The sequence below is a fragment of the Hevea brasiliensis genome, chromosome 16, assembly GCF_030052815.1.
Source record: "Hevea brasiliensis isolate MT/VB/25A 57/8 chromosome 16, ASM3005281v1, whole genome shotgun sequence".
Classification (NCBI taxonomy): Eukaryota; Viridiplantae; Streptophyta; class Magnoliopsida; order Malpighiales; family Euphorbiaceae; genus Hevea; species Hevea brasiliensis.
Genome location: NC_079508.1, coordinates 63,726,115 through 63,787,062, shown reverse-complemented (window position 1 = coordinate 63,787,062; position 60,948 = coordinate 63,726,115). Strand labels below are relative to the sequence as shown.

The 60,948-nt window shown below is 36.3% G+C and overlaps 5 protein-coding genes, 1 long non-coding RNA gene and 1 other non-coding gene across 9 annotated transcripts; 3 read left to right on the top strand and 4 right to left on the bottom strand.

Annotated features, from left to right (window-relative positions):
- Window positions 1-451: 451 nt before the first annotated feature.
- Window positions 452-4,042, top strand: LOC110654497 (6-phosphogluconate dehydrogenase, decarboxylating 2). Of its 2 annotated transcripts, none has more exons than XM_021810507.2 (2): window positions 452-653; window positions 2,268-4,042. In XM_021810507.2, exon 2 carries the CDS (start codon window positions 2,276-2,278, stop codon window positions 3,740-3,742), a length of 1,467 nt encoding a protein of 488 aa, XP_021666199.1. In that variant the 5' UTR covers window positions 452-653; window positions 2,268-2,275; the 3' UTR covers window positions 3,743-4,042. The 2 variants fall into 2 exon arrangements, with proteins under 2 accessions (XP_021666199.1, XP_057993529.1); XM_058137546.1 differs by lacking the exon at window positions 452-653 and adding an exon at window positions 710-1,024.
- A 1,002-nt stretch (window positions 4,043-5,044) lies between these two features.
- On the bottom strand, window positions 5,045-5,998 carry LOC131174690 (protein SOB FIVE-LIKE 3-like). The gene is made up of 2 exons (XM_058138465.1): window positions 5,601-5,998; window positions 5,045-5,126 (listed from the first exon to the last, which is right to left on the bottom strand). The coding sequence occupies exons 1-2, from the start codon at window positions 5,996-5,998 to the stop codon at window positions 5,045-5,047; spliced, it is 480 nt and encodes a 159-aa protein (XP_057994448.1).
- A 934-nt stretch (window positions 5,999-6,932) lies between these two features.
- Window positions 6,933-7,013, top strand: TRNAL-CAG (transfer RNA leucine (anticodon CAG)). The gene has a single exon. It is a non-coding gene; the product is annotated as a tRNA-Leu (tRNA).
- Window positions 7,014-13,114: 6,101 nt separating this feature from the next.
- On the top strand, window positions 13,115-14,574 carry LOC131174531 (uncharacterized). Its single transcript, XR_009144883.1, has 3 exons — window positions 13,115-13,302; window positions 13,749-13,806; window positions 14,384-14,574. It is a non-coding gene; the product is annotated as an uncharacterized LOC131174531 (long non-coding RNA).
- A 9,928-nt stretch (window positions 14,575-24,502) lies between these two features.
- LOC131174689 (protein GLUTAMINE DUMPER 6-like) lies at window positions 24,503-24,793 on the bottom strand. Its single transcript, XM_058138464.1, has one exon. The coding sequence runs from the start codon at window positions 24,791-24,793 to the stop codon at window positions 24,503-24,505; it is 291 nt and encodes a 96-aa protein (XP_057994447.1).
- A 2,410-nt stretch (window positions 24,794-27,203) lies between these two features.
- LOC110664595 (protein GLUTAMINE DUMPER 3-like) lies at window positions 27,204-28,154 on the bottom strand. The gene has a single exon (XM_021824326.2). It carries the CDS (start codon window positions 27,720-27,722, stop codon window positions 27,408-27,410), a length of 315 nt encoding a protein of 104 aa, XP_021680018.2. The 5' UTR covers window positions 27,723-28,154; the 3' UTR covers window positions 27,204-27,407.
- Window positions 28,155-29,679: 1,525 nt separating this feature from the next.
- LOC131174720 (biogenesis of lysosome-related organelles complex 1 subunit 2-like) lies at window positions 29,680-30,544 on the bottom strand. 2 transcript variants are annotated; one of them, XM_058138514.1, is made up of 2 exons: window positions 30,080-30,544; window positions 29,680-29,966 (listed from the first exon to the last, which is right to left on the bottom strand). In XM_058138514.1, exons 1-2 carry the CDS (start codon window positions 30,113-30,115, stop codon window positions 29,700-29,702), a joined length of 303 nt encoding a protein of 100 aa, XP_057994497.1. In that variant the 5' UTR covers window positions 30,116-30,544; the 3' UTR covers window positions 29,680-29,699. The 2 variants fall into 2 exon arrangements, with proteins under 2 accessions (XP_057994497.1, XP_057994496.1); XM_058138513.1 differs by having other exon boundaries at window positions 30,069-30,542.
- Between the last annotated feature and the right edge of the window lie 30,404 nt (window positions 30,545-60,948).

Below are 60,948 nucleotides of genomic sequence, written 5' to 3'. Positions count from 1 at the left end.
CCAACTCCATAAATTCCAGAACAAGTTGATTTGGCAAACCCAATTTTATTTTTTAATTCAACAAATTTTTATTTAAATTCATTTTATTGTTATTGTTATTTTTATTTACTTATTTATTTATTTAATATTCTTTTGAACTTGAACAAGTTTAGATTCAATTTAATGTTTGGGAATTTTAAATTTATTTAATTAAATATAAAAATAAATTATTTCATAACGTTAACAAAGGCAAATTGTTTTAATAAAAATGAAGTGTATTTAATATAAATTTGTTTTATATTATATCAAAATTATATAAAATTAATTAAAAATATATTATTAAAATGTGAAAGGTATAAATTTGGCTACTGAACAAACATCTTGCCACGTCAGAGCAGAAAGGTCGACTAATGATGAAGCGACGCCGTTTGCTACCATTAATAACAAAAAGGCGGTCAAGTTAGACCTGCCTAACATGTTCAAAAGAGAGGAGAGAGATTCCGAGTCCTTACTGTTTGCACATGGTCAGCAAACTCCACCTCCACCAATTTATGTATCTGCCGCTCTTTCATTTGTTCCACGTTATCGTTTTCACCTAACAACCTGCTCTCTTCAAAACCCAGATCTTTGATTTTTCTGGGTCCTCTTCTTTTTCTCAGGAATCGTTTCCCCAGGTGTGTATTCTTTTACTTAATGCTTGGCACAGTTATTTTTTTTTAACGTTTATGTTGAATTTTGTTGGTTTATTCTTCATCTCTGTCTTCTGGCTTGGAGATCTTCATAAGAGAAACTGTAATTTGGTGTTTTAATTTTGAATGATGCAAGACAAAAGTGTTTCTGGGATTCACGCTGGAATTCTTGATCTGGTTTTCTTTCCTTATCTAGTCGCTCATAGCCTGAGGGTTAATCATGTTAGGATTTTTCTTAAATGCTTCGATAACCGGATCTGAGATCTGCATGATCTTGGTGGTGGTCAGTCTGGTGTTATTCAAATGACAATACTTTTTGATTGTTTCCTCTGATTGATGAGTTTGAGACGTTTCAGGTCAGATACTTGTTGAATTACTTGGGTGTTTATTTTTTTTCATTTAGGTGATTTGATTGCTTTCAACTTTATCTAATCATTCGATTACTAACAATGGCACTCCTATACATTTGAACTTAAGATTCAGTTGATTAATAGCAATGGTAATGATGATCCTCTAGTCAGGCTATTTCGATTGGTTCTTTTTTATGAAAATAGTATAGGAAGTCAATACTGAGAAGAAAGGAAATTGGGTACTTGATTCTTGACTAGACAACTAGCTTTTAAGATTCATAACTTTTCTTGTCTTATTCTCTCTCTTGCACGGCTGCACGTGTATATGTGAGTGCATCATAAAGTTGTTTTATTTAATCTAACTGAAGAAATAAAATAAAATCCTTCAAATCCATCAACTGTATATCAAAGGCTTCCTGTAGGAACTTTGTGTGCTAAATGCAAGAAGGCTGCCTGTAGTGTTAGACGTAGGAATAGGTATTTTCCCTAGAAATGCCAATGGGGGTTTTGCTATTTCCAACCCCACCCCACAAAAGTAGAGCAAAGTGGTCAAAACTCATTCAAGACAGAATGAATGAAATTCAACTAGACAGTGAAATTGCCATGGATAATTTTCCCCTGAACATGGGTGGTGGGTGTACTATATATATATAACATCTAGCTTTTAAAGATCTCTTATCATCCATTCCATGTGACAATCAGGGATCCTTCTTTTTTTTTTTTTCTTTTTTTTTTTTTATATCTTAACCTGCATTTTTTACTTTGCTATCTTATGTCATTACTGTCTTTATCATAGACATAATTCATAATGGATACAAGTTTCATGTTATGAAAAACCGCTGAAATTTGATAACAAAATTGAAAATGTTTCATTAAAATAAGGATGCATAGAAACTAATATTTTGTTGAGAAAAAGTGGAGCGTCTATGGGAGATAATTTTGATGGTCTGTGGAGCTTATGGGTAAACCTTATGTGGTGGTGCTAGGGCAGGGGATGGGGAAGCAGAAGGGAACCATGACACAGTTAAAATTCTAGAATTAGTGGTCAACAAAATCATGTACTATTGGTTTTCTTTGAACAAGGAATTGTGTTAATTTTTGTTTGAACTCTTTTCTGTTGTCGGATTTTGTTGCTGAATCTGGTAAAGGTTCCTCTACAACTTCCCTTTTTATCGCATTCGATGTTATTCCAGTATATGTAAAAACATTGTAGTTCGTAGCTTTATTTTATGGGGATTTTATTGGACAGGGAAAAGTATGGCTGCACCATCAAAACCAACACGAATAGGCCTCGCAGGTCTGGCTGTTATGGGCCAGAATCTGGCCCTCAATATTGCAGAGAAAGGCTTCCCAATTTCTGTTTATAATCGAACAACCTCCAAAGTTGATGAGACTGTTGAAAGAGCCAAAAAGGAGGGAGATCTTCCTTTATATGGTTTCCATGATCCTGAATCTTTTGTTCAGTCAATCCAAAAGCCTCGGGTGATAATTATGCTTGTTAAGGCTGGGGCACCTGTTGACCAAACTATAAAGACCCTCTCAGCCTACATGGAGAAAGGTGATTGTATCATTGATGGTGGGAATGAGTGGTATGAGAACACTGAGAGGAGAGAAAAGGCCATGGCTGAATTAGGTTTGCTTTATCTCGGAATGGGAGTTTCAGGTGGTGAAGAGGGTGCACGGCATGGACCCTCTTTGATGCCTGGAGGTTCCTTTGAGGCATACAAATACATTGAAGACATTCTTCTTAAAGTGGCAGCTCAAGTTCCTGACAGTGGTCCCTGTGTGACTTTTGTTGGTAAAGGTGGCTCTGGTAATTTTGTCAAGATGGTGCATAACGGAATTGAATATGGTGATATGCAGCTGATTGCAGAGGCTTATGATGTACTAAAATCAGTTGGAAAGTTGTCTAATGAGGAACTGCAAAATGTTTTCTCAGAATGGAACAAGGGTGAGCTTCTGAGCTTCTTGATTGAGATCACAGCAGATATATTTGGAATTAAAGATGACAAGGGAGATGGATATTTGGTTGACAAGGTTTTGGACAAAACTGGTATGAAGGGTACAGGTAAATGGACCGTACAGCAAGCTGCTGATCTATCAGTTGCAGCTCCTACAATTGCATCTTCTTTGGATGCAAGATTCCTCAGTGGTTTGAAGGAGGAGCGAGTTGAAGCTGCTAAAGTCTTCAAAGCAGGTGGCTTTGGAGAAATTTTGACTGACCAAGTGGTGGACAAGAAGAAGTTGATTGATGATGTGAGACAAGCTCTCTATGCATCCAAGATTTGTAGTTATGCACAGGGGATGAATCTGATCCGTGCAAAGAGTATTGAGAAAGGATGGGACTTGAAATTGGGAGAACTGGCTAGGATTTGGAAGGGAGGCTGCATTATCCGAGCTGTGTTTTTAGACAGAATCAAGAAAGCATATGATAGGAACCCTGACCTGGCTAACCTTCTTGTCGATCCAGAGTTTGCAAAGGAAATCATTGAGCGTCAGTCTGCCTGGCGGAGGGTTGTATGTCTGGCAATCAATTCTGGTATTAGCACTCCTGGCATGTCTTCTAGTCTTGCTTATTTTGACACTTACCGAAGGGAAAGGTTGCCAGCTAATTTGGTCCAAGCACAGAGAGATTATTTTGGCGCTCACACATATGAAAGGGTTGATACTGAAGGATCTTTCCACACTGAATGGTTTAAGATTGCAAGAGAGTTGAAGAATTAATGTGTCACCTCATGGTATCTAGCTTATCAAAATTCTCAATAAGCATAATAATTTCTGCTCTAGACTCTGATGGGTAGAAGTGTCACAAATCCTGTTTCGTCAAAATGTATCTCAATCAAATTTGTTGAATCCAATTTATATTGAGACTTCACCTTGCTTTTGTATGTGTGGTTGTGCTTTGGTAGTTCTGCTGCTTTTACCTTGAGATTTGATTTGTAATGCTGAAATTGGTAACTCTTTTTCTAGTTGAGGAACTTTTTAGCCACTTTGTGTGATAATACTGTGAAAATATTTGAGCAAGAGATTCTCGTTTGTGGTGTTTTTGTATGCTCTTTACACTATCTGGAGGGAGGTTCAGATGGTTTTATGAGGTTTGGTAACCATTTCTCCTGCATGTCAGTGTTTAAAGGAGCATGACCGTTGGAACGTTTTGTCCTACCTTTCAACGCCCTTCATGCCCTTCATAATTTACATATTTTTCCTCCCTTTCCTTGCCTTATCTTACACTTCCTCTTTCCAAACAGGGTATTAGCTTTATTATTTTGTGGAAATAATTAGCTATAATTCTATTAATTTATGCTGTAGGATACTTTTATGCGAAGAGAATAGAATATATATATATCTGTTCACTAGAACGATGGAAGGGCAAAAATATGGCATACTTTCCCCTATCCAGAATTTGGCGTCCTTTTCCCTCTGTTATAATAGTCCTGTCTGGATATCAGCACTTTTAATGCAAAAAGCTGATTGTATTACTCAGGAATTCTAAACATTATGTTTAATCTTCCACGTTACTGACAGTGAAAAGCTGAAACTCCATCGAATCTACGAGTTTACCTCTTAAGAAATTTGTAAGCTCCTTTTAACTTTGTCTATTTTTCGTAGTGTTCTTGTCTGACTCAAATAAAACATGCTCATTTATATTATTATTTCCCTTTTGTTTTCATTAGGAAAAGAAATTCAGGTTTCCTGGATTTTATAGTGTGTATGTTATAATATATATATTCTTGAATATTTTGATGGTACAGCCCATACTCTATAGTCGCCTAGCTGTTGCGCTTGCACCTTGTTTGCGGAATTTGAGTTATATAAGCATGCCAATATTCTGTCACTATAAATATCTATGTTGATCCTTGTAGTTGGCATTTGTCTTTCTATGTTGATCTATTTTCTTTCCAGCACGAAATACTCTGTTGTATTGATTCATTGAACATGCACACGAGGGCACTGCTGCATGGGCACAGTGTTATGATATTTTTCCTGGAAATAAGTATCATTTCCTTCTAACTTGATCCCAAATAATTATATTCTTGAAACCCCAATATCCGCGCAAGCCATGTTGCCGTTTGCTTTCTGTGCTGATCTCTCCTCCCTTTTTTTGCGCCTGCCACAAAACAAAGAGGGGATCTATGCTCTTTCCAGCAGAGCACACACTCTTGGTTGATGCTGCTTTGATTAACTCAACATGGCCGCATGACCCCCCATTATTATTAAAAAAATTTGTGCATGAGAAAATATTTTCCTGAACTAGATATGACTTTCCCTTCTATCATTCATGATATTGTATGATCAACAAGTTAATTAACTAACCTCATTCCAGGTGCCAGCTGCAATATCAAGCAGGTTTTATACTGAATGGCGGCACATAAATATATAGACTTTATTGTGTAATGATTTGATAAGAAATTGTTTCAATATGATGATCTTGATTTCAATAATACAATGAAAATCAGGAAGCATGAAAAGGATGAGTAGAACGTGTTTCAAGAAGGATGACTAAAAATGAAAATACATGTTTGTTCTGTTTATGTAGTGATTTTTACGAACCTGTAGTCTTGCACCACTTGAACTGGACTACTTGCTGTATTTTCTGTTAGCAGAATGTCTTCTGTCCTTTTCTGTGCTGTTTACATCATTCTTCTTGTCCTTTCTGTTTGATTTTGTAGCTGGAGAACAATGCTTGAAGTTATTGCCCTTGTCATGCTTAAAACCAGTTGTTCCATGATTAGCTTGACGACCATTCTCAGGTTTACAGAGATGATGTGGGCTAGAGGAAGCATCTGAAGCCATTGAATCATCACTGTCTTGCTTATCATCATCATCGGCATTTCCATCGTTGGCGGTAGTATTGTGATCATTGTCATTGTCACTGCACTCACTGTCATCTTCTTGCATGGGAGAGGCAATGTATATTGTCCATCCGGATTCACTGCTGCTACATCCTTCTGTGGCTAAATTGTATTTGGATGAATCCATTAACGAAGCTGAGAGGTTCCTTAGGGGAATAGTGTTGTTGTCTCTGTTCCAAAGAAGGCTACGAGAAGATAAGAGGAGGAGACACTTTTCACAAAAAGTTCCAGAAGTGCATGAAATCCCTAAGGAGAGGTACAATGATCTTTGACATCCTGAAACCTGCTATATATGCCAACACTGTCTGATTAAACTAGCATAATCCAGCTTATCCTAACTAATTAGTTATGCAAACAAATAAAAAATTGAAAAAATAAAATATGGTAAGTAAAGATCCTAAAGAGAGGAGCCGTCATTTTGAATACCAGTCAGCCTTTTACCGACCATAAGGATTTCAATTTTTTACAATCTTAATTCTTTCTATCTAGTAACAAGAAATCAAGAAAAACCCATTCCTCAATCCTGAAAGAATATCAAAGCCACGCACACAAGCATGTTAGAGCATAGCCTCCCCACTTCTTCCTTGTCTTTAAAGCCTTTAATTCTGTAACTTGTCAGAAGCACATGCAAGCTTTTTGTGGGCAAAATGTGCGGAGAAGCCAACTAGTAAATAAATGTTTCTGGATTATAATAGTTGAATGGAGACTACCTAAGTTCAGCTGGCTTTTGTTCTGTTCCTTGTTTGCTGTTTTCTGTAATACTAATAAAGCAGGCTGCTGTCGTTTAGCTGCTGAGATCAAAACGTGGTATATTGCTGGTTTGAATCATAGTTTGTTAATAATATTTCACTTCAAATAAAGTCTTTACAAGTCACAACCAATAGGCTTATATCAAAAATTGAAACTTAATGATATAAAAAATATATTTGGAGTCATTTTCGAAGCTGTGAAGCATTAAATATAAACTCTGATTGGAGTCAAAGCCAAATAAAAAAAAAAAATTTACCATCAGCTAATTAAGAAATAGTTAATTAATAATATCAGTGGTAGAACTTAAACAAGTCAAGATGGCCGAGTTGGTCTAAGGCGCCAGTTTCAGGTACTGGTCCGAAAGGGCATGGGTTCGAATCCCATTCTTGACAAGTTCCTTTTTTTTTTTTTTTTTAATATATAGTGGTTATTAATTCTTGCAATAAACTTTGATACATACTTGTATACATAGACATGAATTGGAAAATCATGAGGATATATCCACACAAAGAAAAGAGAGAAAATTTCCTAGGAAGAGGCAAGATTGCTGTCTCCCATTATGCACAGTTCCAAAGACTCATAATTCTGATGCCATCCATCTAAAAAGACCATCATCAATTTTTTTACCCATTTGCGTTTACAACCGCCGCGCCTTCCACTAACACTTTCAGCAGCCTGTTTTCTAGTGATGAACCAAAAAGACCGATGTAATGTTCTGCTTCTGCACATGGCTATAGCCTACACATAGCTAGATACCATGTTTACTGTTTATATCCTTTGACACTATTTCACTACCATGGGTGACTTTTTTTTTTTTTTTTTTTACTTCACAGTACTTATAAATTTAGTGGTCGAGTTGCATGAGATTAAGGGTAGTTTGTCCTATTTAGAATATACTCCGATGATCTATTTGCATTAGTTGAAAGCAAACAGATCCTTTTCAAATCATTCACACCTTCAAGAATTCCAGTCTTCTACATCAATCATGAAAGGCAATATAGAAGACAAAGGGAGGCCCCATTGGAGCTAGCTTTGTGCTTGTAGTTAGCAGCAGCTGTGGGACAATGTAGGGCAATGAAATTGATGTAGCAGTTTCTTGCAACATCTTTTCCATAGAGATTTTGCATCTTAATTTGCTTGAAATTTGAAGTAGCTAATTATCATCCAGAGTTCCTTTAGAAGGATAAGGAACTAATTGCCTACGTCTCCAACTCTCCATAGTTTATATACATCGATGAAGTAAATCTATATAAGAATGGAAATTGGAAAGAATTATCTCTTATTGATATGAGTGCTACTAAGATGAGATGAGCTACCAACAAAGCAAGCAATTATTAATAAGCTTTGAGATCTTGAGTTTGAGTCTCAATTAAAATTAAAAAATATATTGCTTTATCCAATCAACGTTCTTATGGATATGTATTCCCGAATATATTCCTCTTTATCTTCGAGGGTTATATCTATCAATCCATATCATTTTGACACATTTTTCATATTCTTTATTTGTTTCTCATAAGTTCAATGTATAAAACTTCTCACTTTGCAAAATAAAAATGTCGTTTTTTATAATTATAAAATTTTAAACTTAAATTTAAATTAAAGTTAAATAAATTTAATAAATATCATTTATTATTTATTCAAATTATTTCCTTGATTTAAATTCACAAATCCCAATTACAACTTCACTACAAAAAAAATCTGTCCTTAGCGACAAATTTAAGAATCCATCAGTCATAATATATTTTTAGGGAGGTTTTTAGTGACGATGTAGTCCGTCACTAAATCCAAATTCATTAAAATTTACTTTTACTGATGATATCTACGCAAGATTAAAATTTTTACCCGCAAATAAAGAAAAAATAAAATTTTTATTGCTATAAATCTAGTCAATATTATTAGCAACGAAATTTTCAGCCAAATGTTATTTTTTTATAGCGTAAAAAGTATTATACATTACAATCAAACTTAATTAAAATTTTAAATGCTGTATAATAATTAATAGTATATAATGAAAAAAACAATGCTACATGTAGATGATATTTATACTTTATACACATATGGTGATGATGAAGTTATTTAAATTTACTGTATAATTAAGAAACATTGTAACACCCCAAAATTTTAAAATTTATGAGCATTTTTGGTATTTTAATTTTATTTAAATTTTAGGAATTTTTTTGAGATTTTTCGGATTTTAAAAATCGGGTTCGATTTTCCGAAAATATAAACTTTGATGATTTTTAAAAATTAATTTAAAGACCACGTGGCAAAACTAAAAATATATTTGGAGTCTACGTATTTTTCTGAGTTTTATGGAATTTTTTCGGAATTTTTGGACCTCGTTTTCGGTCCCGAGGCAGAGTAAAAATTGAAAATTTTTTATTTCGAATCGAACCGGCCGAATCGAACCGGACCGGATCGGACCGGTCGAATCGGACCGATCTTCTTCTCTTTTTCTCCTCCCTCCCGCGCGCGATGGCCCTCTCCCTTTTCTCTCTCGTTTCTCTCTCCTACCCCACCACGGCCACCACCACCCAGACCCCAGTGGCGGCGCCACACATTTAACCAAGTAAGCCTAAACGGCCGTAAAACGCCCCTGCTGGCGCGCCCGGCTGCGCAGCCTTCCGGCCAAATCCGGCCGATCCGGCCACCGATTGGACCGGGTCTTGTGTCGAAAATCATCTACTCGGCGAGAGCTTTCCATAGACACCAAGAACGCCGAAATCCATCGAGCGGTTTGTCCGATTTTTGCTCGGGAAGATTTTAGCCCATTTCGACTTTTGGGCTAGATTTCTCGAAAACCGTGAATCCCACGAGAAAACTGAGGCTACCAGCACGCTCCACTCGTCGAGAGCTTCGCGGCGACATAAATTTCGAATTTTTCCGACACCGTTTTTCGGTGGGTCCCACGAAACTTCGCAGTGTTTTTCCGAGCATTAAATGAGCTTAGAAAATTCTGAAAAATTTATGTACTAACCCCCGTGTTATGGGCTTCGTGTAGGTATCCTCGATTCGCGGAAATTCGACAGTTGACCGGGTCTGCGAAATTCCGGCCAGACAGACCCGATACCGGAAAAGTCTCCAAATTGGACCGAGGTTTTGGCTACCCCCCCATTGTCAGACGTCCCGAGTGCGTCCCCGAAGTCGGAATCGGCAAAGGTAAACCCGAACCTTGTTTTTTCATAATTTTCTAGTGCTTAAATAGGATTAAAAGTCCATAAAATATTCGTGGTAGCTTAGAAAATTACGATTCTTTTTGCAATAGCTTAGTAATATTGCTAAGGACCGCGGGGCAAAGTTTTATAATTTTTAGAGCTTGTTTGGGCAGTTTTTGCAAAAATGATCAATAATAAGGACTAAATTGAAATTTTGCGTATTGTGATGGGTGATTGATTTGATGGGCCCAGGAGGGGCTGTGTGATATGATTGAACTGTTGATATATGGATTGTGAATATAGAAGTGCGTTTTTAGCCCTTTTGCAGGTTGGGTAGGTCCTAGGTATAGGGGAAACTCTGCCGGATTTTCGGCACGACTTAGGACGTATTGGTCTTTTTCTTTGTTTGTATTGAGTCAGATTGTATTAAATAATTGTAATATAATTGTCAGGTGAGCCGGGACAGCCTTCTTCCTCCGCCCAGCCGCCACAGTGATTGTCGTCAAGTCTGTGAGTAAAATATTAATTTTAATTGTAATTTCGATATTATTATATGTTTAGCATGCCCATGCATCACTTATATGCATATATTTATGTAGTTAAACTCTAGGCACGATTTATGATGCATTGATAACTGTTAAAGTGCCATGATGTTGTTGTGGTAATTTGGAGCAGTGTGCGTGCGTTGGTGTGCGTGTGATGTGGTGTGGACTATGGATAGGGCCGGGTAGTCACGGCTTGAGTTCTTGTGGGAACCCGATCCTTCGAGGGTAGTCACGGCTTGAGTTCTTATTTGGGACCCTCGATTTGGTTTATTGCGAAAGTCCGCTTGAGTTCTTCACGCACTGGGTTGGATTTAAGAGAGTGTATAGGGATCGGCTCCATATGTTATGATTGATGCTACGGGGTGCGTGAGTGCTCCAAATTACCTTTTTGATGTTATGATGTGAAAATGATGTGGATGTTGCATTTCACTCTACAGGGTGCATTAGTTTTAGATAGTTATAGAGATTATGGTTAAAATTGATATTTTACTCTCCGAGTCGAACGCTCACTCCTGTTCAAAAATTTTTACAGGCCACAGGAGGATATTTTGTTCTGGGTTAACCTGCTTTTCTACTTCGCAGGTTGTTTATTAATATTTGTGTAATTTTAATTACTCCTAGAATTTCCGCATGTGTTAGCAGTAATTATTTAAATTTGGTCTGTAATATTATTATCATGTTGGACCTGTAAACTTAATATTTTAAGTATGTTTTGATGGATTGGATGAGGGAGCTGAGCTCCCATTTATTATTATGTTGATGAGTATGTGGAGGGTGAGCTGAGCTCCCCAATGGATTGTTTATTGTGTTTACAGGTCGGGTGAGTCGAAAACTCTCCGTTGGAAAGTCCATTTTATGGTCGGACTCTGTCCGTTTGTTTTCTTGAATTTGGGCCCAATGGGCCTTAGAGTTGGGTTAATGAACAGTTAGGCTTACTACGGGCCTCGGGGGCTTTAGGCTGGCCCAGGTCCTAGTGCCGGTCCGGCCCATAGGTTGGGTCGTGACAAACATGGACATCTAAATAATTTCATCATTGATATATAGACGATGTCTTTATATACCAAACACTGTTATAAAAAATATGCATAATTATAATGAATAAAAATAGTATGTAAATATAAAGAAAGCTCAATTTTGTCCATAAATATTTGACCATGTTTCTGTCTAAATTCAAATAGGTTAAACAATTTTTTTTATATTTTTTTGGTATATCAAGAAATTCTCCATTTCCATAAGATTAATCTTTTCGGAATTTATTATTGTCTTTCTCAACAATTTTCTTACATCTTTTAACAACTTTCTTTAATAATCGAACCTAAGTTCAAGCGTAAAAAACTTTATACAGCGTAAATGTTTGATTAATTTTTTTAAATTTTTAATAATAAAATGTGAACATATTTTTATTAAAATTATTATTATCAATAAAAAAATATAAAAACTAATTATAAATTTATTATTTTAATTTTCTGATTAAAAATTGGATACATTTAAATTTAAATAGAAAATTATGAGTTAATTATAATAAAAATTTAAAAATAAAATTATTTAAACAAGAAATAAAAATTCAAAAGAAAAATTATAGAAGAAATATATGGGAATCTAGCTAGGTGGTAGGTGCCAACCAAAAGGATATAAATTAACTAGATTTAGAAATGTGAAATTCCCTATGCATATGTAGGGAAGAGCAGTTTTCGACTTAAATTGAAAAATCAAATCGAATCGAGTTAACTCGGTTCAATCAGTTTGGTTTTAAAACTCAATTGGTTCGGTTTGATTTATAATTTTAATAATTTTGATTAATCGATTCGGTTCGGTTATTTTCATAAAAAAATAAAAAAAATTGAATCGAACCGAAATTATTGATATATATATATCAAGTGTAACACCCCAAAATTTTAAATTTTATTATTTTATGAGCATTTTTGGTATTTTAATTTTATTTAAATTTTAGGATTTTTTTTTTGAGATTTTTCGGATTTAAAAATCGGGTTCGATTTTTCGAAAATATAAACTTTGATGATTTTTAAAAATTAATTTAAAGACCACGTGGCAAAACTAAAAATATATTTGGAATCTACGAATTTTTCTGAGTTTTCTGGAATTTTTTTCAAAATTTTTGGACCTCGTTTTCGGTCCTGAGGCAGAGTCAAAATTCAAAAATTTTGTATCCTGAATCGAACCGGCCGAATCGAACTAGACCGGATCGGACCGATCGAATCGAACCGACCTTTTCTTTTTCTTCTTCCCTTCCCCGCGCGCGCCCGACCTCCTCCCCTTCTCTCTCTCTTTTCTCTCTCCTCCCTCCTCCCCTTGCCGCGCCGCCACCTCCCCTGCCTCCCCATCTCGCGGCGCGCCGCCTCAGCCCTCTCCCACGGCCTGTCGCCGCCTGGAACGCCGGAAAACGGCTCCAGAAGGGACGCGCAGTGCCCGCGCGACCGTTCACCTTCCCGGCCAAAATTCGGCTGATCCGGCCACCAATCGGATCGGGTCTTGTGTCTAAACTTATCTACTCGTCGAGAGCTTTCCATAGACACTAAGAACACCGAAATCCATCGAGCGGTTTGTCTAATTTTTCCCCGGGAAGTTTTAGCCCATTTTGACTTTCGGGCTAGATTTCTCGCAAACCGTAAATTCCACGAGAAAACCGAGAGTACCAGAGTGCTCCACTCATTGAGTGCTTTGCGGTGACATAAATTTTGAATTTTTCCGACACCATTTTTTGGTGGGTCCCACGGAACTTCGCAGTGTCTTTTCGAGCATTAAATGAGCTTAGAAAATTCTAAAAAATTTATGTACTAACCCCCGTGTCGTGGGCTTCGTGTAGGTATCTTCAATTCACGGAAATTCGACAGTTGCCCGGGTCTGTGAATTTCTGGCCAGACAGACCCGTTACCGGAAAAGTCTCCGAATTGGACCGAGGTTTTGGCTACCCCCCATTGTCAGACGTCCCGAGCGCGTTCCCGAAGTCGGAATCGGCAAAGGTAAACCCGAACCTTGCTTTTTTGTAATTTTCTAGTGCTTAAATAGGATTAAAAATTCATAAAATATTCATGGTAGCTCAGAAAATTATGATTCTTTTTGAAATAGCCTAGTAATATTGTTAAGGACCGCGGGGCAAAGTTTTAGAATTTTTAGAGCTTGTTTGGGTAGTTTTTGCAAAAATAATCAATTATAAGGACTAAATTGAAATTTTACATATTGTGATGGATGACTGATTTGATGGGCCCAGGAGGGGCTGTGTGATGTGATTGAGTTGTGGATATATGGATTGTGAATATAGAAGTGTGTTTTGAGCCATTTTGCAGGTTGGGTAGGTCCTAGGTATAGGGGAGACTCTGCCGGATTTTCGGCACGACTTAGGACGTATTTGGTCTTTTCTTGATTGTATTGAGTCATTTGTATTAAATAATTGTAATGTAATTGTCAGGTGAGCCGGGACAGCCTTCTTCCTCCGCCCAGCCGCCACAGTAACCGTTGTCAAGTCTGTGAGTAAAATATTAATTTTAATTGTAATTTCACTATTATTATATGTTCAAGCATGCCCATGTATCACTTATATGTATATATCTATGTAGATAAACTTTAAGCACGATTTATGTTGCATTCATAACTGTGAAAGTGCCATGTATGTTGCTGTGGTAATTTGGAGCAGTGTGCGTGCGTTGGCGTGCATGTGATGTGGTGTGGACTATGGATAGGACGGGTAGTCACGGCTTGAGATCTTCGCTGGGACCCGATCCTTCGGGGGGTAGTCACGGCTTGAGTTCTTCGCTGGGACCCCCGATTTGGTTTATTAAGCGAAAGTCCGGCTTGAGTTCTTCGCTGGCACCAGGTTGGATTTAAGAGAGCTGTATAGGGGATCAGCTCCCATATATTATGATTGATATCACTGGGTGTGTGAGTGCTCCAAATTACCTTTATGATGTTATGATGTGAAAATATTATTGATGTTGCATTTCACTCTACAGGGTGCATTAGTTTTAGATAGTTATAGAGATTATGGTTAAAATTGATATTTTACTCTCTGAGTCGAACGCTCACTCCTGTTCAATATTTTTTCAGGCCACAAGAGGATATTTTTGAGATTAACCTGCTTTCTTCCTCGCAGGTCGATTATTAACGTTTGTATAAACTTGTTAAATCTTAGAATTTTCGCATGTGTTAGAAATGTTTATTTGATATGAGTCTGTAAACTAAATTATTATTTTGGACCTGTAAACTTAATATTCTATGCATGTTTGATGGATTGGATGAGGGAACTGAGCTCCCATTTATTTTTATGCTGATGAGTATGTGGAGGGTGAGCTGAGCTCCCCAATTGAGTATTTATTGTGTTTACAGGTCGGGTGAGTAAAAAACTCCCCGTTGAAAGGTCTATTTTATGACCGAACTCTGTCCAGTTGATTCTTGAAATTGGGCCCAAATGGGCCTTAGAGTTGGGTTAAGTGAATAGTTAGGCTTACTACGGGCCTCGGGGGCTTTAGGCTGGCCCAGGTCCTAGTGCCGATCCGACCCATAGGTTGGGTCGTGACATCAAGAAAATCAAAGAAAATCGAACCGAACCATAAGATTTAGGTTTGATCAGTTTAAAACTGAACCCAACCCAATTGAAAATCAAATGCTCAATTTATAAATTTTGATTTAATCGGTTTAAAATCGAACCGAACCGAACTGATATTTATCAGTTTAGTTCAGTTTGATTTTCTCTTGTTAATCGATTTGATTCGATTTTTAAAATTTTTAATTTTTGATTTTCAATTTTATCAATTCGGTTCGATTCAGAACCGAACCGACCATTTGCACACCCCTATGCATATGTGTGGTGAAGAAGGACAGCAAACAGGAATTGGGTGGCTGTAATTTTCCATGAAATTAAATGACAAAGAAACAACAAAAAGATTAGTGATGGATCACATTCAAAACTTTGGTGGGTGGAAATAAATTTGTCAAAATCTTTTTTTTTTTTCTTGATCTTATGATCCTCTCACAAATTATTATGTGATGATGTGGAATGCACTTCTCTTTAGACTTATTGGCCTCAACTTTCTTCTAATTTAATTGCTTTTTACTTTAATTATTATGCAGTATTAATAAAGCTCTCATTTTTTCTTTCTTGGTCTTCCATTTAAAACCAGTAACGAGCTAGATTCTCTTATTTAATCAAATAAGTTTCGTTTTGAACAAAAAATTATTTGAATGAAAAAAAAAATTTATATAATTATATTTTTTTTACGTCATTTTTTAAAAAATAATTTATTTTCAATTAAAAAAATTTTTTCATCCACTAAATTTTTAAATATGAGAATTAAAAAAATTAAATTAAATTAAATTAAATTATTATAAAATTTACATTTCAAACAGAGGATAAGAAAGTTGAAATTCCTGTTTTAAATCCACAACAAAATTAATATTATAATTGAAGACCCCAGTAGTTGGAATATCCATAGGATATGTTGAAAGCAGAGAAAGGAGTCGTAATGGAACTAATTCCCTTTCCCCAGTGGTTAAATCAACAATCAATTCCTGTTTTTCTCATTTCCAAGCTGCCGCATCCACTAACTCCATCGAAAAGTTATGCTTTCCTTTTCCTTTTATTATTTATTTATTTATTAAAAAAAAAGTAGTGCTAATTGAAGATAAGTTGAGATAAGGAGACAGAGGTGATTTAGTTATGTAAAGTGTAGACATACGAAAACTCAAATTAGACAATTAGAGCTGTTACGACTCAAAATTTTGTGTCGTGACTGACGCATAATTTAAGTATTCTTAAATCATACAAGCCTTATCAGAATATCTTAAATAAATATATTGTCACTTACTAATTTCAAAAAAAAATATAAAATCTAAATAAATAAAATATTGAATAAATATCATAAATATCCTATAAGTAAACTGTGGAATCTCTATAGATTTTAAATAAAAACTTAAATTGTTCAATAAACTAAACTAATTATTAGCATGAGAAAACATGAATTTGGGCATACCATGAGAACAAATCAAAGATTTTCCTCTCTAAAAAATGGACTGAATATTTGGATCAGCTACATAATTCTACTGATCTGAAACAGATAACAGACAAAGAAAACGTGGTTTAAGCTAATGCTCAGTGAATGATAATTATAGCACACAACGGAACGGGAACAAGCAGACGCTTGATTAATTTCACAATAAATTTTATATTCAATAAAATCATACTCATGCTATCAAAATCATATAACAATAATGAAAGATGATGAAAATACCTGTTGAGAGTATTTGGTAGAAAAAAGAGGTGATAAACAGACTTTGAGAGCAAAGTTTTACAGAAAGAGATGATTAGAGTATATATGTTTCAAGAGTTCTATTAGGTATAGAATGGGATAAGAGTTATTATTGAACAGGGTTGTTCAGATTACAGATATATATTTAATTTCAAAAATAATATATATATATATATATATATATATATATATATATATATATATATATATATATATATATATATAAATAAGCAGGCCATCCAATAAAATATATCTCTTTTCTTTTTTTTAGATAAATATATTAAATTATTGTTAGCTAATTAAAATAAATAAATAATAAATAGATAAAATATTGGGTTTCCACATACTTCCCCCTTAAAAGAAATTCGGTCCTCGAATTTAAACATACAAAATTTTAACCTGAAGAATCAAATAAGTAAGTATATTTGGCTCGCATTTCAGATTTTGCCTTCTATGTGGCATCACTACTTGAGTGATTATGTCAGAAGACTTTCACCAAAGCCACTTCCTTAGACTGAAGTTTCCTAATTTATCGATCTAAAATCTTTACTGGTTGCTCCTCATATGACATATCATCCCTAAATTGTATGGTCTGAGATTGCAAAACATGAGATGGATCGGGTACATACTTCCTAAGCATAGAAATATGGAAAACTGGATTTACATGTGCAAAACTAGGTGGAAGGGCTAAACGGTAAGTAATTGCTCCAATTCTCTCCAAAATTTCAAATGGACTAACAAAACGAGGACTAAGCTTCCATTTCTTCCCAAACTTCATGATTCCTTTCATAGGTGAAACTCTTAGAAATACATGATCATGAATCATAAACTCTATATCTTTATACTTAGGGTCAGCATAACTTTTCTGTCAACTTTGAGCAGTCAAAAGTCTATCACGAATTAGCCGAACATTCTATGAAGTTCATTGTATCAACTCTGGTCTAGTAAGCCTTCTTTCTCCAACTTCATCCCATCAAATCGGTGACCTACACTTTCGACCATATAATGCCTCATATGGAACCATCTCTATACTTGCCTGATAACTGTTATTATAAGCAAACTCTACTAAAGGCAAATGATGATCCCAACAGCCACAAAAATCTATAACACATGCACGAAGCATGTCCTCCAACGTCTGTATGGTCCTTTCTGACTGTCCATCTGTCTGATGGTGAAAAGCAGTACTAAAGTTTACTCGTGTTCCCAAAGCTTATTAGAATTTCTTCGAAAATCAAGAAGTAAACTGAGTACCATGATCGGAGACAATGGAAACTGGAACATCATGAAAACTAACAATCTTGTCTATACACAATTGTGCAAGTTTAGCAAAGTCATATGTAGTCTTCATAGGAAGAAAATGAGCAGATTTTGTCAATCTATCCACTATCACCCAAATTGCATTGTAACCACCTCATGTACTAGGTAAACCCACAATAAAATCCATGGCAATATGCTCCCACTTCCACTTGGGAATAGGTAATGGGTGACGTAACCCAGATGGTCTCTGATGTTCTGCCTTAACTTGTTGACAAGTAAACATTTAGCAATAAAGTCTGCAACATTCCTCTTCATGCCACCCCACCAATAATGCTTCCTTTAATCACAGTACATCTTGGCTGAACTTGGGTGTACTGTGTAAGCAGAATGGTGTGCCTCCTCCATGATTTTTCTTCTCAACTCATCAACACTAGGGACACAAAGTCTAGGGCCATAACGAAAAACTCCATCATCATCTAACATGAACCCTTGAGCTTGGCCTTGATGGATACTATCTATAATCTTACACAACTGATAATCCTTCTTCTGAGCAGCCTTAGTTCGATCAATCAAAATAGGTCTCACTGGAAAATGTGCTAAGAATGATCCAGATACGATTTCAAATTCTACTCCCTAATCTAGCAACTCATGTAATTCACCAATCAGAGGCCTCCTCTCGGTAGATATGTGGGCTAAACTACTAGAAGACTTTCTACTTAAGACATCAGCCACCACATTAGCTTGTTCAGGATGATACTGTATGGTGCAATCATAATCTTTCAACAATTCTACCCATCTCCTTTGCCTAAGATTAAGATCACATTGGTTAAAGATGTATTTGAGGCTTTTGTGGTCAATGAAGATCTCACAAGTCTCACCATACAGATAGTGCCTTCAGATTTGCAAAGCAAAAATTATTATAGCCATTTCCAAATCATGAGTTGGATAATTCTGCTCGTGTCTTTTCAATTGACGAGAAGCATATGCAATAACCCGTCCATGCTGCATCAAAACACATCCTAAACCAATCCTATAAGTATCACAATATACTGCATAACCCCGATCCGCATTTAAAGGGGTAACACTGACGCTGTATTTAAACGAGTCTTAAGCTCCTAAAAACTTTTTTTATAAGCCTCAGACCACTGAAATTTCACATTCTTCTGTGTCAACGTAGTTAAAGGTGCTGTAATACGAGAGAAGTCTTGAACAAACCATATATAATACCCTGCTAAACCCAAGAAACTATAAATCTCTGACACAGTTGTGGATCTAGGCCAATGAAGCACTGCCTCAACTTTCTTCTTATCAACACACACCCCATCCTTAGACACTATATGGCCTAGGAAAGCTATATTATCTAACCAGAACTCATATTTTGAGAACTTGGCATATAGCTTGTGTTCCCATAAGGTCTGAAGGACAATTCTCAAATGCCACTCATGCTTCTCTTTACTCTTTGAGTACACTAGAATGTCATCGATGAACACTATAACAAATTGATCTAAGAAAGGCTTGAAAACTCTATTCATGAGATCCATAAAAGCGGCTGGAGCATTGGTAAGACCAAAAGACATTACAAGAAATTGATAGTGTCCATACCTAGTCCTAAAGGCCATCTTGAGTATATCTTCTTTTTTGACCCTCAATTGATGATACCCAGATCAAAGATCAATCTTGGAAAAACACTTTGCACCTTAAAGTTGGTCAAACAGGTCATCTATGTGTGAAAGAGGATACTTATTACACACAGTTACCTTATTCAATTGCCTATAATCAATTCACATTCTCAAAGCCCCATCATTCTTCCGCACAAATAACACAGGAGCACCCCATAGAGAAACACTAGGGTGAATAAACCCCTTATCTAGTAGGTCCTGTAGATGCTCCTTCAACTCCTTAAGTTCTGCGAGTGCCATATGATAAGGTGGCATAGATATGGGCTCAGTTCCAGGAACTAAGTCTATACCAAACTCTACCTCTCACTCCGAGGGTAAACCTGATAAATCTTCTGGAAACACATTAGGAAACTCCTTAACCACTGCAACATTCTCCAAACCTACATCTTCTACCTGAACGTCTCTAACATAAGCTAGATACCCCTTACACCTCTTTCACAATAATCGGCTAGCACTCACTACTGAGGTAAGATTACTAGAGGCTATACTGTGATCTCCCTGAAATTGAAATTCTGCCTCCCTATAAATTTTAAAGAGTACAACTTTATTATGACAATCCAATGAAACGTGATAAGTGGCTAACCAATCCATGCCTAAAATCACATCAAACTCAAACATATCCAAAGAAACAAGATTTACAGCTAATTCTCTATCTCCAATTTGAACTATACATTCCCTATACACCATATCAGTGTCTATTGCATTCCCCATAGGTGTTGATACAGATAAAGGATACTCTAAAAAAGTAGGTGGTGTACTAAATCTCATGGAAAAGTATGGAGAAATAAAGGAATGACTGGAACCAGGATCAAACAGTACTCTAGCATCAAATGAGCAAATAGGAAGTGTACCTGTCACTACTGCATTAGATGCCTAAGCATCCTGCTGAGTCAAAGCAAAAACCCTGGCTTGACCTCTACCACCAGATGTTTGTCCCTGAGTTTGAGTAGATCTTCTACAACCAGAACCTCTACCACCCTAACCACGACCACCAGAACCCTGACTTCTACCACTATACTGTGAAATTGGCTGAACCTAAGAGGGAGTAGAATGTGCTGCCTGACCAGCACCCTAAGTTGTCCCACTAGTAGGACAGTTTTATCTATGGTGTCCCAGCTGTCCACAACCAAAGCATACTCTAGTGACCCAATGATAAGTTTCCTTATGTGGCTTACCATAATGCTGACAAGGAGTGGTAACAGGCCCAGTGCTAATCTGATTATACCAAGCATTCCCTGCATGAGTCCTTTGCTCACATCCCTGACTAACTCTAGATTGATGTGCCCTATTGCCAACTGTAGACTGAGAACCCTGCTTATTACCCTGATAAGAACTCTGATGACTCTGTCCTCTGTTAAACTGATTACCTTGACTATCTTTCTTAAACCGCTTGCGCTGCTTACGAGCCCAACGTTTATCATCATACATCTCCATCTATCTAGCCCAATCAACCATCTCCTCATATTTAGGTAGTCGTAAAGGAGCTACGCGATCAATTGGCCTGTCTCATAAGCCCCTTTCAAACCTGCGAGCCTTCTTCTCCTCATTTGGAATCAAACTCTAAAGCCTTAGCCTCTTGAACACTTGGAGGGAGAAATCGCTCTAAGAAGAGAGAGTGAAACTCAGGCCAGAGGATAGAACCTTCGGGTCGCCAATTCTTCTTAGAGAGATACCACTCACGAGCAACTCCCTTAAGCTGATTTCCTGCCAACATCACCATCCTAGCACTACTGCAACCCATAGTGTCATAACACCTCTCCATGTCATCTAGAAAATCTAAGGGATCAGCTAATGCATCCTCTCCAGTGAACTCCTTTGGTTTTAGCTTGAGAAAGTCTGTAGAGTCAAGGAATAGAGCCCTATCCTGAGCTGGTGCTGAAATAGGGCCAACCCCTTGTTCTGTGATTGAGTTGTAAGGTACTCAGTTATAGTATTAACAACATGATTCACTGCATGCAATCCCCCTGCCAGATATGCCATAGTAACCTAACCAGCTCTAGATGCTTGAGCTGCAATAGCTAATTGGAATGTTGTGCCATAGGCGTCTGTTCAGGTGTCTGATTAATAGTTTGAGGTGGTACCTCCCCTGTTGGATCAAGGTTTACACTATTAAGACCCTTGGCCCTAGTTCTCCTCTTACGTCTAACAGACCCAGGCACCTATTAATTTTAATAAACAAGCATTAAATCTGAAAATGTGAGCGAAATTAAGACAGATGAAAAAGTACGAAAGATGCAGACATCTAAAGCAATGATAAACTAAAAAGACGTTAAGGATCCTATGCTATGCAAGTCTACTAGACCTCAACCTGGCTCTGATACTAACTTTGTCATGACTCAAAATTTTGTGTCTTGACCGGTGCATAATTTAAGTATTATTAAATCATGAAAGCCTTATCAGAGTATCTTAAATAAATATATTGTCACTTATTAATAAAAAAATAGATAAAATTCAAATAAACAAAATACTGAATAAACATTATAAATATCCTATAAGTAAACTGTGGAGTCTCTATAGGTTTTAAATAAAAACTTAAACTATTCAATAAACTAATTATTAGCGAGAGGAAACATGAATTCAAGCATACTATGAGAACAAATCAAAGATTTTCCCTCTCCAGAAAATAGACTGAATATTTGGATCAGCTGCAGAATTCTATTGATCTAAAACAGATAACAGATAAAGAAAACGTGGTTTGAGCTAATGCTCAGTGAATGATAATTATAGCACACAACGGAATGGGAACAAGCAGACGCTTGATTAATTTCACAATAAATTTTTTATTCAATAAAATCATGCTCATGCTATCAAAATTATTAATAAAATAATGTCATAAAATATATATAAAAAATAAATTTATTCAATAAAATTTTATGGTACAGTACACGTGGGTGATGATACCTCACATCACCAAAGGCCAGATAGAAAGCGCGCTACCAGATATTAGATACCTTCCTCCTCCTTCACAAATATCAATGCATATGATACTAATGCAAACCATAAATTGCAATGATGCATGACTCAACAATACAACCTAATACTGTGATAGTCCACACGGTGGGGTCAGATAACAGATACAGATACTGGTTCAAAACAGAAAATTAATTTGTACAAATCAATCAAAATCAATAAAAAAATTTCAGATAGCAAATAATAACTGATAGTGCAATTTCAACAGTTTATTTCAATAATTTCAGAGAGTCCATAAAATCAAATCAATCTCAAATCAATTCAGTGTAACGCATCGGTAAATTTTATAGTCAGATATCAATCAATACAAATACATTAAAGGCCTGTTCCCAGAATCTTAATGGCTTTAATGCAGAGATAATTAACAAAATCAATTATTTAATCAAAATCGGAATAAAATTCAATAATAAAATAAAACTCTAGAAAATCACATGTAAAATAATTGTTAAAATATTGATTTAAAATTTCATTTAATAACAAATTTAATACTAAGAAATTTTAAAAGGGACTAAAACGGTGTCATGTACTATAATTACCACTTACCTGAAACCTCCAAGACAATAGTTATATTCAATGAAAGAGAGACAATTTCAGCTGACATATTAAATATTCGAATCTCCTTAAAAATAGAATCCAAGGTGATGAATAGAGAAGTAAGAATTTATGGATTATCTATAGGGATGGCAACGGATCGAGTTTTTGCAGGTACCCGATCCGACGAAACCCTAATAGGACAAGTTTAAGTATATATAATCAGGTTTGGGACGGGTTCGGATTTGAAATTTAATACCCGTGACGGATTCGGGTCAGGTTCGGGTTTTATATGTTGGGTATCCGTTACCCGAACCCGTTTATATAAATATTTAATTAAATATAAAAAATATACATTTTTAATAATATTTATAAATTTTTATATATTTTATTTTAAATAAAATAAAATTGAAATATTTTATGAAATTATTAAATTTTTAAAATATAAATTATTAATAAAAATAATTTTTTATATAGATTATTAATTAAATATATAAAATTAAACCGGTTCAGGTATTTTTCGGGTAATAACAATCAGGTTTGGGACGGGTTCGGGTAGTTGATAATAAATTTTAATCGGGTTTGAAACGGGTTCCGATTTTAAGAATATTAATCGGGTTCGGATTCGAATAGGGTGATTTTCGCGAGTACCCTACCCATTGTCATTCCTAATTCTCTGCGCACATCAGATTATAAATCGTAAATTTATATATATATATATATATATATATATATATATAACAATAATAAAAGATGATGAAAATACTAGTTGAGAATATTTGGTAAAAAAAAAGAAATGATAAACAGACTTTGAGAGCAAAATTTAATAGAAAGATATAATTATGGTATATATGTTTAAGAGTTCTATTAGGTATAGAATGGGATAAGAGAAATTATTGAACTGAGTTGTTCAGATTACATATATATATTTAATTTCAAAAATATATATATATATATAAATAAATAAGCAGACCATCCAACAAAATAATTCTCTTCTCTTTTTTTTAGATAAATATATTAAATTATTGTTAGCTAATTAAAATGAATAAATAATAAATAGATAAAATATTGAATTTTCACAAGAACACATTAGGTTAGAGGAATGAAAAAAAAGAAAGAGTAGACCTAAATTGATTTAAAGGAGAGTAATATGAAATGACCTAGAAGTATTATACATTTTCGAGAATTTAATTCAAAATCGTTTAGAGATGAGAAAAAAAATTCACATAACCGACCCCAATAAATTTTTGAAATAAAAGTTTAGTTGAGTTGAGTATTTATTTATTAAGTTGTATTATTGCCTATTAGTAGATGCTCTAGTTAGAAATTATAAAATACATGATCTTTCAGAGATGACAAAATGAATTCGTCTTCCATTTTGTTAATTTGGATTTAATCTCGAAATCGATTAAAAAAAAGAACCTTTAATTTTTTTTTCAGTCATTCAACCAAACCAGCGATTAAAAATTTAGAGTGTAGAACATTCAGACATGTTGACAAGAAGTTGTTGAAGAAGCGAGTGGTGTTGCTATGCAAGTTGGCTGGTCATCTCCAGCCAATATAACAACAATCTTTGGCTGAGCCTCAACTGGCAAGTCCAGCGAACTTGCTGCAGGTCTTGAAGAATTCTTTCTATGGGAGCAAGCTAGAACGATTAAAGCAGCAGCAATGAGAGTTAACATGACAGCTAAACCACCGAAAAGGAAAGGTATTGGAGAATGCCATACATGGATGCTTGGTGTAGAGGTTGCAGCAGGGCTCATCTTCGCCTCCATTTTTTCTCACTCTAGCTCTTTTTTCCAGGAGTCTTGGTCTTGCAAGTTCAGAGAGGTAGGGTTGAGTTGTTATATAAGGAAGAGTTTGAAGTGGGTTTGGGCAGCTTCAAGACATAATGGCCTTTGGGGTTGAGATAGAGGAAGATTCTTTATGCCTTGAAGATATGCTTCAAATAAAGTGTTAATGGTGTCAATTCATCAATTTGGAATCAAATAAAAGAGATGTAAAGAGATCCATCTTACACTTTTAGTTATTAATCATTAGTTAACTGCTGGTGCTTGATTCATTCTAAATGGCTATCAAAGATATGCTTTTGGGCTTTTTTGTTCATTATATATCACAAGTTCACATAGTTTTGTAACTTGTTTGTGTTTAGTCAATGTGAGCTCTTACTTTAGGCATCATGGCATATATCAAGACTAGATTCATTCATGCCAAGATGCCATAAAAAACACATTAGTACTATTTTGTAATTAAAATAATTAAAATTAAAAGATATTTGACTTAATTTATAAAAATTAACTTATAAGCACATGTTAATTTGAATTTATAAGCATTTAAAATTTTAAACAGAAATGTATTTAGTTAACGTACTTGTAAGTGACTAATAAACAGTTAACACGTTTGATAAAAAATAAATTATAAGTACATTTATTATTAAAATAGCAAAAAACATATTAAATAATTTTTTAAATAATAAATTATATTAACTCAATATTTTATTATAATATTATCAAAATATATTTCAATCATATTACAATATAATAAATAAATATCTTATGGACAAATATTTCATTAAAATTAATAAAAAATAATTTTAAATTTATTAAAATTAATGTAAATAATATACTTAAATTATTGGAGGAAAATAAATTTTTCAACATGAACATGAAAATAAATACAATAAGGATATATAATAAAATTACAAAATTAAATAAAATTAATACAGTAAAATACTTGATCAAAATAATTTATAAATATCAAAATAAAAAATTGTTTTCCCTTAATTTATTTTTTTAGGTTTATATACACAGTTTATAAGTTCTAAAAATGTCTTAAATAAATAGATCAACTTAAAATTATAACTTATAAATTAATTTGATCAACTTATAAATTAAAATAAATACCCTTTTAATATATGCCATTTTTTAAATGAAAGTGTATTTTTTTTTTCATCTTCAATTAATAAGTATAGAAGACTCTTAATTGAATTTGTAGGTACTCAGTGATTCACATGTCCTTTGAAATTTATTTCATGGTTAGAGTTGTGGACATGCTGCTCTAATGTGACGGAAAAGGTTCATTTCGGCTGCGCTGCCGACAAAGCCCACAATTTGAAAGTTGAAACCACACCAATTCAGAAACACAGGAGCAAGTTGGGTCCAATGGCCATCAACTTTAATCATAACAACCCAATTGTGAGAATCCTAAATTTATCATGATAACTTTTCAATCCTCATTAAACAATTTTTAAATGAATTTTTTGTTTTTGAATAAAATCACATTTTAAATGCATAAATGGATTAATTCATTAATTTTGTCAACCACTAGTATGTGAAGATGATGTGGAATGCACTTATCGGTTTCTATTTCTATTTTCTGTGTGCTAACCTTTGATCAATTTTTTCTACTTCTGCTTCCACTATTAATAGTATGATAATTACATCTCCGGGCCGCCACGTCTCTTGAACCTAATCCAATGCAATAAGGTAGCCACTGGATTAATTCGTTTTAAGTGATAATCATTGAGCAACTTATGTATCAGGTAATTTTGCAACAATGATAGCATGTTTATTAAGGGCAGAATGTGCAGGCGGAACATGTGCGATAACCCTCGCTAAATAAGTTTTTGGTTGTGCAGGGAAAGTAGCAACTACATTATCTCACAACTGTTGATTGTAAGAGGTTTTACTGTGAAATTCACATATAGTGTTTGGATGATTAAATCTTCCCATTTAATTGCTTATAGTTTCAGACTAGATGGAGTGCCTTTAACCTAGAAAGGAATCCTTGGATGGCTATGCAAGACAGTGTAGTAAATACCAACAGAATGGCTTCAACAGTTCAACTTATATATAATCCAGACAAAGGTGGCTGCTAATGTTTAAGACCAATTCTTACAGGTATTTGATGACTGAAACATGAACTTTCCCAGCTATAATCTAGTAGCTGCCTATTTCACCATGGTTTCTCACTGGGTGAAACCTCGAATATTCTGGAATTTAAACATAGCTCTGATTGATTGGCAGCTGATAATGAACTGAAAAGATCTATTTACATCATCCGACAGAAATTTTTATCATTTTGATCTCTACAATGTAAAGCTTTCTGCAGCATCTGGACAAACCGACAAAATGCCCTGTGAACAACTTCAACATTGTCCTAAAACAAATTTCTTTATTTTACAAGTTTAGTCAAGTGATTCTTCATTTCACAAATTTCTTAAAGGCACAAGTTTGCTATTTGGTACAAAAATCACTGAAATATATATATGCGTCTTACAAAAATATCATCCTCTTCATACTCATCGCTTTACATATTCCCGCAGGCAAACCAAAATGGGTAAAAGAAAAGAACGAAAGAAAGAAAAGGGTGTCTTGAGATTCGTCAGACTTAAACTTGTTCTTCATTGTGGCAATCGCAAGAGACAGGCTTAGGCTTAGCCAAGTACGTAGGATTCTCATCACCAGCCATGATCACAACAATCTTTGGCTCAGAGCTGTCTACTTGCTTGACTGGTGTCTCTTCGCGAACCTGTGTTGCTGAATTGGACACAGACTGCCTATATGAGCAGGCAAGGATTATCAAAGCAACAGTGATGATTCCCAGCAGGAGTGCTAGCCCACCAAAGAGGTAAGGCATGGGAGAGTTCCAGTGCGAGAATCCAACACCAGCACCACTTGTTGTGTGGTTGCTTGCAGGCCTCATTTCCTCTCTCTCTCTCTCTCTCTCTCTCTCTCTCTCGCTAACTCTGTTTCTCTTTCGCCTGCGATGAAATGAGAGTTGTCTAATATCAGTATTTATAGCACTAAATAAAGGTAAAGTTGCACAGTGCTTGGATTAGAACAAAGAACAGAAGAATTGGCTTTTGTGCAGTTAACAAGAAGGCATTGGTATTGTAGGAAAAGAAAAAAGAGATGATCCCATTTTTTTCTTAGTAGTTGATTCCTGCTGGCTTGCTTGCGTTTCCATACCGCCGCGTCCTTAAGTATTAAACAATGTCAAGAAAAGTGGGAAACCATATCTGACGTAAGAATAATATCATGTACATCAAAGTCTGGGATGTTTTTAGCTGCTTCTGCTCTGTTATCCATCCAAAACGACATTTCTGCTCTGAGTAGGAAACTTTTTGAAATTCTTATGGCTGAGATTCATTTTGCAACACATCTTACGAAACACTATTGGTGTTCTTTCAAGGAATCTAAATATGGGCTTACCGTTAATCACATTCCGGCAATAAGGGCTACGAAAAAGGGAAAGGAATATTCTTCGTATGCAACTCATTATCTACTGAAAAAAAATAAAAAACATCTTGATTGCATTATTTTTCAGGAAGATAAGAGGGATTTTTTTCCTTAAAAAAAATTTAATAATTCATTGATAAGCATTGTAATATAGGTAGAACATAAATATTCTGCAACACTTTTAAAAAACTTATTAGGTATCATTATTCTACTTGAAAATTTAAAACATTTAACTAAAAGTAATTAACAATTCATACTATATTTTGAATTATCAACAAGCTCATTAAATATGACAAGAAATAAACAAAATTAATAAGAAAATAAAATCATAGTAATGAGAGGGGTAGGATTTCAATATTGAAAAAAAATTATATTTATTTTTAATGGATGTAAATATAAAGAGATGAATATAAATTTATTTTAAATGAATATAAATTTAAAATTTTATTAAAAAATAATGAAACAAATAAAAAAATCATTTAATGATAGCTACTCATGAAAAATTCATCGGTGCTCGTCCAGTAAGGAAATCTAAGAGGTGTTATTAAAAAGAAGTCATTACTACAGCATAGTAAATAAATATTTGATTAGGGTGGAAAAATATGAAAGAGATGAAGCAGTCACTACGTCAAGAAAATGTGAAACCGTTCGCAAAATTTCCTTGTGAGTAAAAGATCAGATACATTATAGATTAGGCCCACTGAGAGCAACTTTTTCTTTGGACAACTCACAAGGCACAATAACAAGAATACAAAAACTAAACAGTGGTTGGGTCGCATCATTGTGGACTAGAATTTTAACTTAATGCCAAGTATCAACGAGAGGAGGAAAAAATCTAGCATTAGAATAAAATCATGATTATATTGGTAAAAGATCCACTGAAACAATAGAATTTACTTTGCTTACAAAATTATTAAACCTTAATAAGAACTACCTTGGAAGGATAAGGCAACCTTTTATAATTACAATTATCAATCTTCAATTACAGATCCACTAAAATAATGCCAAAGAATGCTTATGCCTAAGAAATCAGTATAGATTTGAGATTAAATTAATGGCAATAATCAAACATGAATTCAAGATGGCAAGCATCCATGATGATGAATGGCACTGCAACTGCTACGTGAAGGTTAAAATGCAATAGCTGGATAACAATAGACAACCAAAGAAACATAAAAGATGAGATTTCCTTAGTAAGAAGAGAAAATCAGTGCAAACAAAGCACAAATTCTCAAAGATCAAAGTTGATTAAAGAAATGTTTATAGAATAGAAACTCCAACAAGCAAATAGAATATTGAAATAAACCAACCAAATTTGCTGGGGGGAAAAATTCACTTCCAAAAATCATTCTCAATTTCTGATCCTATGCACAGAATGTATCTATATTGCACAAAAATTCCAAGGAAAAAACATGGCAACATCAAAAAAAGAAACTTTCATTCATGAAGGTGGATGTTGGTACACAGATTGCACTTTTGATTCTAACAAAGAAACATATTTATCAAGCATTGACATTAAAGCCTCAAATTCAGTCACTTGCCGCTCTATTGTATCAATTTGCTGAACACACTCATCAAAACTAGCACTTTTTGACTTCAAATGCTCCACAAAAACCCTCAATCCAGAAGCCACATCCCCAAAAACTTTATACTCTTCAGCCGTTCTTAGATTCATTTTTTCCAAAATTTCCATCTGATGATTCGTGCCCTAAAATCATGAACAACAAGAATAAAAATTCAAATATAATCAATTTGGAAGCGAAGTAAGGGACTACAGAAAGAGTAGATTTCTGGGTTTTGAAATTGAGACCTCAAGTTCACCTTTGACCATGGTGGAGACACTGGTGAAGATATCATTCAATGATTCAGCAAGCTCATCCTTAACCTCCACTTCCTCCTCCTTTCCAGCAGCCATGTTTAGGTGCCAAGATCTGTTTTAAAAACGAAAAAAAACTTCTCTCGGCTTGCAGTGCAATCGCCAGCAAGGGATTGTTGTTGAGGTTCTTCAAACGCTTTGGGAGTTGTTTCCAGGTTGCAATGGTGCCGGAGATGGTAAAAAAATGAGGGAGATGCGTTTCGGGTTGGAGAAGGCTGGGTCGACCGGTTACCGGTTGCTTTGGAAAACAAAGGAGGATTTTATATGTTAATCTGACGGTCCATGTTGATGACCTGCAAATAGTCGGTGAAGATCAAACCCTTTCTTTTTCCTTTACGAGAAAACGACCATTGTTTTACCGAACTCAATGTCGTTTATATAAACTTCATTTCTCCCGAGCTGCAAGTGGCTCATGTGGTCGCCGTTCTTTATTTTTTTCCATTTATTTCTTAAATCCATCTCCTTTGTGCCTGTATATTGTGAAGGAAATTAAAAGCTTCCGGCATCTGAATTTTTCAGATTTTTTTTTTTTTAAATCCGAAAGAATGTCTGATTATATATTTTATTTTAATTTGGGTATCTGTTAATTTGAAGGGCTAACGTAGAGGAATAATTAATGGTATATGTATATTTCAAAGATTAATTGAATTAAAAATGCAGCATAAAAGCAAAGAAGAAATATTCAAGATACCATTTGCACTACTGTACCTAACAAGCTCAGATATATTCTCAATCGGCAAATTATACAATGAACACGATGCTTCTCAATCATTTACCAGATGCCTTATTAATTAATTACATGGAGTGGAGTGAAAAGCTAGCTAATTAATAATTACATGAACTGCAATTGTGCAAAAAGCTAGTTAAGTATATATCCTTTAGGATCTTTGAAAGATAACAAACATCTCACAATTATGCTTATTTTTTATATTTTTGAAAATTAAAATTTTTTTTCCTGTTAAAAATAATTAATTTTTTTATTTTAAATATAAAAATTAATTAAAAAAATTAATCGAATAAAATTCTTGTAAATTTCTAAATAGGGACTTAAACTATTATTTATATATGCATATAAGAAATAACATCTATACATACATGCTAGTTAGCTTCAACGCTCCTACTGAGATTCTACTAAAAAAAAAAAAAAAGCTTCTATTGAGATTCCTCTGCATGTACACATCTGGTTCCATTTTTCTATGGGCTTCCATGTAACCAAAAGGATAAATCTCAATCAACTAATTCAAGAAGAGAAAAAAAAAATTTTTTTTGAATAAATTAATGGAGTAGAGAACCTAATGGAAGTTGGTATCATTGATGATGCAGAAATCCACTTGTATAATTTAGACTTATTAATTTGCCATAGTTATGAAAACAACAACTTCTTACTTACTCTGCTTTTTAAAAAAAAATAATAATAAAAGAAAAAAACTTCTTACTTAACTCCTTTGTCTATTCCACGCTTCACCCTCTAATTTCTGTCTTGCAACAGGAATTAATTACAATTTCGAGTGGCCACATCTATTTTAATTTTGTAGCTTAATCCAGCCCTTAATTTTCTCCCTTATGTCAAAGAGAGTTGGCTAATAATAGTCTTGGAAGACCCTTTTAGTGACTGTTTTGGATATAGATAATTGAAGACCTAATAATAACTTTAGAGTAACTAAGCTTATTTTATGTGCAATTAGGTTTTTCTCCAAAACCCACTTGTGTTTTTCTACCTTTTAATATTAATGCTGATTCTTTCCAAACATTGGAGAAACTGAAATCATGAGACCCCTTAATGTCAAAAGGAGAGCTGGCTAATGGATACAGAGAAAAAAGAGCTAATGCATATGTCAAACATGCTATGATTATTATTATTGTTATTATTATCATAGCCTACGATGTAATAGTTGTTTCTATAATAAGTTGAGGAAATTGTTAAATTAAAATTTTTTATTAAAGTTAATGATATTTATAAATGTTGAAATTGTTTTAATGATGCAGTCATTTTAACATTGAGATCATCAATCTGAATATATATCATGTGGCTAAACACAGTACTCTAAAAAATACTTTAGAATTATAATATAATTGACACAATTTTAATTATTTTTCTCTGAAATGCATGATGATCAGATAGACCTAACATTATAATTGTTACATGATCAGAATGTGAAACTTTGAAAGTTGCTGTCACAATACAAATCATACATAGCTAGCTTAGCTATCATCTGCTATATTTGTGGCTGATTATGATTTATATATGACCCATAAAAGATTTATGTTGATGTCACCCAACAGAAATTTCTCATCCTGTCCTAATAATCCTAATTAAAAGTGATTCTCCATAAAATATATCTTTTTCATCTTTTTTTCAAACAGATTGGACCAAAATCACACTCATAATTAATTCATTGCTCATCTTCTACTTCGATAGGCATTATTAATTTCTTTTAATTCCAAGAAGAAGTACTCTTCTCATCATATATGCAAGAAAGATAAACCTTATTTAATTAGCTGTAGAGACCTCCTGGTTAAAGTTTGATAACTCCAAGATGATACGTTGTAAACAAGTTCCGCCTGTCTAGACTGGTTATCTGAAACATGATAATTGTACTAGTAATTTATCTCTTGTAATTTCCTTTAATTAAACATAATTAAATTCCTTCAAGCAAGTCATATAGGAGATCAGAAAGGAACTGAAAGGAAAGAGTTATGTTAGAAAATTAATAGCATCATCGATCCTTGATTAAGTTCTCATCAATTTACATATTTCTTGCCGTACACACCAAACTTCAAGAAAAACAACAGCAAAAGCCTAAATCTCATCAGAAAGTACTAAAAAAATAAACAACTATATAAAGAGTGTGAACAGTTATCTGACAGAGGCCCAAAAGATGGATGATGGATATAAGCTACAGTTGTTAAGTTTGACAAGTGCACGCCACCGGCTTAGCCAAGTAAGTAGGGTTATGATCACCAGCCATGACGACAACAATCTTTGGCTCCATCTCCAAGGACTGAATCATGACTTCTTTTTGATGAGAATTTTCTTCAGTCTCATGATCAGGAGGTGAATTTGATGGTGATGTTTTGTAAGAACAAGCTAGAATAAGCAATGCCATGGCGATGAGTCCTAACGTCAGAGCTAGCCCAGCAAAAAGGTAAGGGACTGGAGAGTTCCAGTGCTGGAATCCGCTGCCATCAACACTATTACTGGAGTTGCTTGCAGCTGCAGGCCTCATCGATCTTTCTTTCTGAAAATGTTTCTTTCTTGGTTAGTGATGTTTTGTATATATATGTATAGAAGTAAGCTGAGGCTTCCTTTGGATAGGGTGAGGAAAGGTAATGAATATAAGGGTTAGGTTGGTGATATTTTGTATATATCTCTATATATATATATATATATATAGAAGGCGCTGATTTTTTTTTTTTTTTTTTTTTCTCTTAAAGGTTCTTTTTAGATAGGATGATAGAAGGTAATTAATAGAATGGCGATACAAAGTTAAATAAGTTACGATAAAAATTTATATTTAAAAAAATATGAATTAATAAAAAGATAAAAAGAAATAATATGTATAATTAATATTTAAAAAAATGAATGACTTATAAATTTGATAATTATAAAAAATAAATTAATTTAATTTTTACTTTTATCTCTATTTCCTCTTAATTGAAATTGAACAGTAAAAAAATGATGAGTATATAATTTATTTCTCTCTTTACATTTATTTGCTGCTATTTCATCTTAATAAATAGGAGAAATTATATAATACAATAATTCTTTTATTTAGGCAATTACACATGGAATAACAAGTAAATGAAAATTAACTTAACATATTAAAAAAAAAAAAAAGGCCATAGATGATTGATTTTCAAGTAGTTTGTCATTCCAACTGTTGATAAAGGAGTGAGGTTGATGATGGGATGATGGTGTTGTCGACAAAATAGTAAATAAGATCGAAAGCTTCTGCTACTGAGAGAGATCGAGAGAAAGGAGACTGATAGAAACGTGGGAAAAGGAAATAGGAATCAGAAATATATTTATTGATTTAGCTGAAATTATAAAGCCATGAATTTAAATTTATTGCTTTTCATCCCAAATCTGTCATTAATGACATAAAAAAAGCATGTTGCTAATTTATAATTAATCCATTATTAATTTAAATTATTAGTGACATATTTAATTCATCACTAAAAATCTTGAATTTATTATAATATTATAATATTTAAATTTTATCATAATATTAAAAAAACTTTATTATTAGTTAATTTTATAATTAATTGAAATATTCACTTAATATTATGTATAATAAATATAAATTATTAAAAAATATATAATTAAATTTAGAGTTTGGAAACTTGAAAATTAGATATATATATATTTTTTAAATTAGATATAGAAGTTTAGTAATTTATTAAGCAACCTTCAAGACGAAAAAAAAAAGGAAAATAATTTGTGGAAAAGCAAAAGATGGTAATAGCTTTTGGTTATCCAGTAATAGGATAGGGCCCACTGAACATGTTCCTTAGCCACACGTTTTCCTTTGCTTTTCCCTTCTGCCCATCGCTCAGAGTTGTCACAAAGTACACTCTCGACGGTGGTTTACTCTCTTAACATAGACTTGCATTGTAAGCGTGTCTATTGCTAATAAATAAATGATTAATTATAAAATTAAAATTATATTACTCATAAATTTAATTATATCAAAAAAAATTATTTATTACACACTCCTTATAATAAATATATTAATTAACTTTTTTAATTTCTCTTAAATATAATTTAATATAGTTATTATTAAAAATATTACATCACAAAAGTGTCTTTAATATTTTAAATTAATTAAAATTTTAAGTCATAAATTTAATAATTATTATTCATGCTTTGTCATCAAGTAATGGGAGGTTTTAGATTATGTGTTCGACACTTAACTATTGTATATAATTAACATAATAAGTATATGGTGATGTAATGTCATTAAAATCATTGGATTTTGAATAACGTTATATCATTTTTCAAAAGAAAAAAAAATAGAGGTAGTGATTTTATGATTTTCATTTTTTATAATAACATGTTTTTCTTTTTTAAAATCATTAATTAAATAATAAAAATGACTATTTTAATAATTTAAGTTCAATCGAAAACTTGAATGAACACATCAAACTCATTTTTGTAAAGATTTATGTTATATATATATATATATATATATATCGTGATATAAAAGATATCCAACATAAAAAGTTTTAATTTATAAATATTAATTTCATTTTAATTAGATTAATATCTATTATATACCATTTTTTATATTACAAAAAAAAAACTTTAATTGATAACTTATGTAAAACATTGGATCAGTAAATATAAAAGCATATTAATAATAGGTGGCAACGTGAGGAAGATGGCAAAACGAGGTTGGGAATATTGGTGGCTAGCACGGTTTTAAAAGATGGAATGATTAAGGATATAAAAATGAGATTAATTAATTATTAGGAGAGGATTAGGATAAACGTGAAAGGATTAATTAGAGTTGGGGTTTGGCAACAAAGCAAAGTGGAACTAAAATATATGCAATAATTAATGTATTAATGCATGAAGATGCTTCTCAACTAAAACTCATTTAATTGATAAACCATATGATTTTGATGGATGCAAAATTCTACTAAAAAGCAGTGAAAACGGCATTGTATTCTGTTTTCATTGGATGAAACTAGGACTTCACATGAAATTGTATGCAAAGGTCATGGGCCCAGCCTGTTTTGGACAAAAATAGGAGAATTTTGTGCAAAACTGGGCCAGTCGTTCACGGCGCGCATGTACAATTGCAGCTCAAGGTCAAGGATACAAATACACGGCCTGCCCATGTTTGATTCACCCCCTGCTAATAAAACAGGTTGCCGATTCCATTTCTCCAAATCTCCGCACTCCAGAGACTTGGATTCTGGGTATCTCTCAGATTCTCTTTTGGCAGTCTTCTTGGAACTCTTTATTACTTTCTTTCTACACGAATTATTGTTGCAATTTACTGTTCTCAAATTTTTAACTTGCCTGAATTTGGTTATAAGTTAAACCCATTTCACGTTTTTGAGAATCATATGTGGGTTTTCCTTTTTGCTGTCATCCATGTACTGATTAACATTTTACACTGAAAGTGGGCCATTGTGCTGTTCTCTTTCTAGCCATAATTGAATTAATGTAGCTGCTTTTGATATTGGCAGATAGTATTCTATGTTTTGCTTCTTTTGAAAAAATATATAAGTTTTTGTTGTTAAATAAGAAGTCACAGAAGATGAGTGTGCCTGCAAATTTAATAGGATTCCCTTCTTCTGATTACTCGTGTGATACAATTATGCAATTTCCATTTTTATTTTCACTTTAATCCTGATTGCTGATAAGGTATCATTTTCCCCTACGTATGATAATGTGGGTTGATGAATTAATGATTCTTCTCTTTTGAATGCATAATATAATAGTATCACTATGTGACTCTGCGTGTTGGTGCAAGGCATGTAGATTTAAGTTTTCCTTACACATCCATGGATAGAGAAATTTTCTAGTGTTGTTATTTTGTTAAGACAGTCAAGGAGAACGTTTTGATAATAAATTTGACCTTTTTCTGCTGAAATTACTAGTGTTGCTGGTTGGGATACGCGTTGTCAATTCATCCATGACCAAAGCAATAGGGTATGGGCTCAAGGCAGATTCTTGTGGAGTCCAACTGTGATTGTACTAAATTGGAAAATCAATTTTGGGTTATGTATAAGTTGATAAAGGGGTGAATTGTATAAGATTTTGTTCTAATCTCTTTTAATTCTCTGATACTCATATACCTGGTTTGAATGTTGAATTGGTGACTTTAGTTATGCATGCCTGGTAGATACATTACCTGCAGGTTTGTCAAATGAGCTTGCAGAAAGTGATATTCTAATGATTTCCACATCAGCTTGAAAAGTGAGCAAAAGCTAGAAAAGTTTTCTTGCTTGAGTGGTTTCAATTAAAAATGATGGTCTCATGTATTTTTGGCCATCCAGCATTAGATTTTAGAATATTCTTTTTATCTATTTCTTTTTTGGTTCACGCGCAATCCTTACTGCATACATTTTCGAAGTGGAAAAGTGCAGTAGTGCACTTAACCTTTTCTATTGATGGCCACTGTTATTCTTTCTCTGCCTTCCTTTTTAATATTTGACCTTTTCTTCTCTTTCCACTTCAATGTTAAAAGGGGTATGATTATTGATTGAGAACCCATAGAGATGCTGCAGGATAGATGAAATAGGCAGGTGCTTCAAGCGCATTTCATGATCACAAGTACTTAGGAGGTACTACATCCTCAAATATATTAATTGATGATCTCATTAGACCAAGGCATCTGTATTTACTTGTCTCTGTGGTCGAACTTTTTAAAGTGTAGTTTTAGGTTATGGCTGCACTATGCCTTTTTTTCAAATCAGCATTTTCAATTCCTCATGTTTAATACATCAAGAACTTTAAGCTTCTGCCTATGTTTTTATTTCCTTTGCAACAGAAAGCTAGTACCAATTATCAATTGTGTGTGAACAAACATTGGAGTTGATTAAATAGCATAAACTTTCAAAGCTGCTGTTTTAGAATTGAGTGCTCTTAGTTGTCCAACAAAAGAAGAGGCCTTTTTAGCAAATATTTGATCCAATTGTTCCTATGATTTCTATTTAGATTTATTTTTGAAGTACGACTCTTAGTTTCTACGAGTGCAGGAAATATAAAGATGCTCAACATGTGACTGGGCAGAATTCTGCATTTGATACTTTGAGGACCCCAGGATCAGTCAGGAGTTCATAGACAGGTAAGCTTGACTAGGCGTAGGTGATATTTAGAGCACAGCATGGAATCAAGCATTTGAGCTATCTGACAAGAAGCCTCCTGATTCTCTCCACTTTCTAGCCTCCTGATTCTCTCCACTCTCTATGGCTGAACTTTTTCCTCTCTTGTCTTTTTACCTCCTAAAAGTGAAAATTGCAATCCACTTTTCTTAAAAATCATCGCTGCTACTACACTTTTGACTTGTTTTTATTTTTTTGGTTCCTTTTTGTATTTTCATGAGCTATAGCTTTTTGTCATTCCTAAGTCCAAAACTAAAAACTATTATTGTCAAAATGAGGAATTATTTTATTTTTCACTAAGATACAAGGAATGCTAGATAATCTAGAACCATATGATTGAGTGAATTGCTACAAACCCAATCACATATAGGAAAATATATGTCGAATTAATATGTGATGTGTGACAACTTAGTTTTCCAAGTTCTCTTATCACATACTATCCATTGAAGTCTATCTGTTTGTTGATTGAGGGAATCATCTTATGGTAATTCTAGCAAGATTGTTCAATCTTAGGAAACTTACATTCTTTTCCATTAAACTTAAAGGGTGTCCTAGCGCATAAGCTTTTGCATTGCTTGCTCGAGGGAGGGTTAGATATATGTAGTCTTGCCTATGTGTTGTGAGGATTATATTGTTCTGGTTACAACCCATGACCTCCAGGTCCAGGCCACAAAAGAGTACTTTATTGTTGCACCAAGACGCACCCTTTGACATTTGGTTCCTTTAGACCTCTAATTTTTGTTTAGAGGTGATACATTCTAAATGTATTCTTGGGCTTAGAGCCTTCAAGCAACCCTCTTAAACACTAGTGAGTATATGTGGAAGCTGACTCACTTGAGTTATGTAGGTAGTGAGTTCTCAATTTAGCAAAGAGATGCATGCATATTCTATATCTTTGGTGGAAAGTACCCAAGGCAATAAAGCTAGATTCTGAAGCCAATGCCTGTCGCAAGGGTTTTGCGGTCGCCGGACGAGTTCTCACCAAAGTGGGAAAAGTGAGGAGTCGCCACTTTAATTTTGAGGGAAATTAAAGAAAATCATTTTTTAAAAATTAAAATCCACTTTGAAAACAGAGATTCCAGGTTCGGTGTTCGTATATGGGTGGGGAAGGTGTTAGGCACCCCACCTCGTCCCTTGACGAGGGTAAGCAGATTTAATGTTATGCTCTTTATAAATTGATAATTTGGGGATTAGAATAATGATGTTAATCCTTTGTGCGGATAAAAGGAACATTTGATATTTCACTATTTAGGGTTGCTTAAGAACACGAGTACATGAGATGACCTTTCAGTGAATAGGTTCAATGTAATGGATTTTTGTTGGGGGTTAATTCGAATATTTAAGTTGTGATATTTTAGTTTGGATTTAAGCTAAGAGAATTCTGTAAGAACTCTCTCCGATCTTTTAATTTATTCTTAAAATTCAAGCTTTAAGATTTTGGGTAAGAACTCTCCCGATCTCCACATATTTTATTAAGATTTTGAGTGAGAACTGCAAGAACTCTTCCCGATCTCTTAGTGTATTTAGAAATTTGAGTTGAGAACTGTAAAAACTCTCTCTGCCTCTTAATATATTATGCTAAAAATTAGGCTAAGCTCGAGTAAGAACTCTCCTCGATCTCTTAATGTATTGCGTTAAAAATTAGGCCGAGCTCTGCAAGAACTCTCCTCCGATCTCTTTAATATACTGCGTTAAAATTAGGTCGAGCTCTGCAAGAACTCTCCCGATCTCTTAATGTATTATGCGTTAAAAATTAGGTCGAGCTCTGGATAAGAACTCTCTCCGATCTCTATATTGCGTTAAAAATTAGGTCGAGCTCTGCTAAGAACTCTCCCCGATCTCTTAATGTGTTTATTAGAATATCGTGTTTATAAGAACTTTGAACTAAGGATCTGTAAATGGTCCTCTTGACCCCTTTTGTCGGCATGGAGTACCAAGACGCAGAAACTCCCGTAAAGCTTTTCCTAGCCTACTGACCTTTTAACTAGAGGGTGGGCGAAAGACCGAACTCCTTGCCGATCTCTTGCATAATCGCTTATCGTAATTCTTTGATTTGCAACATTCGATCTCTTTTGCTGCTCGGCCGGGATCCGAACTTATTTTAATTCCCGATCTATTGTCTTATCGCTTGGGTTCGTTCCGAGGCCCTATCTCATAACTTGTTTATTTGACCTATTCTTGTTTCCAATCTATTTGACCTTTCGTTACACCTCTCTTTCTTTATTATTTTTTTTATTTGTTCGCACAAAACTCTCATGTTAAAATACTCGCTTATATTCTTTAGAGTATTTACAAGTCGCCTATGACTTGAATGTCTACTCTCGAAGGGAATGAAAACTATAGTGACGATAAATGGAATTTGCGAATGAATAGAAAAAGAAGACACAGGAAATAACTTCGGGCTTAGATAACCTATTCTGAGACTTAATGTAACTGGATATAAAAGAAACTTTAGAAGAAAACTAGAGAAAAAAAACCAAGGATATTCAACAAAATGACAGTTTAGACGCTTACCTGTGGAAAGTTGAGGAGACAGGTGAGCTGACTTCGGTATCCACAAATCTTGTAGAGGTGAAAGCTGATGGCCGAAGGACTTGAGTTTACTCGAGAAAATGAGAACAGATCGGGACGAAGTTGAGTTCGGAAAGTAATGCACAAATATTAGAACGGTGGGAATGAGGCGGGGTGAAGATGGTTTCAGAGGGTGGTGCACAGGAACTGAAAATGAAAATCTCAGGACTTAGAGCTCCTTTTGATGAAATACTTAAGAAAAATGGTTTCTAAAGTTTCTTAATACTTCGAAAGCTCAAAATGACAAGTAGCAAGACTGAATCAAAGTTCAGGGTTTTTCCACGATAATCACCCCCTTCTTCTTCTTTTTTCCTCCCTTCTACAGTGTTGCATGCAAGTATTTATAGGGAACGGGTGCCCAAAATGAAGGGTCAGGATCTCACCAGGGAAGACGGAGGGCTTAGATTCAAAAGGACATAATCTGATGTCTGGAAATTAAAGAGAATCAAAATGGAGGGTCGGGATTCCGTTCAAAATATCCGTCCTTTCTCCTCTTAATCCAACGGCCCAGGTTCTTGGCTTACGAAATGGATCCAAAGGCTGAGAATAAAAAGCGTCGAATCTGTCATCTGCTTTTGATTCGAGGGCTCCAGATCCATCATTACAATTATAATCAACGGTGTAGATTGGGATGTACAGGGCTGCTTTAACCGTTTTGGCATCTGGCTGCTAGGAGTGCGTCCTTGCAAATGAGATGTGTGGTGAGGATCTGATCACGCCTGCAATGCTTAAGAGAGTTAATTGAAAGTTCTGATCGGAAGTTATTTAACCCCTCTGCGCTCTTCGATCTCTATAAGTCGTCTCCTGTTTCTTCCGATCTTCCTATTATGACCATCCTCTTTTTAGGGTCATTATTCCGATCTCTATCTCTTGTAACGGGTCCCCTCTTATTTCCCGATCTCTCTCATTTCTGATCTTTTGAGATCACTCAAATGATGTAATCCGATCTTTTGAGATCGCCCAATTGAAGTAATTAGATCTTTTGAGATCGCCCAAATGATATAATATGATCTTTTGAAAATGAAATGAAATTTTTATTTGAATTTTTTTGTTTTGTTATCGCATTGGTTATTTTTTCGATCCTTGATATGTGTACCCGATCTGATCCCTAGATGAATCGCTTTCGCCGATCTGTAGGTTTGGCAATTTGTTCAATTCGATGACCTTAGTTAACCGATCTTATTTTTCTGATTTTTTTATTATGTTTCTAGAACCTTCTTGCGACGTGTCAAGGATGCAGCCCGGTTCCGCTAACCGATGTGTCACTTGGGATTTGTGAGCATTTAATGCTCAGACGGGTATAAATTGGGGAAGGGTCAGTCATTTGTTTTCTTATGACATTTTCAAACCTTACCGTAGCAATTTCAACACTTCCTCTCGCTTTCTAAAGTTTTCAGGCACCAATTTACACTCTGGTAGGGGTTTTGATCTTTTCTCGATTATTTTTCCTTTTTGATTTCGTGAAAATGAGTGGTGCCGAGGGTCAGAGAGCCGCGATCTCACCTTCCGTTCATATCTCATAGACATTGGACGAAGTTGAGGTGGTCAGGCCGAGTGGGCGACCTGAACCTTCTACGACTGCCTCACCACTGGCCGCGCCCAATCAAAACAAGCATCTTCTTCAGGGAAAGAAAACTTACCCGTGGATGAGTTGCCGTTGGTCCTCCAGGAAACTGATCTGCAGTCCATTAGTCAAGAATACAACCTTTGGACTGACTCCTTCGAGCTCATCAGATGTCATGGCGATCACCGAGTTGATCATTTCTTTGAAGAAAACGACATGATCATGGTATATGAAGAACAATTGAAGGCCGGGCTTCGGTTCCCCCTGGACGAATTCTTTAGAGCCGTTCTGAAGTTCCATCAAGTATGCGTAGCCCAAGTGCACCCAAACTCTTGGCGGATTCTGGTGGCTTTCAGAGGCTTATGCCGAGCTACAAAGCTCGAGCCTACAACAAAGGTTTTTGCTGAGTTGTATAGGCTCACTCGACGAAAGGACGACGAGTGTTAGTTTTTCCAAGCCAAGCTGCACTGTGGGATTTTTACCGATCTCCCTTCTTCGTTGAAGAATTGGAAGAACCGGTTCTTTATATTGAGGAGTAAGATTCCGAACTGCTTCGAGGGTATCCCACGCAGTTGGCAGTACTTGGTCCCTTCAGTTCTAAAGAAGATCGCCCTAAATAGAGACGAGGACGTCATGGTAAAGGAATTGAAGGATCAGGCGGCTACTCACAAGTATTTATGTCTAGATACAGTTATGGCCGAACTAAAGTGGTGGCTAATGCAGATGATCGCCAATGAAGATTATGAGCTGCAGCTCTTTGACCTCGGACCCGGGATCGATATAATATAAATCTTTAGCCTCTTAACTTAGGTGATCTCACTAACTTGTTTTCTGTGCAGGTATGGCTGGAGTTGAGAGTACGAAGGAGAGCCGTAAGCGAAAAAGAGAGGTCGCCCGGAAAGTGCGAGAAATAAAGATCGCTGCTATATCCCAGACGCCAGGGCGAGACTCAGTAGAAGTGCCTGGCTCTTTGTCCCAACCTTCGAGACAGCCGATCCCAGAGGTAGAGATCGCTTCTTCCCCTCCTCGACAGAATGAACCGCCGCCTCTGTCGGTCTCTTCAAGTCCGGAGGGAGGGTCTTCCCAACTTGCTGTGAGGACCCTCTCTCGTGGTGCTCAGGTCTTCATTCAGTCGCTATAAAAGAATCGCTCGATTCGGGAGAATCCTAGCCTGGACAAAGTTTTGGGTGCCACCATCTGCTTCCAGATGATCGGAATAGGCCGACTCCGGATAGCATTGACAATCTCCTGGCTCAGACGATGAGCTTGAGCGTGGAGAGCCTCGTGAATCAATATATAATCAGAGAAAATGCTCATCTCTTGAGACAGAAATTTTGAAGACAGTCCAGGACGCTGCTTCTGCTAGAACCCAACTTTCATCTGTTCAGGACTACATCGCCGAGATTGAGGGTCGGACGAAATCTTATGAGGACAGGATAGCCAAACTGGAGCGTGAACTCGAAGAAGCTCGGGCCTGTCGAACTGCCGATGTCACTCGCCTTACCGAGGAGATCAGAGTGAAAGAAGAATAGGCCGTGATGAAGGAAGCTGGTGCTTATGTGCATGCTCATGGCGATCTTCTGGCCGAGCTTGTAAAGCGCTATCCTGAGGAAGACTTCTCTTGGATGGTGGATCTTGTTCCTAGAGATGAAGAGGAGAGCGAAGAGGAGCCTAAGAGAGAAAGGATGATAGAACTGACAATGTACCCGGAGAGCAGGTTGGGGGAGACCCTCCAGCCGAATGACTTGTACATTTTTATTTTGAAATGAATCAAAGTTTTTTGTTCGATTTCTTGATGAGATCAGAAAGCATTCAAACCAAATTGTCTGAGTACTTAATTGATTGAATGTAGTTGAACATTAAACCTGAGAGCGACTATTAATCAAAAGATAAGAGATCAGAAAAATATTACACGCGAATATGAGATCGGACTGAGTCATGACCAAATACCGGATGGAACCTTAGAATATTAAAATTGCAAAGATTTGACACCGGCTTGAACTTTTAAGGTCGGAACCATTATTAGACTGGATAAAAACCTTAACTTCATTTTGAGGAATATCTGGGGCATTCAAGCGAGAAGCCCGATCACAACATTAGTCAAATGAAGTTCTGTGATGTCTGTACACAGAAAGATCAGAGAACATCAGTAGGCAAGATTGGATGGTCCGGAGACCCGATATTGACTCGAACTCATCTGATAGAAACCAAGAGACCGAAAAACAATCTAACTTGAGCGTGAGATCGATTCGTTCCAGAGACGAGCAATCGGTGAGTTCGGAAAAGCTACCTTGTGACGTCGAGAACGGATAATAAAGTTTCGATTTTAAAAGACCCTTGCCTTCGAAGGTCGGACAAAATATGGTGTCTATAGTCGCTTCTCTTTACATAATTTCTATTAAAGAGAATGAAATTCTCTTGTATAGGAATTATGTAAATATTCAGAATCATATTTTGGGCGGCTGGGATATTGAAAATTAAAATCAACTTGGGTATTGAACCTAGAGGTTGATAACAGGAAATTAAAAATGCTGAAAATTAAAATCAATTTAGATTTTGGAACCCAGAGGTTGATAACAGGAAATTAAAAATGCTGAAAATCAAAATCAACTTGAAGCTAGGAACCAGAGGTTGATGATAGAAAATTAAAAATGGTGAAAATTAAAATCAACTTGGATTTAGGAACGAGAGGTTGATAACAGGAAATTAAAAATGTTGAAAATTAAAATCAACTTGAATCTAAAGACCAGAGGTTGATGACAGGAATTTAAAATGCTAAAAATTAAAATCAACTTGGATCTAGGAACCAGAGGTTGATGACAGGAATTTAAAATGTTGAAAATTAAAATCAACTTGGATATAGGAACCAGAGGTTGATAACAGGAAATTGAAAATGCTGAAAATTAAAATCAACTTGGATCCAGGAACCAGAGGTTGATGACAAAAATTTAAAATGCTGAAAATTAAAATCAACTTAGATCTAAGAACCAATGGTTGATAACAGGAAATTAAAAATGCTGAAAATTAAAATCAACTTGGATCTAGGAATCAGAGGTCGATAACAGGAAATTAAAATGCTGAAAATTAAAATCAACTTGGATCTAGGAATCAGAGGTCGATAACAGGAAATTAAAATGCTGAAAATTAAAATCAACTTGGATCTAGGAACCATTGGTGGATAGCAGGAAATTAAAAATGCTGAAAATTAAAATCAACTTGGATCTAGGAACCAGAGGTCGATAACAGGAAATTAAAATGCTGAAAATTAAAATCAACTTGGATCTAGGAACCAGAGGTCGATAACAGGAAATTAAAAATGCCGAAAATTAAAATCAACTTGGATCTAGGAAGCAGAGGTTGATAACAGGAAATTAAAAATGCTGAAAATTAAAATCAATTTAGATTTTGGAACCCAGAGGTTGATAACAGGAAATTAAAAATGCTGAAAATCAAAATCAACTTGAAGCTAGGAACCAGAGGTTGATGATAGAAAATTAAAAATGGTGAAAATTAAAATCAACTTGGATTTAGGAACGAGAGGTTGATAACAGGAAATTAAAAATGTTGAAAATTAAAATCAACTTGAATCTAAAGACCAGAGGTTGATGACAGGAATTTAAAATGCTAAAAATTAAAATCAACTTGGATCTAGGAACCAGAGGTTGATGACAGGAATTTAAAATGTTGAAAATTAAAATCAACTTGGATATAGGAACCAGAGGTTGATAACAGGAAATTGAAAATGCTGAAAATTAAAATCAACTTGGATCCAGGAACCAGAGGTTGATGACAAAAATTTAAAATGCTGAAAATTAAAATCAACTTAGATCTAAGAACCAATGGTTGATAACAGGAAATTAAAAATGCTGAAAATTAAAATCAACTTGGATCTAGGAATCAGAGGTCGATAACAGGAAATTAAAATGCTGAAAATTAAAATCAACTTGGATCTAGGAATCAGAGGTCGATAACAGGAAATTAAAATGCTGAAAATTAAAATCAACTTGGATCTAGGAACCATTGGTGGATAGCAGGAAATTAAAAATGCTGAAAATTAAAATCAACTTGGATCTAGGAACCAGAGGTCGATAACAGGAAATTAAAATGCTGAAAATTAAAATCAACTTGGATCTAGGAACCAGAGGTCGATAACAGGAAATTAAAAATGCCGAAAATTAAAATCAACTTGGATCTAGGAAGCAGAGGTTGATAACAGGAAATTAAAAATGCTGAAAATTAAAATCAACTTGGATCTAGATGCTGAAAATTAAAATAACTTGGATCTAGGAACCAGAGGTTGATAGCAGGAAATTAAAAATGCTGAAAATTAAAATCAACTTGGATCTAGGAACCAGAGGTTGATAGCAGGAAATTAAAAATGCTGAAAATTAAAATCAACTTATATTTAGGAACCAGAGGTTGATGACAAGAAAATCAACTAAGAGGTTGAGGGTATGAAACGTTGGTTTGTACCTTTAATGATCACAAAGCAAACCTGACACAAGATGTTTCTCCAATCAAAGTGTACTTAACAAGGTCCCGAAGATAGATGATTAATGGAGAGGGTTAGAACGAGTCCTAAGGCTTAACCTACGATTTCCTCTTTTTACTCACTTTTTAGGATGTCCTTTCGGGTTTTCGCTCGTTACTCATTTTGCAGAAAGCGCCTTTACCGGCGCCTCTCTTTCACACATTTTGCTAGAAGCGCCCTTTCGGGTTTTCACTTCTATATATATATATATATATATTTTTGCCAATCGCCCGGCCATCGTTCATCCCCTGCAAATCTCATAGCAAAGTACATGAGGTTATCAATATTCAAATCTTGATCTTATAATAAAGTTTTAACGAATTAATAGCGCGTAAATGGAGGTATATAAGAAAAATAAATTAGAGTGAAGGAATAATTTTATTATGGCTTAAAAACAAAGGTACAATTTCAAAGAAAAAGGATACAAGAATAGATCTCGTAAATTCCTTGTAGCTAACTTTAAACTCCCTTAACTACCACTATTTCAAGTAATCTTCCAACAAACGTTCGTGCCGTGGTGACTTATTACCTCTTTTGGTCTTAGGGCTTCCTCCCTTATTTTTCCGTCTTCTAGTCCTAGGAGCGCCCCTTCGGGTTTTCACCCCTAGAGGAATTTTTTTTTTTGTTCACTTTTTCAGGATGCCCTTTCAGGTTTTCACCCCTTACTCATTTTGCAGAAAGTGCCCTTGCAGGTTTTCGCCTTCTTTCACACATTTTGCTAGGAGCGCCCTTTCGAGTTTTCACTCCTACATTTGTTTTTCTTTTTTTTTTTCAGGCATAAATCTTTTGACAGCATCTGCATTCACGGCTCTTGGAAACTCTTCACCGTCCACATGAACCAAGATTAGTGCATCGCCAGAAAATGCCTTTTTAACTACATAGGGTCCCTCGTAAGTTGGTGACCATTGGCCCCGATGGTCATTTTGATTTGGGAGGATCTTTTTCAAAACCAGATCTCCCGATTGTAATTCGTGCTGCGAACACCTTTATTAAATGCTCTAGTCATTCTCCTTTGGTATAATTGTCCATGACATGTCACGCTAGTCTTTTCTCATCTATTAGATTGAGTTGATCTAACATCGATTGGATCCATTCTGATTCGTCAATTTCCGATTCTTTTAGAATTCTCAGGGAGGGAATTTTCACCTCTATAAGTAAAACAGCTTCCATTCTATAGACCAATGAATATGGAGTTGCCCCAGTCGATGTCCTTATGGAGGTTTGATAAGCATGAAGGACGAAAGGAAGCATATCATGCAAATCTTTATAAGTGACGGTTATCTTCCTAATTATTCTCTTGAGGTTTTTATTAGAGGCTTCCATTGCTCCGTTCACTTAAGGACGATATGGTGAAGAATTGAGATGCTGAATTTTATACTGGTCACACAAATTTTGGATCTTTGGGCCATTCAAGTTCTTAGCATTGTCGGTGATAATTTACCTAGGAAGGCCATGTCGACAGATAACATTGTTCTTGAAAAATTTGAGGAATGTATTTTGCATGATATGAGCATATGACGTTGCCTCAACCCATTTGGAAAAGTAGTCAATAGCCACCAAGATGAACCTGTGCCCATTGGATGCCTTGGGATTAATAGAATCAATCACGTTGACGCCCCCCATTGTAAAAGGCCACGGTGAGACAAGATTAAAAAGCTGATGAGGCAGGACATTTATTGGATTAGCATAAATTTGACATTTATGACACTTCCGAAAGTACTCAATACAGTCTTTTTCCAAAGTAGTCCAGAAGTATCCCCGTTTCATGATTTGCTTGGCCATCATATGCCTATTGGCGTGAGTAGCGCAATTCTCCTCATGAGTTTTAAAAAGGATTCTCCTTACTTCTTTTGCATCCACGCATCTCAACAATTCGCCATTGGAGCTCCTTTTATACAAAATTTCCCCATTGGGGAAGTATCCCAGTGCTAATCTCCTGATCATTCTTCTTTCATTTCTACTTGTCCCAGGAGGGTATTCACTGGTTTTGATATAGACTTGGATGTCATGATACCAGGGTTTACCATCTGTTTCTTCTTCGATCATGAAGCAGTACGCCGGCTCACTTCTTGCTTTAATTTGTAACACCTGTGTTGTCTGTCCCTCTGCCATCTGAGTCATGACAGCTAGAGTGGCTAAGACATCGGCGAATTGGTTCTTGTCACGGTTGAGGTGAGTGAAGGAAATCTCTTCGAATTTCTTGATCAATTCTAGGAGATACTTTTAATACGGATCAGCTGGTCTTTAGTTTGCCATTCCCCTTTGACTTGGTAAATGATCAAGGCCGAATCTCCGCACACCTCTAATTTCTTGATCTTCATTTCTATGGCAGCCTGTAAATCCCTCACATAGGATTCATACTCTGCAACGTTGTTAGTGCAGTCAAACCTTAGTTTGATAGCGATTGGGAAGTGCTTTCCATCTAGGGATATCAAACCGCCCAATCCTATTACCGTAAAAATTGACCGCCTCATTAAATACATCTCCCATACGCCATTCGATTTTTGTCATCATCACGACTTCATTAACATACTCATCGGAATTCAAATCCGTGGCTTTATAATCTCGGATCGTTTCGTTAGGAGATCGCAATTACGCCCCTTTCACCGCTTCTTTCGTCATGTAGACAATGTCATATTGAGAAAGTATGACTCGCCATTTTGCTATACTCTCCGCACGAACGCTTTCAAATACATATTTGATTGGGTCCATTCTGGAGATGAGCCACGTTTTATGATTCAACATGTAGTGCTTGAGTCGATTTGCCGTCCATGCCAATGCGCAGTAAGTTTTCTCTAGGAATGAGTATCTTAACTTGCAATCATTGAATTTCTTACTTAAATAGTAAATGGCTATTTCCTTTCTCCTCGTATCATCGTGGTCCTGCAACACAACCCATCGAAGTTCTCACGAATTGTCATATATAGAACCAATGGCCTTCCCGTCACTGAAGGAACTAATATTGGAGGATTTGACAGGTACTGTTTAATCTTTTCAAAAACCTCTTGATAAACTTGATCCCATTTGGCGGTGTTATTCTTCTTGAGTAGTTTGAAAATGGGCTCAGCTTTAACAAAGGAGATTGAGATGAATCTCAAATGTAGTTCATTTTCCTAGGAAACGTGCACCTCCTTTCTCTTTGGGGATGGCATTTCTTGAATGGCTCGAACTTTGTCTAGATCCACTTCTATTCCCTTCTCACTTACTATAAATCCCAGTAGCTTACCAGACCTGGCCGCAAACACACACTTAGCCGAGTTCAGCTTCAGTTGATACTTCCTGAGCCTTTCAAACACCTTTCTCAACACCTGTACGTGACTTTCTGCTCCTCTGGATTTGATGATCATATCATCCACATATACTTCTACTTCCTTGTGCATCATATCGTGGAATAGTGTGACCATGGCGCGTTGGTAGATAGCTCCGGCATTCTTTAGGAATGAGTATCTTAACTTGCAATCATTGAATTTCTTACTTAAATAGTAAATGGCTATTTCCTTTCTCCCCGTATCATCGTGCTGTCCCAGAACACAACCCATCGAGTTCTGCTGAATTGTCATATATAGAATCAATGGCCTTCCCGTCACTGGAGGAACTAATATTGGCGGATTTGACAGGTACTGTTTAATCTTTTCAAAAGCCTCTTGATAAACTTGATCCCATTTGGCGGTGTTATTCTTCTTGAGTAGTTTGAAAATGGGCTCAGCTTTAACAGTGAGATTGGAGATGAATCTTGAAATGTAGTTCAGTTTTCCTAGGAAACTGTGCACCTCCCTTTCTGTCTTTGGGGATGGCATTTCTTGAATGGCTCGAACTTTGTCTAGATCCACTTCTATTCCCTTCTCACTTACTATAAATCCCAGTAGCTTACCAGACCTGGCCGCAAACACACACTTAGCCGAGTTCAGCTTCAGTTGATACTTCCTGAGCCTTTCAAACACCTTTCTCAACACCTGTACGTGACTTTCTGTTCCTCTGGATTTGATGATCATATCATCCACATATACTTCTACTTCCTTGTGCATCATATCGTGGAACAGTGTGACCATGGCGCGTTGGTAGATAGCTCCGACATTCTTTAACTCAAAGGGCATCACCCGATAGCAAAATACCTCCCACTTGGTGATAAAAGCAGTTTTGTCTTTGTCCCCCTCATCCATGAGGATTTGGTTATACCCCGATGCCCCTTCGATACATGAACATCTTCCCAGCCCTGCAGCATTGTCTACCAGCACATCTATGTGTGGGAGAGGGAAATCATCCTTCAAACTTGCCTTATTGAGATCCCTGTAATCAACACATACCCTTACTTTTCCATCCTTCTTCATTATAGGGACAACATTAGCTATCCACTGAGGGTATTTGACCACTTCTAGGAATTCAGCATCATACTGCTTTTTGACATCATCCCTAACTTTGAGTAGCGTATCGGGGTTCATTCTTCTCAATTTCTATTTCACTGGAATCATCCCAGGAATCAGAGGGATCTTATGCGTTACTATCTGAGGATCCAATCCGGGCAAGTCATCATAGCTCCATGAGAATACATCAAGGAATTCATTGAGCAAACTGACCATACTTTCTAATTCTCCGTTATTCATGACCTTAAGTTCCCTCTTCATTTCCTCAGTCCCTAGATTTACGGTGTGTATTTCATCCCCGTAAGGCACCAGGGAAGGTTTATCTTTTTCGCCCTATTCTTCTACAGAGTCTTCTTCGGAATCACTTGAACCAATGGCAGTTATGGGTGTTTTAAAGTTAACATGAGGAATTTCATAGTCAATTGAATTATTAGGTCTGAATTGGTCAATGGTCCTGGAGAAATGAAAATGGAGTATATTAAAAAAAAGGATTTTAACGGCGAAAGGAAAAGAGAATTAGACACAAAATGCGCTATTAATTCATTAATACATTTATCATAAAAAAAAGGTCCATTTACAGCATTACATTTGTCACCATGGACAGAATGATCAAGTGTTGATAACAAAATATACTTTACTCGAGATTGAGCACAGCGATATCTTCTGCTTCCCAATTATTAAGCTCCTGCCCTTCAGCGATTGGGGAAATCAGGGCCTCGGACATGGAGTCTAGCTGTATGACATCGATGGATGGTTCTTCAGGAGACTTTTTACTTTCCTCCGGATTCTCAATGATTGGTTTGGTAAAAACATCTGTGATTTTCGTGACAACTTTCACTTTCCCGACTGTTTTGTCAAACCTTTGATCCCTGAGCATATTCCTCATCCAGAATCTCCCATCCACCAAAGCATCTTCCTCATATTCCAAACCGAAGCGATCGATCTTTTCAATAGCCGGTACAGGTACGACAATCCCTTGTAATGCGGAGCCCAATCCCTTGCCCTTTTCATAGCTGCTTTTCAACATCATCTTTGCAACCATAGCTGCAGCTCCTTCATCCCTTAGGGTAGTTCCTTGTAGCTCCAGTGCTTGGAAAGAACTTTTCAAGGATCTTTTAGTTGTTTCTACATAAGGAACTGATTGAGACTTGGTGACTAGCATGGTTTCCTCCCCTCTTACAGTGATGATTTTGCTGCTCATGATGTATTTAATCCTCTGATGCAAAGTTGAAGGTACCGCATTTGCCAAATGAATCAAAGGTCTCCCCAACAACATGGTGTATACAGGCTCGATATCCATTACTTGGAATGTGACATTAAAAGTGCATGCCCCGATCTGAAGCGGCAAATCAATGTCTCCAAGTACCTCCCTCTTTGTACCATCAAAGGCTCTTACCATCATGGCACTTTAGCGTATGGCTGATGGGTCAATAGGTAGTCTTGCCAAGGTGGCATTAGGCAAGACGTTGAGAGCAGATCCATTATCAATCAGAACTTTGGCAACTATGCGCCCTTTACACTTGACTGTCACATGCAGAGTTTTGGTGTGCTTCAAGCCAGCCGAGTCTACTTCATCTTCCGAAAAAGCGACAAAATTGGACGCTCGAATTTGCCCAACTATTTTCTCAAATTGCCCCAGTGTGATATCGGGGGTCACAAAGGCCTGGTCCAGAACTTTTTGCAAGTGGCTTGGCTATGCACTTCTGAGCTTAAAATCAATGACAGCAAGGAAATCCGAGCGGGGGTTTTTCTCAGTTGCTCGATGACGTCATATTCACTCTGTTTCATTATCTGTAGCAGCAGTTCCTCCTCTTCTTTCTTTTCAGCAGGTGCCCCTTTCTCAACCCTCACAGCCCTTTCCTCCATATTTTCTTGTGGCTCTCCCATTTTTACTTTCCCTTTCTTCTTTTCAGCTTCATCACTTCCGTAACATCTCCCACTCCTGGTTATAAATTCCACTTCCTGATCTTGTGGGGGCGAGTTACTGGTTGTGACAGGTTTTGGGTTTGGTTGGGGAGAAGTATTATTGGAGGGTCTTATATAGGTCATTTTGAAATGCTCATGAGGGGCAAAACATGGCTTAGGAAGGGTGATAGGTTGAGTGTGGGTGTGGTTGAGGGTAGGAATTGGAGTGCTGCTGGATGCACCCTGAGTAAACACTTGGAGATTGTAGTTCCAAGGTACTGCATGGGTATTGGTGACTGGGAGTTGAGGCGGGGTTCGGATGATCGTTATTGGTGATGTAGGTGGTGTTGGTGGTGTTAGTGTATTGGGAGCAGAAAAGATTAATCTTGGATTGGGGGTAGAGGCATCTCGGCCAAACCTGGCTGTGTTCACTTCGCCCTCCATCCTCCACCTCTGCTGACATCTCAAAGTTCTTAGTGACAGTATTCTCTGAACTTCCTGCCTGAATTCGTCACAGCTGTGCAACTCATGGTCGGCTGCTCCTCCATAGTAGGGGCATCCTGTATCACTTTCCGACCCGGATGCCTGAGGGCATAGATATCCCTCTCTTATTGCCATTGCGAAAATCTCATTGAAATGAGGAATCAGCTGATCTACCTCCAAAATTGACCTTTCACCTGCAGATTCTATTACATTCACGTCATTGTCTGTACCATAATTAGGCAATAGGTTTGAAGTGACGTTGGAAAGAGAGCCATTCCCCCCAATTTTTAACCACCCGTTTCTGATTAGGGCCTGTACTCTTCCCCGGAGAGCTCCACAGTTATCAATTGAATGCCCCACTTCCCCACCGTGATATTCACATTGGGCACTAGCATCATACCACCTAGGATATTGTGGTTGATCTGGGTCAAGGGGGATAGGCACTATCTGATTTATACCGAGTAGGTATCGTTAGATTTCACTAAGTGGAAGGGGTAGAGGTGGATCAGGATTCCTTTGTGGTCTTGGGTTGGTTTGAGGAGCAGATGGTCTCAATTGAACAGGTTGAGTAGGCAGTCTGGGGTGGTAAGCAGCTTGAGGTGGATATTGTGGGCGAGGGTGAGGATAATTTGGAAAAGAGAGCGGAATGTTGGCTATTGTTGAGCCCTGCATTGGAGGGTTTGATCGAAAGTTATTTTGAGGGAGTGGTGGTTGAGCTTGTCTGGTGATAGAGTGTACATCACCTTCCTTTTTCTTTCTAAAACTGGCAGTTTTCTTTGCAGAGTTTTCTCCAGTTAACTCCTGCAATCTTCCTAACCTGAGGTTAGCTTCGATTCTTTCACCGGCCTGGATAATGTCGAAAAAGCTATTGGACGTATTTTCGATCATTAAATTGAAGTACAGGGCCTTCAGGGTTTCCATGAAGAGAGAGCAAAGCTCATTGGCAGTAACTGGATGATATACCTCAGCTGCCTTCTCTGTCCACCTCTATGCATATTCCTTAAAGCTCTCATTCTCTTTCTGCACTAGATTTTGAAGGTCCCTTCGTGTCGGGGCGACATCGCAGTTGAACTTGTTCTGCTTGAGGAAAGCATCAGCCAAATCTTTCTAAGAGCGTAGTTTGCTCCTATCCAATTGTATGCACCATCTCAGGGCTGCACCGGAGAGGCTTTCATGAAAGAAATGGACTAGAAGTCTGTCAGCTTCTGTGAGGGCAGACATCTTGGCTATGTAAGTGGCCAAATGGATGCGGGGATCTGAATTTCCGGTATGCTTGTCAAAGTCCAGAACTTTAAACTTAAGTGGTATCACTACATCTGGTACCAATCTTAGTGAAGATACATCGACTGAGCCATACATGTTCAGACCTTCTATAGCTCTTAGTCTTTTCTCTAGAGCAGATAACTTCTCACTTTCTTTTTCTATATTTTCATCCCCTGTTAAATAAGCCATGCCTCTGGTGGGGAAATAAGTTGCAGGGTGAACTAGAGGAATTGGTAGGGAAGGGTGCAATTCGGCGTTTGAGACAGCCGGATGATAAGAAAAGGGTAAGTCATTATTTGGAAATGTTGGGTTAATAGTGATTGTCGGATCAGGAATAGGAGGCTGGAAGGTGAAAGAGGTTGAATCCTGATGGGAATCAACCGTCATTGCGAGTGGTGGAGGAAGTGGCAAGTTTGGTTCTGGTATAGGTCGGATGGTTTCTCTACTTTGGGACATCTTCTTCATCAGTTTCATCAATTCTAAGATTTGGTCTCTCAATTCCGAAACTTGTCCTTGTAGGTTTTGCACTTGTTCCTGGTCTTCTATTATCTTCTTTGTTCGGGACCTTGTTAAGTACACTCTCTTTGGTTGAACTACTTGTTTGCTCAGGTTTGCTTTGTTTGGAGCAATGTTGATTTTCTGTGAAAAATTTTTAAATTAGTTTTAAATTTTGTTAGAGTTAAAGATCCTAACTAGACAAAGGATATGGTGGCAGATTATCGCCAAAATGGAGTCTGCAAAAGGCGAGTTGTGTCAACTTTATCATGGCATCACTCGATAGTCCAACAGTGAATGACGGGATTGTATGCGTGTCTATGATACTTATCCATATGACGCATTCGTCTTTTCGCATAACCCTAACGAGGATAGTTCCCACGGGAGTTATACTATTCATTCATATTTTGCTAAACATAGTTCAAACAATTCATTAATCAACTGCTCATACATAGCGTTATTGCCTAGGTTCAGAAGACTCTTTAAAATACAATGACATCTTTTGAGGTACTCATAGAGCCTTTCTTCTTGTCTAGTAGGATTGAATGTCTTCAAGGCGTACTCAAATTCTGGTAGGAGCTCTTGTTTCCCTTGTGCTATCATTCTTTCTAGCTGGTCAACATTTTATCTCAGCTCTTGATGAAGGGTTGCTTGCCTTTCCTTGTCTTTCATTTTTTTGGCATATTCTTTCAAGATGTCATTAATAAGCTGTGCCTGCTCCTTCAATTCAAGCTTCTTCTTTTTGCTTTCCTGTTTATATTTTTTCATAAGTATTTCCTGATATTCCAATTTCTCTTGTAATTTGTCATTCTGGACTCCTGCCTTTCTCACTGCAACTTGAAGCGAGGTCTTTTCTTTCTCCCACTGTGTTTCCTGCTGCTCTTTCTGCTATCACTTCTTCCTTGAGCTTTTTTACCTCCTTTTTCAAGATTTGCTATTGGTCTTCCAATTGACTTATACGTTCTTACAATTGTTGGTTCTCGGCGTTTGAACTCTGTAGAGAGCTAACCAACTTGCCACTAACTTCTTTTGAAAGAACTTCCTGATAAGGCGTGCTTTCCTTAGGCTCTGCTAGCTCGGAAACTTGATATCCCTGGTCTCTGCTTGTTCTCCATCTGAGATAATCTTCCATGGTGCTTGGCCCTTTAGGTGATCGTTCAATCATAGTGACTTTTTCCCAGGATTTGCGAAATGCTTTTAGTCTTCCTCTCCGCCGGGTTCATGATAGAAATGAGTTTGATGAAGTCCTTCAACATTGGGTGTGAACTGGGTTGAACCGAATTGCCTCATTACCAAAGCTGGGATGTAACTTGTGCATCCGGTCAATCCTATCAAAGGTACTAAGTGATTATCCCCTGTACTGAACAAAATAGGCTGGCCCATAGTCCATAACTTCCTCCAGCAATAATTGTGACTGTTGAAATTTAGAATATGCTTTTGCCATTGTAGTTCATTCTTTGTACTTATTGCCAATCTAACCATTTTTTTGATGAGAGGTTGGTCAGGATACCAGGTTAATCCCTTAGTTTCCAAAGGACAGATGTGGCTAAGGATCCAAAGGTGTAGCAATCGGGAACAACACTTGATGGTTCCCTTACCCTGTTGTCGGTTTAGAGTTAAAAAGGTTTCTGCGAGGATTGCAGGTATTGGATTGACATTTTGCTTCTCCATTGCCCAAAACATTTCCGTGACACTGTGAGTTATAACTTCGAAAGGCCCGAAAAATAAGATCAGGCCGTAAATTCCCAAAGCTAGTGCCAACGAAGCCTGTTCCCATTGCTTGCTTTGAATATGCAGATCCAAATATTTTTTGATGTAAGTCCAATACCACCCATATGTGCTTCCCTTGACAGTTTCCTTTGCCTTTGCTTCCTTTGCAGCGATTCCAAGTATATGCGCTAACCGTTTTCAGGTCTGCCTATGCTCGAAGTGTAGATAAATTCGATTCTGCGCCACATAAGGGATTTCTAGCAGTGCCTGATATTCTTCTATAGTGGGAGTTATATCAATATCGTTGAAGAAGAACACCCCATACTTGGGATTCCAAGTTGATAGCATGGCCTTTAACGCAGGAACTTGTACTCTGACCCGTATCAAAGTTGCAATTCTCCCGTACGTTTTCTCAAACTTTGCTTTGACATGATCGGGAAGTGATTTTCAATTGCTAGCTAAATCTTCAAGACCGGTCATTCTAGCCTCAACCTTGCTTGGATCCAATGGAGGTAATGGGCCAATGTCTGCCCCTATGTCATCAATCTGTGGGGACTCTAAACTATGAATCAGTTTGGACCATTGTTTAGCATTCTGCTCGCTTTGAAGTCCTTCACTGATCGACTCGAGGATGCCATATTAAAGTTTCCGCTTATCCTTTACTGACTCCAATTTATAATGCTCATGAGAAAATACGTTAGCAGAATAAATTCAGGTAATTTTGAATTATACTGCAGGCGTGGCAATATCTATACACCTATCAAAGTAGGAAGGTGTTTAGATCATTCTGACTGTATGATTCAAAATTATCCTCATGTTATTTAAAAAATTTAAAAATATAAACAGAGTAAGGTGAAAGCAAGTATGTTCCTTTTGTCCTAAAATAGGGAGTCCTAATAAAGGGTAAATATTATCTAATTGGATAGTTCTATCGTATGAGGTAGTTTGCTATGGCTTTCTGCTAGTGTGATAGTTTAGCTCAGGGTCTAATTTTCTAAAACCACAGGTTCCCAGATCATCCCTACTGTAAACAGTAGAACCTCATTCCACCACCATGATACTAATGGGAGAATTCCACTGTATCACAAAGAGATGGAACAAGTTCCAATCAAGAAGCCTTCACTGATACTAACGGGTAAAACCCACGGGTACCGCTAAATGATTCTCTCCTATTTCTTAAAAGGGTAAGAAAGCTCGGATATAGGGCTGAAGTGTGTGAGGACATTATGTAAGTAATCAGTGTGTGAAGGGACATATTTACCTCTTTCCTGTACGGGGGAATTTTAGACGAAAATTGTCAGAATAAATAAGACAATCAAAATAAGCAAAATGGTTAAAAAGAATAACAATAATTAACATATTAAGACTTTCGAATTTTGTAAGTTAAGCCCCCTAATTACTATTTTGTTTTACAAGAGCACAAAATTAAATTTGCTTTTGGACCTCTAAATCAGGGTTAAGGTGATAAGTCTCCAGTGGAGTCGCCAAGCTGTCGCAAGGGTTTTACGGTCACCGAACGAGTTCTTACCGAAGTGGGAAAAGTGAGGAGTCGCCACTTTAATTTTGAGGGAAATTAAAGAAAACCATTTTTTAAAAATTAAAATCTACTTTGAAAACAGAGATTCTAGGTTCGGGGTCCGTATACGGATGGGGAAAGTGTTAGGCACCCTGCCTCGTCCCTTAACGAGGGTAAGCAGATTTAATGTTATGCTCTTTATAAATTGATAATTTGGGGATTAAAATAATAATGTTAATCCTTTGTGTGGATAAAAGGAACATTTAATATTTCACTATTTAGGGTTGCTCAAGAACACAAGTACATGAGATGACCCTTCAGTGAATAGGTGCAATGTAATGGATTTTTGTTGGGGGTTAATTCGAATATTTAAGTTGTGATATTTTAGTTTGGATTTAAGCTAAGAGAATTCAGGTAAGAACTCTCTCCCGATCTCTTAATGTATTCTGTTAAAATTCAAGCAGAAGATTTCGGGTAAGAACTCTCTCTCGATCTCCACATATTTTATTAAGATTTTGACCGAGAACTCGGGTAAGAACTCTCCCCCGATCTCTTAGTGTATTTAGGAATTTAAGTTGAGAACTCAAGTAAAAACTCTCTCCCGGTCTCTTAATATATTGCTTTAAAAAATTAGGCTGAACTTGGGTAAGAACTCTCCTCCAATCTCTTAATGTATTGCGTTAAAAATTAGGCTGAGCTCGGGTAAGAACTCTCCCCCGATATCTTTAATATATTGCGTTGAAAATTAGGCTGAGCTCGAGTAAGAATTCTTCCTCATCTTTTAATGTATTGCGTTAAAATTAGATCGAGCTCGTAAGAACTCTCCCCGATCTCTTAATGTATTTATTAGAATGTCGTGTTTATAAGAACTTTGAAATAAGGATTCAGGTAAAAGGTCCCTCTTGACCCCTTTTTGTCGGCATGGAGTACCGAAGACACAGGAAACCCCTGTGTAAAGCTTTTCCTAGCCTACGGGACCTTTTAACTAGAGGGTGGACGAAAGATCGAACTCCTTGCCGATCTCTCGCATAATCGCTTTTTCAGAATTCTTTGATTTGCAACATCCAATCTCTTTTGCCGCTCGGCCGGGATCAGAACTTATCTTAATTCTCGATCTATTGTCTTATCGCCTGGGTTTATTCCGAGGCCCGATCTCATAACTTGTTTATTTGACCTATTCTTGTTTCCAATCTATTCGACCTTTTGTTACACCTATCTTTCTTTATCATTTTTTTTATTTGTTTAGACCAAAACTCTCATGTTAAAATATCCTCGCTATTTTTTAGAGTATTTACAAGTCGCCTATAACTTGAATGTCTACTCTCGAAGGGAATGAAAACTATATTAACGATAAATGGAATTTGCGAATGAATAAAAAAAGAAGACACAGGAAGTAACTTCGGGCCTAGATAACCTATTCTGAGACTTAATGTAACTGGATATAAAAGAAACTTTAGAAGAAAACTGGAGAAAACAAACCAAGGGTATTCAACAAAATGACAGTTTAGACGCTTACTTGTGAAAAGTTGAGGAGACAGGTGAGCTGACTTCGGTATCCACAAATCTTGCAGAGGTGAAAGCTGACGGCCGAAGGACTTGAGCTTACTTGGGGTAATGAGAACAGATCGGGACGAAGTTGAGTTCGGAAAGTAATGCACAAATACTAGAACGGTGGGAATGAGGCGGGGTGAAGATGGTTTCAGAGGGTGGTGCACAGGAACTGAAAATGAAAATCTCAGGACTTAGAGCTCCTTTTGATGAAATACTTAAGAAAACTAGTTTCTAAAGTTTCTCAACACTTCGAAAGCTCAAAATGACAAGTAGCAAGACTGAATCAAAGTTCATAGTTTTTTCACGATAATCACCCCCTTCTTTTTCCCTCCCTTCTACAGTGTTGCATGCAAGTATTTATAGGGAACGGGTGCCCAAAATGAAGGGTCAGAATCTCACCAGGGGAGACGGAAGGCTTAGATTCAAATGGATATAATTTGATGTCTGGGAATTAAAGAGAATCAAAATAGAGGGTCGGGATTCTGTTCAGAATATCCGTCCTTTCTCCTCTTAATCCAACGGCCCAGGATCTTGCCTTACGAAATGGATCCAAAGGTTGAGAATAACAAGCGCCGAATCTGTCATCTGCTTTTGATCCGAGGCTCCAGATCCATCCTTACAATTATAATCAATGGTGTAGATTGGGATGTACAGGGTTGCTTTAACCGTTTTGGCTTCTGGCGGCTAGGAGGGCGTCCTTGCAAATGAGATGTGTGGTGAGGATCTGATCACGCCTGCAATGCTTTAACTAACTCAAATCTGACGATGAAGAGAGTTAATTGAAAGTTCTGACTAGAAGTTATTTAACCCCTCTGCGCTCTCTGATTTCTATAAGTTGTCTCCTGTTTCTTCCGATCTTTCTATTATGACCATCCCCTTTTTAGGGTCATTATTCCAATCTCTATCTCTTGCAACAGGTCCCTTCTTATTTTTCGATCTCTCTCATTTCTGATTTTTTGAGATCGCCCGAATGATGTAATCCGATCTTTTGATATCGCCCAACTGAAGTAATTAGATCTTTTGAG

Excerpts from the sequence above, each read along its gene's own strand:
- LOC110654497 (XM_021810507.2), top strand. The coding sequence starts at position 2,276 with ATGGCTGCACCATCAAAACCAACACGAATAGGCCTCGCAGGTCTGGCT.
- LOC131174690 (XM_058138465.1), bottom strand. The coding sequence starts at position 5,998 with ATGGATTCATCCAAATACAATTTAGCCACAGAAGGATGTAGCAGCAGT. Across the intron at positions 5,127-5,600 it reads GCTAACAGAAAATACAGCAA|GCGCAAAAAAAGGGAGGAGA; the intron begins GTAGTCCAGTTC and ends GTTTTGTGGCAG.
- LOC131174689 (XM_058138464.1), bottom strand. The coding sequence starts at position 24,793 with ATGGAGGCGAAGATGAGCCCTGCTGCAACCTCTACACCAAGCATCCAT.
- LOC110664595 (XM_021824326.2), bottom strand. The coding sequence starts at position 27,722 with ATGAGGCCTGCAAGCAACCACACAACAAGTGGTGCTGGTGTTGGATTC.
- LOC131174720 (XM_058138513.1), bottom strand. The coding sequence starts at position 30,173 with ATGGCTGCTGGAAAGGAGGAGGAAGTGGAGGTTAAGGATGAGCTTGCT. Across the intron at positions 29,967-30,068 it reads TGGTCAAAGGTGAACTTGAG|GGCACGAATCATCAGATGGA; the intron begins GTCTCAATTTCA and ends TCATGATTTTAG.